At 32.7% G+C, this 72,089-nt stretch overlaps 2 protein-coding genes and 2 long non-coding RNA genes across 5 annotated transcripts; 2 read left to right on the top strand and 2 right to left on the bottom strand.

Moving 5' to 3' along the window:
* The first annotated feature begins 4,882 nt into the window (after positions 1-4,882).
* LOC120075426 (putative splicing factor 3A subunit 1) lies at positions 4,883-9,070 on the top strand. Of its 2 annotated transcripts, none has more exons than XM_039028806.2 (3): positions 4,883-5,364; positions 6,150-8,420; positions 8,532-9,070. In XM_039028806.2, the coding sequence occupies exons 2-3, from the start codon at positions 6,252-6,254 to the stop codon at positions 8,799-8,801; spliced, it is 2,439 nt and encodes an 812-aa protein (XP_038884734.2). In that variant the 5' UTR covers positions 4,883-5,364; positions 6,150-6,251; the 3' UTR covers positions 8,802-9,070. The 2 variants fall into 2 exon arrangements, with proteins under 2 accessions (XP_038884734.2, XP_090169192.1); XM_090313066.1 differs by having other exon boundaries at positions 4,989-5,364; positions 6,289-8,420; positions 8,532-9,003.
* A 2,877-nt stretch (positions 9,071-11,947) lies between these two features.
* LOC150036910 (uncharacterized) lies at positions 11,948-17,274 on the top strand. The gene is made up of 3 exons (XR_016528869.1): positions 11,948-12,632; positions 16,637-16,745; positions 16,907-17,274. It is a non-coding gene; the product is annotated as an uncharacterized LOC150036910 (long non-coding RNA).
* Positions 17,275-38,052: 20,778 nt separating this feature from the next.
* LOC120076753 (uncharacterized) lies at positions 38,053-39,114 on the bottom strand. The gene is made up of 4 exons (XR_005481635.2): positions 38,789-39,114; positions 38,619-38,697; positions 38,333-38,421; positions 38,053-38,266 (listed from the first exon to the last, which is right to left on the bottom strand). It is a non-coding gene; the product is annotated as an uncharacterized LOC120076753 (long non-coding RNA).
* A 3,101-nt stretch (positions 39,115-42,215) lies between these two features.
* On the bottom strand, positions 42,216-44,425 carry LOC120075917 (putative glutamine amidotransferase GAT1_2.1). Its single transcript, XM_039029666.2, has 4 exons — positions 44,141-44,425; positions 43,316-44,046; positions 42,878-43,090; positions 42,216-42,773 (listed from the first exon to the last, which is right to left on the bottom strand). Exons 1-4 carry the CDS (start codon positions 44,229-44,231, stop codon positions 42,534-42,536), a joined length of 1,275 nt encoding a protein of 424 aa, XP_038885594.1. The 5' UTR covers positions 44,232-44,425; the 3' UTR covers positions 42,216-42,533.
* Between the last annotated feature and the right edge of the window lie 27,664 nt (positions 44,426-72,089).

The following is a 72,089-nucleotide window of genomic DNA, read 5'->3' as shown; positions in this document are numbered from 1 at the left end:
AATTGACAATGCTAGAAGTAAAAGTCAACACGGTATTAGGTTATACAAACCTGATCGAATGTTTTGGAAAAGAAAATATTATTTTGTCTAGAGGAACAAAATTTACAATTGACAATACATTGTTCTCTAGTCAATTAAAGAGAAATCTTCTAAGTTTTAAAGCATCGGCCCTGGTGATGGCTCCCCTTACTAGTAAAGAGAACTGGAAGGGATGCTATTGATGCTATCGGGACTGCTCTACGTTAGAGAGGGGATTCCTATCCCATCCTTATTCTATCTTTGCTTTATACGTTGTAATGGTTATTATATTGAGTCTGATAGTAAGAATAATATGGAATATCTATATATCATATCCACTGTCTCAAATAAAAAATGTATATTGGAAGAGTTGCCTGTTTTATCTTCTAGATTATATTATACTCATATACGAGTAATTGAAACATATGTAACAATGAACTTGAAGTTCATGAATCCAGACATATTTACAATTTGGCATGACCGATTGGGTCATCTAGGATCTATAATGATGAGGAGAATTATTGGGAATTCAAATGGACATCCATTGAAGAGCCAGAATATTCTTCAATTTGATGAATTGTCATGTGATGCTTGCTCTCAAGGAAAATTGATAATTAGATCATCACTAGCTAAAGTGGAGACTGAATCACTTGCATTTTTAGAATGAATTCATGGTGATGTATGTAGACCTATTAACCCACCAAGTGGACCATTTAGATATTTTATGGCATAATAGATGCATCCAGTAGATGGTCACACGTGTGCTTATTATCAAGTCGAAATCTTGCATTTGCAAGATTACTTGCTCAAATAATTAAGTTAAGAGCACAATTTCCTAATTATACAATTAAGACCATTCGTCTTGATAATGTTGGTGAATTTACATCCCAAGCTTTTATTGTATGTCAATTGGGATAAGTGTTGAACATCTTATAGCTCATGTTCATACACAAAATGGTTTAGCAGAATCATTTATAAAACGTTTGCAATTAATTGCAAGACCATTACTTATGAGAGCTAAGCTTCCTTCATTTATATGGGGACATGCTATTTTACATGCAGTGTCACTTGTACACATTAGGTCAGTTGCTTATCACAAGTACTCGTCGTTACAATTAGCTTATGGTCATGAACAAATATTTCCCATTTGAGAATTTTTGGATGTGCAATATATGTTCCAATTGCTCCACCACAACACATTAAGATGGGTCCTCAAAGGAGGTTAGGAATATATGTTGGATATGATTCCCCATCAATTATTAAATATCTTGAACCCCCTAACGGGTGATGTATTTACTGCATGATTTGCTGATTGTCATTTTAATGAGACAAATTTTCCAACATTGGGGGGAGAGGAATTAAGAAATTGGAAAAAGAAATTACATGGAATGCATTGTTATTGTCTCATTTAGATCCCCGTACAGATCATTGTGAACTTGAAGTTCAGAAAATAATTCATTTGCAAAATATAGCAAATCAATTACCAAATGCATCTATAGATGCAAAGAAAGTAACTAAGTCACATATACCAGCTGCAAATATTCCATCAAAAATTGATATCCCAATACAACAAGTTGTCACTAATGAGTCTGAAACACGCTAGAAGTGCGGTAGACCAGTAGGTTCCAAAAATAAAAATTCTCAAAAATGAAAAATAATTAATAGTGGAAAAGACTCGATTGAGGATGTAAATATCCATGAAGAAATCCTCGACATGACTAGTGAGGAAGGTGAAATGCCTAAAGATAATAATGAGATTTCAATAAACTATGTCGACCAGTAGTCCGAACACCAGAAGGTGTTAAACCTGTGGGATACAAATGGGTATTTGTGAGAAAAAAAATGAAAATAATGAGGTCACAAGATATAAAGCAAGACTAGTTGCACAAAGTTTTTCACAAAGACTTGGTATTGATTTTGAGGAAATGTATTCTCTGGTGGTAGATGCAATTATATTAAGATATTTAATTGACTTAATTGTTATGAAAGTCTAGATATGCATCTTATGAATGTAGTCACAATATATTTATATGAATTTCTTGATAATGATATTTATATGAGAATCCTAGAAGGATTTAAGATACCTGAAACTTATACATCAAATTCCCGATAATGATATTCAATAAAGTTATAGAGATCACTATATGGATTGAAACAATCAGAACGGATGTGATACAATCACCTGAGTGAATATTTATTGAAAGAAGGATATCAAAATAATCCAATATGTCCATGTGTTTTTATAAAGAAATCACAATCCGGATTTGCTATTATATGATGACTTGAATATAATTGGAACTCTCGAAGAACTTTCAAAGGTAATAGTTAATCTTAAAGAGCTTGAGATGAAAGATCTCGGAAAAACAAAATTTTGCCTTGATTTTCAAATTGAGCATTTAGCAGATGGAATACTTATTCATCAGTCAACTTAAAAATTTTGAAAAGATTTTGTATGAACAAAGCACATCTATTAAATATTCCAATGGAAGTCCGTTCATTGGATATAAAGAAATATATATTTCAACATCGAGAAGATAATGAAGAACTTCTTGGTCTTGAAGTTCCATATCTTAGTGCAATTGGTGCACGTATATATCTTGCTAATAATACAATACCAGATTTTGCATTTTTAGTAAATTTATTAGCAAGATATAGTTTTTCTCCAACAAAAAAAAATTGGAACGAAATCAAGCGTATACTTCGTTATCTCGAGGAAAGATTGATATGGGTTTGTTTTATTCAAATAAATCAAAATTTGATCTAGTTGGTTGTGCACATTCTGGATATTTATTTGATCCACACAAAACTAGATCTCAAACAGGTTATCTGTTCACATATGGAGGGACAACTATATCATGGCGATCGGTGAAACAGACTATAATGACCACTTCCTCAAATCATGCTGAAATTATTGCAATTTACGAGACTAGTCGAGAATGTGTATGGCTAAGGTCAATGACTCAACACATTCGTAAAACTTGTGGTTTGTCTTATAATAAAAATCTCCCAACAATATTATACAAAGACAACACAATTTGTATAGCCCAAATCAAATGAGGATATATTAAAGGAGATAAAACAAAGCATATTTCACCGAAGCTTTTCTACACTCATGGTCTTGAAGAAAATGGTGAAATCACTGGACAACAAGTTTGTTCGAAGAATAACCTGACAAACTTATTTATAAAGGCATTACCAACCACAACTTTTGAAAAATTTGTGCACAATATTGAAATGCGGCGACTCAAAGATCTTAAGTAATATTTTCGTAAGGGGAGCAAATATATTGTATTTTTTAGGAGTATTATATGAAATATGTATTTTTTTTCTTCACTAGGTTTTTTTTTCATTGGATTTTTCCTGGTAAGGTTTTAAGGTGGCATGTTCCACAAATATATAATGGGCATTTAAGGGGAGTACTATAAATATTATTAGATGCTCATGCTTAGTGTCCATTGACCATGTGTCATGCCTCCATTTTCCAATGTATTATCCATGTGTCTTGTAAATATTCATTTTTAGTGTCAATGCAATTCACCTCCTACTTGACAAATTGCTTATAAATAGTAGCCTTTGGTGGGTTTTGAAAGACATACATTGGGCAAATTCCATACAAATTTGAGAAAGTGGAGAAATTTGAGAATTTTTCTCATTTCTTATTTTGTTAATTTAATTTAATTAGTTTATTTACATATTATGTTTATTTATTTTATTATTATATTATATTTACTTTAATATTATATTTTATTATCATGTGTTCCATTGTGTTTCTCAAATTCACAATATTTTTACGTTTTTTTTTTTCCAATTTTTTGAATTCTGATAAGTTATGTCAAAAGTTTAATATTGTTTTAATTAACATATTTTTAATATCACTCAAAACGAAGGTGGAAAATTTCGATGATGGCCTCGAAATTTGTCGAAATTTCAGTAGATGGAATTTCATTTTTTTTTTTTTAAAGATTTAGGTTGAAGTTTTTTCAATTTTATGGTCATGATTAAATATAATTATATAGTTTCACATGCTAGTATATTGTCAATATCATTTCCAATAAAGTATTAAACTTTTTCAATGTTCTATTTTTTCTAATTTCTATTTTTTCTCAATTTTCAACTTTATTTTCAAGTCAAATTTTTATTTTCAAAGAAATTTAATTTGGCAAAAACTAAAAAAAAAAAGAAAAAAAGAAAAAAAGAAAAAGACCTATATTTATTTTAACTTCATTCAAAACTTTTTTCATTAAATTTTCACATCATTTATTACCAATCATTTCACCTAAAAATATTCTTAAAATTTTTCTTATTCTATCATTATTCTTCTATTTCTTTTTTAAGTTTATACTCTCATATTGGTATTTAAACATTTACAATATATACATGTTGTCTTACTTTATAAAAATAATGGTTAAAATGGTCAATTATAATCTAATTAAACCATAATCAAAATGATGTTCTAGATTGCATACATTAGAATGGAACTTATTAGAAAAGGCTTTCCCACATTCACACCAAAAGAAAGAAAGGAGAGTCGTTTCATAGTGCTAGAAACCTTCTTCTTACCGAATGAGAAGATCCTAAAGAGTGACTCAAGATTTAGAGTTGTGGTGTGAGAAAGCTGAAGTACATATGTCGATGGTTGGAATGTTCCTGTCTTCGATAGATCCTTATCCGTACAAGTGATAGTCTTTTCCATCTGGATGTAGAAAATGATTTTGATGAGAGGAAAAGGAGAAATATCTAATGACACACCATAAGCCGGGAAAGCATAGTGAATAGTTTCATGTCCTACCACCTAGTGCGTGCTATAGATGGTCTAGCTAGAGATGCTAAAGATAATTTCATAAGCTAATTAAAATAATTTTCTATCAAGTTTTCGAAATTTTCATTGACATCAATATTTTCATATAATAAAGATCTCGATATTTTTCAAACCATCAATATAATATTAGTTTCTTAAAATTATTATTCTTATTATTTATTTTTCACGAGCCCTAATTACTCAAAAGTTTCACCCTCCCGCACGAAATTTGGATTTTTTCCTCTCTCCTTTCCAGCCGCTAACACTTTCCCTGCCCTTCTGTCCAGTCTCTCTCTCCCTCCGCTTCTCCTCCTTCTTCGGCAGCTTCTTCTTCCCCGGCGACGACCCACGAACGGCGACGGGGGGCAGAAACTTCTGGCGAGCAAGCGACCGATACCCACGCTTCGAAGACGTGCAGACCATATTGTACCGGCTCACTCTTCCCCTTTTGCCAGCGCTGCCGTCTACTTGAAATTCATCTCTAGTTTTCTTATCCATTTCCTTGTCCCGAAGATCTCTCTTTGCCCTCTCTTCTCTTTCTAGAAGAGGTAAATACTTCATCTCTCTCCTAGATTTTTCCTTCTTATTCCTGATTTGAAGTTTGTAAATCATGCTGTCATTATGATGAAACCCTTTTAGTTTGTGTTGTTTTTCACAGTTAGTTGAACAGATAAAGATTTATTTTTGGCTTTGGAAAGGTGTATTAGGGTCTGCTTGTTTTTTGTTTCCATTCGGATCCATGATGGGTTTGTTGATTTTGTATTTTGTATTTTTTGCGTTTCATTTCTTTCCTGCTAAGCATCTCTTCTTGTGATTTCTTGTCTGCCCATCGTTTTTTTTCTCTTTGTGGAGAAAATGATGGAAAATTAAAGTTCTGTTGACTATGATCTAGGTTTCTTATTAGTAGGTTTTAGTTTCTTCAGCAATGAAGCTTAGTAATAATTAATAATGCACTTCAGTTTTATTCTAATAAGAAGATTAGGAATTTGTCTGGCTTCTTTTGTTACTTCCTCTGCTACCATAACAGCCACTGAATGTCACATGAAAATTTGACACTTGTTAACGCAACAAATGTGTTAGACACTAGCTGTACAAAGTCAAATTGGGTTCATTGATGTGGTAGACATGTGTTAGATTTTACATTTACCTTTTGGCATAGTTTTATTGTAAATGTAATTTTAATATTTGTTGCTTGGGGTTTCACCTCTCTGGATTATACATTGATTATTTCCTGTCTTTAGTATTATATTAGTATTTGAAAAGACGTTAGGGTTAATATCAACCATACTTTTGTGAACTATAATGGCATTGCTCTGAATCTTTAATTTTGCAGATAACAATAGCTTGCAGAAAGTTTATATCTTGCTAGTATGAGGCGGTGTTACCATTGAAATATTTTCTGTTTGTCTTCAAGTCTTATTTTATTGTGGAGAAAATGCTTGGCTCATTTGGACCAATCTTGACTCTTCCAGCTCCTTCTGAGGATTCAAAACCTACGGTTCAGGATGAGCAGGATGAAATTATTAATAACAATGAAGTGGATAAAGACAACACCAACTCTGCACCTGCATCAGTTGCAACTCACACTAAAACTATTGGTATCATACATCCTCCTCCAGACATCAGAAGCATTGTCGATAAAACTTCACAATTTGTTGCAAAAAATGGACCAGAATTTGAGAAGAGGATCATTGCAAATAATGCCGGTAATGTGAAGTTCAATTTCTTGAACCCTTCAGATCCCTACCATGCTTACTATCAGCATAGGTTGTCTGAGTTTCGTGCCCAGAATCAATCATCTGCACAGCAGCCTTCACAAGCTGCAGATTCTGCTGCACCTGCATCAGCCCCATCTGGTCCAGCTGCTGACAACAATGAAACAATGTCAGCAAAGCCTGATGTTTCTGCTTTGTTCAAACCTGTACGCAAAGTTCTCGAGCCTCCAGAGGCTGAGCAGTATACTGTTCGTCTTCCTGAAGGGATTACAGGGGAAGAATTGGATATTATCAAGCTCACAGCCCAATTTGTTGCCAGAAATGGGAAATCGTTCTTGACCGGATTGACGAGTAGAGAGATTAATAATCCTCAGTTTCATTTTCTAAAGCCTACACATAGTATGTTCATGTTTTTTACCTCCCTTGCGGATGCATACTCCAAAGTGTTGATGCCTCCCAAGGGGTTGACTGAGAAATTGAAGAAAAGTGTTACTGACATGACAACAGTGCTCGAGAGATGTGTGCATAGACTTGAGTGGGAACGTTCACAAGAGCAGGCAAGGCAAAAAGCTGAAGATGAGATTGAGCAGGAAAGGATACAAATGGCTATGATTGATTGGCATGATTTTGTTGTGGTTGAGGCAATAGACTTTGCAGATGATGAGGATGAAGATTTACCTCCACCAATGACTCTTGACGAGGTAATTAGAAGAAGCAAGATTTCTGTTGCTGAGGAAGAGATTGTTGAGCCTGGGAAGGAGATGGAAATGGATATGGATGAAGAAGAGATGCAACTTGTTGAAGAGGGTATGCGTGCTGCTAGGTTAGGAGAAAATGACAATGACAAGAATGATATGAAGGTAGATGAGGAGTCAGAGCCACCAATGAGAATTGTTAAGAACTGGAAAAGACCTGAAGAGAGAGTTCCTGCAGAAAGAGATCATACAAAATTTGTTGTCTCTCCGATCACAGGTGAACTAATTCCAATCAATGAGATGTCTGAACATATGAGGATTTCACTTATTGATCCAAAGTACAAAGAGCAAAAGGAAAGAATGTTTGCCAAGATACGGGAGACTACACTTGCTCAGGATGATGAGATCTCACGAAATATAGTTGGACTGGCACGACTTCGCCCTGATATATTTGGTACCACTGAGGAGGAAGTATCAAATGCAGTCAAGGCAGAAATTGAAAAGAAGAAAGAAGATCAACCAAAGCAGGTCATATGGGATGGTCATACGGGAAGCATCGGCCGCACAGCAAATCAAGCTATGTCACAAAATCTTGTTGGAGAGGATCAGAATGATGCTACTAACAGTGATGCAAGGAACCTTCCAGGCCCTGCAGCTTTGCCACCGAAACCCGGAGTGCCATCAGTTCGTCCTCTCCCGCCTCCACCAGGACTAGCATTGAATCTTCCTTCCCTACCTATGAGTGCACACTATTCTACCTCAATTAGCGGTGGGCTTCCTATACCCCCACCACAACCGCCTGTTATCTCAATGATTCCGTCTGTTCAGCCACCACCGCCTGCAATACCTGGACAACAACCTTTTTTCATGAATCGGCCCCCTTCTATGCCTCCACCAATGTCTATGAATGCACCAAATATGAGTGTCCCACCACCACCCCCGGGATCTCAGTTTACTCACATGCAAGTTCCACGGCCTTTTGTTCCTCTCCCTGCCCCTCCACCTATGAATACCATGATACAGCCTCCACCTATGCCACAAGGGGTTCCTCCACCACCTATGCCCCAAGGATCGCTGCCTCCTTTACCACCTGACGAAGCTCCTCCACCGCTTCCTGATGAACCAGAGCCAAAGAGGCAGAAGCTTGATGATTCTTTGCTTATGCCAGAAGACCAGTTTTTGGCACAACATCCTGTAGGCACATTTTGTTCTTTGTCTACTTATCTATTAATATCTTAGTGTTGATTACCTCGATAATAACTTTGACTATTTTACTGAAGAGTTATTATTTTTTTTTTGTGGTAGGGACCTGTCCGTATCACTGTATCTGTTCCTAATCTTGATGATGGAAATCTTAAAGGCCAAGTTCTGGAAATTACTGTCCAGTCCCTTACTGAAACGGTTGGAAGTTTAAAAGAGAAGATTGCCGGTGAGATCCAGCTTCCAGCAAACAAACAGAAATTGAGCGGGAAACCTGGTTTTCTCAAGGACAATATGTCGCTTGCTTATTACAACGTTGGAGCAGGGGAAGCACTTTCCCTCTCTTTAAGGGAACGTGGTGGTAGAAAGAGATGAACAGATCCTTGTTGCATACTAGTTGAGGTTTGAATTTGGACTTTCCTAGTAATATTGAGACATACTGCTATATGTTCGAATTGGGAGTGTATTGATCTGGATTCAACTCCCTCCACTCCTTACGATGGGACTGTAAAATTGCTTTCTAACTGTATTCTTACCAGGAAACTAGATTATGAAATATATGTCGGAATTTTGAGGATTTGATTGTGTTCACGTAGGTTATTAATCACAGACAGCCCGAAGAGGTAAAATCAAGCATTAATTCACCTGTCTGTGTCAATTAGTGATGAATATTCGTTTGCTACTGATTTTCATTAGCCTTCAGTGTTGATTTTATTCATTTTTGAGGTTTTTGGTATAAAGAATCTCATGCTATGCTATCATCCATTACTATAACAAAATCAAAGCTCTAGCCTTCTGCCTCCCTTTCCTTCAGAATTTCATGTTCTACATTTTGCTATTGCTATTGCTATTGCTTCAATTTCATTAGAGAACTCGTGTCAATGATACGAATTTCTGTCATTTTGTGCAATGATCCTAAATCTTTTCTCTGTGTTTCCTTAATCTCCCCTCTTTTGAAGGCTTCCATTGTACTCTTACTCTAGTTTTGGCTATCTTTATCTTCTCATTTCCAGTTGAAAGACAGAAAAAAGAACAAATTTTCATTCCCTAAAAAATGGGTCATGTAAATAATTAGAGACGGGTTAGTCTTCTTTTGGGATTGCTTTGAATGGACTCTGTTATTTGGATCACAAGAGAAAGGACAAACTTGGTTTCTTTTTCTTTCTATAATGAATGTTGTTGATGTTCAATCCTTCACAAGGGTGGAGCACATTGGAGCTAGGGGCATGAGTCACTCCTCAAATTATTGATTTTCGTATTTTTAATAAAAAATTTTAAGTAATAGTTAATAATATTAATAAATGTGCATTTATTGTCAAATCCTCTTTGTGGTTTAATGCTTAAAAAATTGGTTTATCTTAAGAAAAAAAAAAATCCACAGGACTTGGGTTCGAATCTAGCCTGATCTTTTTTTAATTCTGATTTTAAATTCCACAAAAAAAAAAAAAAAAAAAAAACTGGTTTATCTTAAAAAAAATTTGATTTAAAAGTGGGATTCCTACATCCGAATTGATTTATCTTGATGGAAATAAAAGTAGGATTTTTTTCTTTTAAATTCCAAATATGAAGTTAAAATATAAAGTAGGTTTTAGCTTTTTAGGTTGCAATTGCAAATCAATATCTAAAAAATTAAAAAACCAGTGCAATTTCTTTATCTTATGTGGAAGTTTTTTTCCTTCAAAATTTAGGGAAGTTTTTAATCTCAATTATCAATAACGTTCTCTTGAATAGGAATTGTTTACTCTTCTTTTCCTATGTAATTTTTGTTATATATATTAGTTTTAGAGTTGTACAAGATAATTTTATTGTTACTCGTTAGAATATATGTATCATATCATTAATATGTAAGTTTGAATTTTTTCTTAGGCTTTTTAGTTCTTATATTTTAAAATCTATATAATAGATTTTAATATTTTTATTGTGAATACTTTTGTAGAGTTAGTTCTAATTCAATATGGAGAGATTTTTATTGCGCCATTAATTCTTTTACATAATTTGTATATTCATATTACTTTCTATACATTTTCGTTTGTTTCCATGTTATTTTTACATTCACATAACTCGTATAGGTTTTTAAAGTTAATTTCAGAGTTCAAGTTAGAAGATTATCTGTTGTCACTCATTTGGATGTACGAACTTGGCAAATAAATTTTAAAATCTTCTTAGACTTTAAGTTTTTATGCTTTTAAACCTATATAATAGAATGTAGTATTCTTATTATTAATACTTTTGTAGAATTAATTTAAAATTAATATGGAGAGATATTATAAAAGAAAAACAACAATAGAGACAATACAGACATCATCTTTAAAGAAGAAAAATGTTTTGGGTTCTGATCGGTCTTATACATAATTCAATCTAGAAGAACTACCCGCAGATCTTGATCCAAGAACCAAAATTTATGATTATAATTATAATATTCGAGATCAAGTTCATAGAGCATATTTGCTAAAAGGTCTTTGTCAACCTTGAAATCATACTTTTCCACTTAAGAAATTTGGTACAAAGTCAAGACCATTTAACCCAGCTTGGTTTAGTGAATATTCTAATTGACTTGAATATAACATTTCAAAGGATGCTGCATTTTGTTTATGTTACTATCTATTCAAACCAGAAGTAAGTGAAGAGTTAGGAGGTAACTGTTTTGTTAGTGAAGGATTTTCTAATTGGAAGAAAAAAGAGAAATTGCTTATTCATGTTGGTGGTCCTAATAGTGCATACAATACGACTTTGGGTAAATGAGGCTCTTTTGAAACAAAAACAACATATTGGGACTTTTTTAAGTAGGATGTCTGACCAAACACTAGTTGAGTATTGAACTGGATTAGGTGCATCAATTGCTTGTATTCGATTTTTATTATGACAAGGACTTGCATTCCGTGGACAAGATGAGACATTGAGACAATGATTCGAAGAATCAAAGTAATTTTCTTGAACTTTTACAATGGTTATGCAACCACAATAAGGATATTAAAGCTGTGACTTAAAAAATGCCCCAAATAATTTGAAATTTACTTCACCCGATATTCAAAGAGATATAGTGCATTCCATTGCAATAGAAATTGTTAATATGATTATAAAAGATATGAGTGACAAGCAGTTTTCTATCTTGATAGACGAATTAAAAGGTGTACCTTCAAAGGAGTAGATATCAATTGTATTGCGATATGTGGATAAAGGTTATATGATTGAACGATTTGTTGGAATCATACATGTCAATGATACAAGTTCACTATCACTTAAGAAAATGTTGGGCTTGATAAGAGAAATATGGGCTAGAAATAACACAAACTGCACTTGATCTTTGGGCTTTGACAAAACTCAGGCCCTATACGAATACCGGATACTACCTTGCTTCTTCACACAAACACAAAACAATGTGCTGAAAGCACAATCCGTGTGATGAGAGATCTCGACCTTACACTTTGATGACTGAGATTAGAACTTGGCACTTCTGTAGATTGTAGACTTCGAATGACTAAACTTTTCTTTTCTTTGTTGCAGAGAAAATTGAGAGAAAAGAAAAGAGAGAACCGGAGGAATGCTGCCGAAAATCGCAGGGGCGATGAGGCTTCAGTCGTCTAGGCGAAGGGATGTAAAGCTGGAGGTCGTCTAGACAATAAGGGACGAGTCATTTAGACAATGAAGGCTTTACTGAAGATCGTCTAGACGATGGGGTTTAAGACGATGGTCGTCTACACGATAGGGGTGCCGAAGTAAACGATCGTTGGCTAAAAGCTACACGATCGGTGGATCAAAGGTACACGATCGGTGGATCAAAGGTACACGATAGATGAAGACAATCGAGAAGAAGTTGAACACGATGGTTTTACGTGGTTCGGCCAAGGATGGCCTATGTCCACGGAGAAGCTGACGGGAGTTTTATTAAAGATTGCTACAAGATAAGTCTTAAGCTTTTTGATCACTCTATACAAAATTTTCACTCTCTCTCTTTACAATTAATTACACAGTGTATTTAAAGGTAGCTTGAATGTAACAGATTTGTAACTGATTTGAAGTTATTTTTCACCTTTCTGTATAACAATCTCCACCTTGAAATAAACTTCAAGTTTTCTTCAGCTTCTCTGATCTAACTGTCTTCTTCTTTAACCTTTGTTCCTCAGCTCAAACCCTATAATATCAAGGCACTTCTGAAGTTTGAGCTGAGTGACTGTCTTTGTCAACATGTCGGAGGCATTATCTGAGGTATGTACTTTTAGAACTTCAATCTGTTTAGCTTCTATCTGCTGTCGAATGAAATGATATTTAACATCTATATGTTTAGTTCTGTTATGGTACTGAGGATGCTTAGATAAATGTATTGTACTCTGATTGTCACAAAATATCTTCACTATATTTTGTTTAATTCCGAAGTCACATAAGAGACCCTTTAGCCATAGGCCTTTTTTCACTGCCTCTGAAAGAGCAATGAACTCTGCTTCAGTAGTAGAAAGGGCTACTACTGATTGTAAAGTAGCCTTCCAGCTTAGGACACACCTTCCAAATAGGAAAATATACCCTGATAATGACCTCTTCTTGTCTAGATCTCCAGCATAATCTGAGTCAACATACCCAATCAGCTCTGGGTCATTGTCTGGAAGCTGGTACATTAATTTAGCATTAGAAATACCCTTAAGATACCTCATTATCCACTTTGTTGCCTCCCAGTGCCTCTTACCTGAATTAGCCATGTATCTACTCACTAGGCTAGTAGCATAGGCAATGTCAGGTCTTGTAGACACCACTAGATACATTAAACTTCTCACAACTTGGGAATAGGGGACTGTTGACATTATTTGCTGATGTTCAATATCTGATTCTCTGGGTGAATTTTCTGCTAAGAGTTTGAAATGGTTAGCAATAGGAGTAGTCACTGCTTTAGCCTCTATCATCTGATGCTTTTTTTTTAACAATTTACTGCAATATTGTGACTGATTAATGCTTAGAATACTAGTTTTTCTGTTTCTAATAATGTCAATGCCTAGTATTCTTGTTGCATTTCCCATGTCTTTCATTTCGAACTCTGACTTGAATAAATCTTTTACTTTATTCAGTTCTTTCATAGTTGCTCCTGATAAAAGCATGTCATCCACATATAGTAACAAGTAGATAGGATGAGTGTAGGATTCTGTATTTATGTAAACACAACTGCCATAGAAGCTTTTATGAAAACCATTCTTCTGTACAAAATCATTAAACCTTCTGTTCCAGAATCCAGGGGATTGTTTGAGGCCATAGATAGACTTTTTAAGTAGGCAAACATAGTCTTCCTTCCCTCTGACCTCATACCCCTTTGGTTGGCTCATATAGATAACTTCCTCTAGGAAGGCATGTAGAAAAGCTGTTTTAACATCTAGTTGCTCCAGCTCTAGGTTATTTTGAGCCACAATAGACAACAACAATTTGATAGAAGTCTGTTTGACCATTGGAGAAAAAATCTCATTAAAATCAACACTTGGCCTCTGTATAAAACCCTTAGCAACCAGCCTAGCTTTAAATCTAGGTCCTTGATCATTAGGGAGACCTTTCTTCAACTTGTACACCCATTTGTATGCAATTGGCTTGTATTCTTTTGACAAAGGTGTCAACTCCCATGTGTTGTTTCTCACTAGTGAATCAATCTCTTCATTTATAGCTTCTATCCATGTCTTAGCTTTAGAACAACTTACTGCTTCTTCAAAGGTTGAGGGTTCTAAATCATTAGATAAATCAGAAGCATTCAAAGCTAAGTAGTCTTCATACCTTGAAGGTGGCACAATGTTTCTTCTCTACCTATCTCTAGCTAGGTTATACCCTCTCAAGTCTGGTTCTTCTTGCTCGGGATCAATAGTAGCATCTTCTACTTCTACTTCTTCTTCTAGACGAGATAGTTAATCAAAAAATGATCCAGAGCTTGAAAGATCAGAAGTAGGGATTAGAACTTGCTCCACCTCAATTTTATCATTCTTCACTTGAGGTACTGAAACTTTAGGATTAGATCTCTGCATATACATTTCATCTTCACTGAAAACAACATCTCTGCTGGTGATGTATCTCTTCTCAGTAGGGTGCCACATTTTAAACCCCTTAACACCTTCTGTGAAGCCCAAAAACATACACTTCACAACTCTGACAGTTAATTTCCCTTTACTCTGATGAACAAAACCAGTGTAACCAAATACCCTTAGGTTATTCAGGTTAGGAGGCTGTTTGGTCCATCTTTCTTCAGGGGTTAGAATGTTAAGAGATGCATGAGGGCATCTATTCAGTGTATAGACAGTGTATGAGGCTGCCTCTACCCAAAATTTCTCAGGAAGTATAGCATCAGACAATAGGCTTCTTACTCTCTCCATTATTGTTCTGTTCAACCTTTCTACCACCCCATTTTGTTGAGGTGTATTCCCAACTGTCTCGTGTCTAGTTATACCATACTGTCTACAAAAAACATTAAACTCCTCTGCACAATACTAAAGCCCATTATCAGTTCTTAGACACTTAATTTGACAGTTAAACAATTTTTCAACCATGATCTTCCATTCTTTAAACTTTTCAAAAACTAAATCCTTATATTTAAGGAAATAGATCCAACTATTTCTTGAATAGTCATCAACAAAGGTTAAGAAATACCTGGCTCCACTTAAGGACTGAAAAGGTGAAAAACTCCATAGGTCTGAATGCACATAGTCAAGGATGACCTTGGTTGTGTGCTGAGCCTTCACAAAATTCTGCTTAGTAGCCTTTCCTATCACACAATGTTCACCAAAGGATAGACTCTAAGGAACTCCCTTAGGTAGAATTCCTTGGTTGGTAAGAGCTTGTAGACCTTTGGCACTAATGTGTGAGAGTCTTTTGTGCCATAAATCTCCTTTAGTAGGCTGCTTTTGAGTCACAATCAAAGCTGAGTGAACTTTATGAACTCCTTGAACTACATACACTCCATTAATCTTCACCCCTATAAGGATAGGCTTATTGTTCTTCAAAACTTCACAGTAACCTTCCTTGTCTCTGTATTCACAGCTAATAGAATCAAGCATGCCTTGTGAAATTAGATTTCTCTTCAGCTTAGGCACATGTCTAACATTTCTCAGTAGCTTGACTATTTCATCTTCTAGCTTTAGTGAGACTGAGCCAATCCTAACAACTGGACATGAGTTTTTGTTTCCCATGTAGACAGATCCTCTATCCAACTCTTTGTAGGTACTAAACCAGTCTTTATGGGGTGTCATGTGGAAAGAACACCCTGAATCTAGAACCCAATCTAGGTTCTTATTAGCTTCTTCTTCTGCCTTACAATTGGAGGTAGCCAAAGCATCAAAATAAAAGTAAGAGTCCTCATAAACTGAGGCTTCACCTGACTGATTAGGTTGGACTTTGAGTTGTGGTTGTGATTGCTTGTTTTTCTGCTCATTCTTCCACTTCAAAGTTCTAAAATCTTTGATTAAATGTCCAATTTTTTTTACAATATTTGCATCTGACCTTGACTTCTCTTTCCCTTCTTCATTTGAGCTTCGTTTTCCTTTTTCCTTATTGTTCTGTTTTGACTTGCCTTTTACAAATAAGCTTTCTGCACTTGGCTAATCTTCCTTGCTAGTAATCAACTCCATTTCTCTGATTTTTAGAGCAGAAATTATGATGTCAGTAGTTAGGGAATCTCTTCCATATTTTAGGGCAGTCTTCACATCTTTATAGGAATCCAACAATGAGTTGAGAAGCACAAAAGCTTCATTATCTACCCCAATCTATTCTCCTTGAGTCTTGAATTAAGTAGTTATCCTCTTGAAATCATCTAGATTCTCTGTTAAGGACTTAGAAGCACTCATCTTGAAGGTAAAGAACCTTTCCCTTAGGAAAAGTTTGTTGGGAAAATTTTTAGTCTCATATAGCTCATCAATTTGCTCCACATCTTAAAAGTTGTCTCTTGATCAGTCACTTGCCTTAGTACACTGTCAAACAATTTTAAAACCAGTGTTCCATGAGCAATTAGCTCCATGTTTTCTTTTTCTTTTTCTGTTGTAGTGCTTGGCAACTTGGCTGGATCTTTAGGGCCTTATGAGCCTTTTGTTGTCCCAAGATAGCCTTGATTTTGGCTTTCCACAAACCAAAATCGCATTTCCCATCAAATTTCTCAATGTCATACTTTGCTACTGCCATATTTGTTTCAAATTTCAACTGAAAGGCTCCAAGATTTTGCTTCTTTTTGAATCTTGACTAATCTTGAAGCTTTCTTATAGGTTCTGATACCACTTGTTGGGCTTGATAAGAGAAATATGGGCTAGAAATAACACAGACTGCACTTAATCTTTGGGCTTTGACAAAACTCAAGCCCTATACGAATACCGGGTACCATCTTACTTCTTCACACAAACACAAAATAATGTGTTGAAAGCACAATCTATGTGATGAGAGATCTCGACCTTACACTTTGATGGCTGAGATTAGAACTTGGCACTTTTGTAGATTGTAGACTTCGAATGACTAAACTTTTCTTTTCTTTGTTGCAGAGAAAATCGAGAGAAAAGAAAAGAGAGAACCAGAGGAATGCTGCCGGAAATCGCAGGGACGATGAGGCTTCAGTCGTTTAGGCAAAGGGATGTAAAGCTAGAGGTCGCCTAGACGATAAGGGACAAGTCGTCTAGACCATAAAGGCTTTACTGAAGATCATCTAGACGATGAGGTTCAAAACGATGGTCGTTTATACGATAGAGGTGCCGAAGTAAACGATCGTTGGCTAAAAGCTAAACGATCGTTGGCTAAAAGCTACATGATCGGTGGATCAAAGGTACAAGATAGACGAAGACGATCGGGAAGAAGATGAACACGATGGTTTTACGTGGTTCGGCCAAGGATGACCTACGTCCACGGAGAAGCTGACGGGAGTTTTATTAAAGATTGCTACAAGATAAGTCTCAAGCTTCTTGATCATTCTGTATAAATTTTTCACTCTCTCTCTTTACAATTAGTTACACAGTGTATTTAAAGGTAGCTTGAATGTAACTGATTTGTAACTGATTTGAAGTTATTTTTCACCTTTCTGTATAACAGAAAGTCATAGATGGTTTTTTTTCCTCAACATGGGTTAAGCATCGCTAGTTTACGAGGACAAGGATATGGTAGAACAAGTAATATGCAAAGTCAGTTCAGTGGATTGAAAGCACTTATTTTAAAAGAAAATGAATGTGCTTTTTACATTCAATGTTTTTCTCATCAGCTTCAATTAGAAAAGAGATCATGTCAATTATGGCCGGATTAAGCCTACTACTATCATTTAAATTAGTGACAATTACATTTGTGGACAATTATAAATTAAGAGGTGTTTCGAATTATTGAAGTTTATTATGGTAATTTGATGCAATAATTAGTGACAGTTGCATTAGTGGCCACTAGGCCCAAACTAATGGCATTTAATGTAGAATATAAAAATGGATGGCCGATCGTTTTGAAATTTGGGCATTAGGTTATTGTGAAGGCCCATCATTGTTTCTCTAATTTATCCCTTAAGCCACTGAATATCTCTCTCCACAAATTTCAAATTGTGGTTACATTTTTAATCTCCAAATACATTTTTGTGAAGATTTGTGTGTCAATTTCTTCGTATAGTGTTAAGGTCATGTCATTTGGGTTCTTGATTTTCTTCTTTGTATTTGCATATGGTTTCTAAATTTTTAGAACAGATAAGGAACAACATTACTAAACCCAAAAGTTGGAACATTATTAAACATAGTCAAATACAATATATTTGCACACAGTTTTATTATAATTATTTTCAAAGTTTTTTTTTTATTTTTTTATTTTTATTTTTTTTAATTGGAGGGGTAGTTCGTAAAGGGTTGAGATATGAAAAAGATGCTTAGATGTGAATGAGAATCAATTTAGTCCATATAAAATGACTAAACAACCCACAAATGCACGACCTAAGATATATTAATTCCAAACGATCAATTTATTCATGGGTACTTGCAATGTGTGACATTTTTAAAGGTTAATAATTAAGTAAAAACAACATTTTTTTTAAAGAATTACAAATGTAGAAAAATTTATTAGCAATATAGTCTACTATCCATGATAGAGTCCATCACTGATAGACTCTTAAAGCTGATCTAAATTTGTTACTGTAAATTCTTTTGTATTGTGTAATATTTGATAATACATTGGCTCTGATTGCTATATTTACAACGACCCATTTCTTCATCCATCATGAATTCATTTACCGCTTCCAGATAGCACCAATAACTAATGACCAACAATCTTGGCTCATTTCCTTGTTGATTCATTTCTTTATGTCCTTGTCAATTTCCCCCCACTTTCTTCTTCTATCATTGATCTTTTTTTCTCTATTAAAAGTTTTATGTTTATTCCTATTAATACACGCTCCCTAAGTTAGTTGAGAAAGTCCACAAATTATAAAAATGGGATCGGTATCCCAAAGTTGTTTTACATAACATATAATCAAACAGAGAACGAAAACGTAAACATTTGATATAATTTAGCATGCCACCACAATAAAAATGAAGAGAAAGAAGAGATTGGAAGATCACTCGCCTTTGAAGATCGAAACTCTTGAAGTAACAAACTCTTCGAATTCCCTTTGAACTTCGAATAACAAGAAAAATGCAACAAAAAATCTCCAAATCTCGAACACAACCACACGAATCAATGAGAGTATTGTGGGCTTCAAGATTAACTTGCAAGGGATACAATTCTATTATTTGAGAGAGCAATGCAAACCTATTTATACTAGAATGCAAGGGAAAGATGAAAGATTCAATCCTCCTAACTTCCATATGTTTTAATGAGAGAATAATGGGGGAAGAGAAAAGTTATCAAATAACTCTCTTCCCTAATGACTAAATTATTTAATTAAAAAATGATATTTCTTTAAATAAATAAATAAATATATATATATCACTAAGAAAACCATATGTTATATCTAATATAACACACATATTATATCACATATAATATAACCTACAATTTAATATTCTCTCATTTAATCTATAGTATTTAATATGAATCAAATCATATTAATTTTAATATTTGAACCATATTCAAATATTCATTTCCTCTAAAATAAAACTTTATATTTTAATATTTAGAGAGCAATTTCTCTACTTATCCTAATACTAGGGAAGAGTGAATTCCTATTTATCCTAATACTAGGGAAGAGAGAATTCTTTCTTGTGTGGCTGTGTTTCCAGCTCTTCAATCAGGCGAATCCCCAAAATGGTAGGCATATTGAGTCGGTGAAACTGGCCATTCTCACCCATACAAATCAAAGGACCGGAGTCCACAACTCACTCAAGGTTCAGGTCAAGTCACCTATGGTCATCATGATGAAATGTAAGTCTCTTCTAGCAACGGTGTTATACAGAAAGACTATCCATTTCGTAGTTCGGTCTTATACAAACTCTTTATATAGAATACCCTTACTCACATGTTTTAACATGAATGATTAGGATCAGATCATTTGTAGCACTTTACAACAATTGTAACAACTACAAAGTAGGCTGAAAGCGTCACCAGGATAAGGTACCCAACCTTATCTATCTACTACAGAGCGTTTAGGTTACCATTTAAACATGATCTACTTGTATGTCTCCATATACATATTTAAGTTACAGAAAACAACCCTGGATCTTAGTTTATTGGATTTTGTGAGTTACAACTAAATATCGAATAAAATACTTAAAATATTTTATTAGATAAATAAAATGTTTGTACAATACAATTATAAATTACAAGACCATGTGATTTAGGACATCAACTTCAACAATTTTACTTATTTTATTATGCGTTTTTAACGCCCTCATTTACTTCTCTCACTCAGGTTACTCAGGTCTCTCATTTCTTGCTCTCACGTGTCTCTTCACATTACTCTCACCTTCTCGCATCCTTATCTTCTTTCACTTTGATTTTCTTCTCCTCTGTTTTTTTTTTCATAAGATTCTCTCTTTTCTTTCGCTCGTTTGGGCTATTAGTTACATTTTTTTTCTTCTTGTTCATGGGGAATCTATCTTTTCTCTTATTCATTTGCTTTTCTAGGATTTTGGTATTTTTTTTTTTTTTATGTTATTTGCTTTAGATCTACTAGAATTATGGTTGCTTTTTGTGTATATCCAAATATTTTTCCACTTCCACTTACACATTCATTTTTTCATATGGATCTACATTTTTCAGAATCTCTTTTGTGTATTTGGATCTACTTCTAGATTTGTTCTACATTCATTGCATGTTAGATTTGTTTTGGAAATCATATGATATCTATTTATGTCACTGTTTTTTGAGTTATTTTTTTTTTTTTTAAAAAAAACAATATGAAGGGGGACGCTCCGAGGCGTCTTGAGGCCGGTGTAATAAGATCTCACAATGCAAACTAATGAAGGAGACCATAGGACATGTTGACACACATTCATCTCCCACTTACTATAAATACTCTCTCCATTCATCTTGATATTGACCCATACAAACACAGCCAAGCATGAGTTTCACGGTGTGAACATTAAAGAAGAAACATGAGTGAAAAATTGGCGTATCGTATACATCTTTTTCCTCTCATTGAGTATTTTAAAAAAACTTAGGATTTATTTAACTTAGAAAAAATACAACTAATTATTTTCACTAAGTGATTTTGCCCAAAAGTAACACTTATTTTGGATAGTTAAACAATTTTGATTAATGTTCGTTAAATATCTTAACAAACGTTAATCAACAAGTGCATGCTTGTAGCAAATCTATCTAATTCACCTTTCTAGGTCAGTTCCCATATAGGGGTGTTCTGTTTCCGTTAACTTAAATATCCTAGCCTAGAGAGAACTAACTTTAGACAAAAGGTCCCTTATAAATACATTTGCTACAATTTTAATCTTTTATTAAAATCAATTTAATCCTATTAAACTAATTAAAAAATTAAATTAATTTCTAATCTCATTAGAAATTTGTGATCTTAAGTCTATGTGAATCATATTTTAAACTATTTTAAAAAATGATTTTATCTAAGTTTGCATACAACTCTGAATTATTGATTTTAATTTCTAATTTCATTTAATTATACCAATTAAAATAATGAAATAAATTAAAACCATTCATTGCATCGAATGACATGCTTGATAAAATTATGATATTTATAAAACAATCTAAAGTAATGTCATGCATCATGCAATCCCCATTTCATTACTAAATATATATAACACTTATATATTAAAGTAATGACATAATTAATAAAATACATTGCATCCATTTCAACTATATATTATAACTCTTATAATATAAATGATGCATGACTATGTTATTAATGCATGCAAGCATAGTATAACACTTATATTATATGATGCACGAGCATGCTATAAAATTAAATCTTGCAACTATATATAATAACATTTATAATATAAATGATGCATGAAAAATGCATAACCTATGATGGGATCATCTTTACTATATGACATACGTTATGACATATATAAATAAATTAAATCATATATCATATGCATAATTTAAAATAACAATTTAAGGATCGGGATTGGACTCCTAAACCATTAATTAAATTAACATAATACTTATATTAATTTAATTAACAAGATATAAATTAACTATTACAAAGTAATAATCAAACCGGTTCGAAACAAGTGAATCAGCACTTGAACTGCTCGAACAGAACTGGGAACAACTCGAACTAACCACGAACCGACTTAGAAGAACCTAGACCAACCGAACCAGAGAACCCACGAATCGAACTGGAACATCACTCCACGAACCATGTGTGGACCGATCACCGAACCACGCTTTTTCTTCATCTTGGAGCGTCGTGACGCTAGGGCACAACGTCACGACGCTACTGTACAGATTCGAACTCTTTTGTTTTTGCTTCGATTTCTCCAGAAATTCACCGGAAACGTCACGAGCGGTTCAATACTTTAATAATACAGACTCAATTGCAATTAATGCCTAAAAACATAGGGCTCTTACATATCAAATCGTAAAATTAAAGCATAATCCTGAAACATCCATAAATCACAAACTAACATACATTCATCACATGAACAAATTATATAATGCAATATCCACCATAAGTCTGTAAAACAAATTCTGGAAAAAAAATTGGGACAAAAAACCTTCACTCTGATACCAATTGAAAGAATTGGTGAAGGTTTGCAATGGAAGAAGATCGTCCTAATTTTACAATTTTCACAAATCACAAATTTATATAACAATCAAATTATGCATTATAATAAAATTACAACATGCTTTTAAGAATAATTAGGGAAGAAGCAAACATACCCTTGAAGACAAAAATCTTCATGAAGTTCCTCGAACTGGTCACGAATACTTTGTACCAAAAATCAACAATCCAAAATAGCCACCACCATAAAGAAACCTCCTATATTCTCTTGGGATTGAGAATTCAGCAGGAGTAGTAGGCTCTGCTCCTTTTGAAAGAGGAAAAAATTGAGAGGAGGAAGAAGAAGAATATTTCTTCTCTGTGAATTCCAACAAGAAAAACCAAAGAGAGTTTTCTGTAAAAACCAGATGAAGAAGATGATTGGGTATTATGAAAAATTGAACCCCTCACATTTTGGTTGAGAGAGAATTAAGGGGAGGGAGCTTTAATTAAATTTAAATAATTTAATTTAACTAATAATGATGATATATATATATATATATATACACGCAATATATGTTATATCAAATATAATACATAACCTATAGTTTTCATATTGTATCAAATAAAATATAACCTATAGTTTTATTTTCTCTCAACAATGCACAATATTTGATATAAATCACATTTATACTAAATTCAATTATATGAATCTCATCCATATAATTAATATTTAAATCATATTCAAATATTTAATTCATCTCTATTATTTATGGTATTTAACATAAATCATATTTATATTAAATTTAATTATATGAAATTCATTCATATAATTAATATTTGAATCATATTCAAATATTTAATTCCTCTCAAAGTAACCTTTATGTTATAATGTATAGAATACATTATATTAATTATATTACATATAATTAATTCCTTCAATTAATTTAAACAATTCAAATTAATCCAAAATTAATTCTCAATAGTCCCTATTTAGCTACAGAGGGAACCTTATGGATCTGTAGATATAATTAATCAAATTCTTTAATTAAATTATCCAACATCCATTAACCAATATATTAACCACTAAAGAATGATAGTTGCACTCTTCACAGATATATTTATGTGTTCATCAGATATAACCAATCAGTACGATGACCCTTCACAAATTGCTCGTAAGTACAGCTGGACCAAATTACCATTAATCTCTCTAATGAAATAGTTCAACTATAACCAAATACAGAGGGCCAAGAGAGGGTGTGGCCACATTGGTCAAGCACTGGAATCAGCCTTAAAGGAGCAATTTATCTACTTACCCCGACATTAGGGAATGAGTGAATTTCGTGTTGTGTAGCTTTGTTCCCAACTCCTTGATTAGAAAAATCCACAAAATGGTAGGCATATTGAGTCGGCGAAACATAAAGAAGAAAATAAGACTTCTAGTCAAGAAAAAGCAAAAGCCATGATTTTCCTTCGACATCATCTTCATGATGGACTAATTGAATATCTTATAGTAAAAGATCCGCATGTCCTATGGCAAAATTAAAAAGAAATGTACGATCATAAAAAAAAAAAAAATCTTCCTAAAGCTCATTATGATTGATGCACCAAAGGTTGCAAGATTTTAAACCAGTAAGTGTACAATTCTGCATTATTTAAAATTAGTTCAAAATTTTTGTTATGTAGAGAAAAAATTATTGATGAAGATATGTTAGAGAAGATGTTTTCAACATTCCATGTCTCAAATATGCTCATGCAGCATCAGTATCGAGAAAGAGGTTTTAAAAAGCATTATAAACTTATATCATGTCTTCTCGTGGCTGAACAAAACAATGAGCTATTAATGAAAAACCATGAATCTCGATCAACTAGAGCAACAATATTTCCTGAAACGAATGTTGTAATTTCAAATAATCATGGTTGAAATCGAGGTCATGGTCATGGTTGTGGTCAAGGTCGTGACCATGGTAGAGGAAGAAATAATTATTCTTTTCGTGGTAATAATCATTCAGATTTCAAGAAAACCACAAATACTGATGATCACAGAGGGAAAGCAAGCTCCACAAAATAAGAGCTCTAAAAGTATTGAAAATCAACTTTCGATGTGGTATGAAGGGACATTGGTCTCTTACCTGTTGTATGTCCAAGCACTTAGTTGATCTTTATCAATCCTCATTGAAGGAGAAAGGAAAAAATGTGGAAGCAAACTTTACATATCAAGATGATGTATTTGACCCTTCAAACATGACACGTTTGGATGTTGCTGATTTCTTTGAGTCTTCTGAAGAGAAAAATGATGACATTTAAAGAGTAGTAAATACTTCCTTTTAATTTTGATAATGTCTAAAAATAATATTAATTTATGTTTTAGTTTTGGTTCTTTTTTTTTTTTTTTTTTTTTTTTTTTGTATTTACAAGTTAATTTTGATTTGAGACTTATTGTAATCGTTTTTTTTTATAATGAAGAATCATGGATATTTCTCATATTTTGGTTGACTCAAAGATAAAAAATGAAGACTTATGCTTGGTAGATAGTGCAACTAAGTACATAATACTTAAAAGTAAAAAATATTTTTCTAAATTGACAATGCTTGAAGCAAATGTCAATACAATATCAGCTTCTGCAAACTGGATTAGAGGTTTTGGAAGAGCAAGCCTTATTTTACCTAGAGGAACAAAATTCACTGTTAAAAATGCTTTGTTCTCTAGTAAGTAAAAAATAAATCTATAGAGTTTCAAAGATATATGTGAAAATGGTTATCATGTTAGAACCAACAATAAGAATAATATAGAATATCTCTATATTACATCTATTATTTCACGTAGAAAGGTATATTAGAAACATTGCCTGCTTTTTCTTCTGGACTATATTATACTCATATATGAGTAATTGAAACATATGAAACCATGAGCCTGACGTTCATGAATCTAGATATGTTCAATGTTTACATGACCGATTCGGTCATCCTGGGTCAATAATGATGAGAAGAATTATTGAAAATTCTCATAGATATCCATTAAAGAACCATAAAATTCTTCAAATGTAATGAATTATCATGTGTTGCTTACTCTCAAGAAAAATTGATTATTAGAACATCACCAGCTAAAGTGGGTATTGAGTCATCAACATTTTTAGAACAAATTCATGGTGACATATCTGAACCTATTAATCCACCAAGCGGACCATTTAGATACTTCATGGTTTTAATTGGCACATCTAGTAGATGGTCACATGTATGTTTATTATCAAGTTGAAACCTTGCATTTGCAAGATTACTTGCTCAAATAACCAAATTAAGAGCACCGTTCCTGATTATACAATCAAAAACATTTGACTTAATAACCCTGGTGAATTTACATCCCAAGCATTTAATAATTACTGCATGTCAATTGGGATAAATGTTGAACATCTTGTAGCTCATGGTCATACACCAAATGATTTAACAGAATCATTTATCAAACATTTACAATTAATTACTAGACCACTACTTATGAGAGCAAAACTTTCAATATCTATATGGATCATGCTATTTTGCATGCAACGTCACTTATACGCATAAGACCGACATCTTACATAAGTACTCCACAGTACAATTAGCTTATGGTCAGGAGCCAAATATTTTCCATTTGCGAATTTTTGGTTGTGCAATATATGTTCTAATTGCTTCATCACAACGTACTAAAATGAGACCTCAAAGGATGTTAGGAATAAATGTCGGATTTGATTCCCCATCAATTATTAGATATCTTGAACCCCTTGATGAGTGATGTATTTACTGCATCATTTGCTAATTTTCATTTTAATGAGACAACTTTTCCAACATTAGGGGGAGGAATTAAGAAGTTGGAAAATGAAATTGCCTAAAATGCATCGTTATTGTCTCATTTAGATCCTCGTACAGATTAATGCGAACTGTCAGTTCAAAGAATAATTCATTTACAAAGCATAGTAAACTAAATGGAAGATGCATCTACAAATGCTAAGAAAGTGACTAAGTTATATATTCCAAATGCAAATGCTCCATATAGAATTGAAATCCTAACTCAACAAGTTGTTACAACTAACGGGTCAGTGGTGCACCAGAAGCGTGATAGACCAATAGGTTCAAAGGATACAAATCCTCAAAAAAGAAAAGTAATCGATAGTCGAAATGACTCATTTGAAAATGGAACATTCAATAAGAAACCCTGGACATGACTAATGATAAAAATGTTGCAGAGACTCAAATACATGAAGATAACAATGTGATCTTGACAAATTATGTCATGATAGGAAAAAAATGGAATAGAACTGATGTAATTATAGACAACATGTTTTCTTATAATGTTGCTCATGATATCATATCATTCATGAAAATGAGGTTTCTAAATCTAGATCTATTGAAAAATGTCGTCATAGAAATGATTGGTTCAAGTAGAAAGAAGCTATCCAAGCAAAACTAAAATCACTTTCAAAACATGAGGTTTTTGGACCTATAATCTATACACCTGAAGGTGTAAAACTCGTGGGATACAAATGAGTATGTACGTACAAGAAATGAAAATAATGAAGTAACAAGATATAAAGCACGACTTATTGCACAAAGATTTTCTCAAAGACCAGGCATTGATTATGAGAAAACATATTCTCCTATGGTGGATGTTATTACATTAAGATATTTAATTAGCGTGACTGTAAATGAAAAGCTTGATATGCAGCTTATGGATGTTTTCATAACATATCGATATGGTCTCTGGAAAATAAAATCTACATGAAAATCCCTAAAGGATTTAAGACGCTTGAATCATGTAATTCAAATTCTAGAGAATTATATTTGATCAAATTACAGAGATCATTATATGGATTGAAACAATCAGGACGAATGTGCACAATCATCTAAGTGAATATTTATTGAAAAAAAGGTTATCAAAATAATCCAATTTATCTATGTGTATTTATTAAAAAATCACAGTTAGGATTTTCTATTATAACTATATATGTTGATGATTTAAACATAATTGGTATTCCTAGAGGGCTTTCAAAGGCAATGGAATATCTCTAGAATTTGAGATGAAAGATTTTGGCAACACAAAATTTTGCCTTGGCTTGCAAATTGAGCATTTAGCTGATGGAATTTTATTCATCAATCGATATATACAAAAAAAATTTTAGAAAGTTTTTACATGGGCAAAGCATGCTCATTGAACATTCCGATGGTAGTTCGATCACTTGATGAGAAAAATGATATCTTTTAACCTCGATAAGATAATGAAGAACTACTTGGTTCTGAAGTACCATATCTTAGTGCAATAGATGCACTAAATGTATCTTGCTAACAATACAAGATCGGATATTGCATCCTCAGTAAATTTATTAGCAAGATACAGTTCTTCTCCAACAAAAAGTCATTGAAACGGAGTTAAGCATGTACTTCATTATGTTCGAAGAACGATTGATATGAATTTGTTTTATTCAAACAAATAAAACTTTGATCTATTGGTTATGCAGATGTTGGATATTTATCTGATCCACCTAAAGCATGATCTCAAATAGGTTATCTATTTACGTGTGGAGGAACTATTATATCTAGGTGATTTATAAAGCAAACCATCACAACCACTTCCTCAAATCATGTAGAAATTCTTGCAATTCATGAAGTTAGAAGGGAATGTTTGTGGTTGAGGTCAATAACTCATCACATTCGTGGAACATGTGGCTTGCCTTCTGGTAAAAATTTACCAACGAGATTATTTGAAGACAATACTGCATGTGTAGCTAAAATCAAATGTGGGTATATAAAATAAGATAGAACAAAGTATATCTCACCAAAACTCTTCTATATGCATGACCTTGGAGAAAATGGTGACATTAATGTTCAACAAATTTCTTCAAAAGACAACTTGACGGACTTACTTACAGAGACATTACCTACATCAACATTCAAAAGATTGGTGCACTACATTGGAATGCGACGACTTAGAGAACTCAAGTGATGCATTCATGAGGAGGAATAGAAATACTGCACTTTCCCCCCTGACTATGGTTTTTTTTCATTGGGTTTTCACAACAATGTTTTTAATGAGTCAGTCACTAAAGTATATAAAATAATATACTCTTTTCCCTTCACTAGAATTTTTTTTCAGTGGGGTTTTCCCTAGTAAGGTTTTAACAAGGAATTCATTTTATATAATATGGATATTTGAGGTTGAGTATTACAAAAGTAATATATATTATAATATACTATTTAGTTTATATATCCATAACCTACATAGGTTATCAAATATCACAAATGTCACATTGAATTTCATGTTGTAATATGCACCATTCATTGAATTCTATGTTGTAACATATACCATTCTATGTCGTCTAAATACTGGTGTCTGGTACCTTTGTAAGACACAACACAATTGAGTTCAATATTTGTTCTCTCCAATTTATTTTTTACTTCGCTTCTTTCCTTCTTGGTTTGTTTATGCATTGTTCTTATTTCACAGCAGTAATCCATATTTCACAAATGGAAAAAAAAAACATAATAATTAGTTTTGTTTTATTACTATTATTATTTAATTAACATGTTTGGTTGAATAATAATAATAATAATAATAATAATAATAATAATAATAATAATAATAATAATAATAATAATAATAATAATAATATGGTGTCTGCATTTCAAATCTTTCAAAATTAATGGTTTGAATCAATACTTTGTTTGAGTTAGCTTCCCAAAAAGAGAATAAATCATTTTTTTAACAATGAAAAACAAACTCAATTTCACACGTTTTTTTTTAAAATAATTACCAAGTCATTTCTTCTTGTATATCTATTTTTTCTTCAAAATTTCTTGCATGTTCATTGGTTCAACAACCCTCGTTTATTTCCTATTTTCTTGCATATTTGTAACTCATATAAGTATATAGGTTACTATTATTTCTTAAACTTTTGATTTTTATTGGGTGTGTCAATTTTCAACAGTTTTGTGAACTTGTATCGCTGAATATTTTTCTTATTGAGCAATGAATATTTTTCTAACTCATATGCTACCTACTTTTTTACTATACAGAAAATAAATTAGAAAAAAAAAATATTATTTAAAAAAACTACCATGTAGCAGTATTTTATTAGACTATACTTAGGATGCACCAAGATAGGTGCATCCAAGGGAGGACCTAAGTTTTTCTCTTTCTTATTTATTTTGAATGTTCCATTATCATGTTTAGATGCTTTTTTTTTCTTTTTTTCTTTTTTTACTTGTGTTACCGAACAAATGATAGACTACTAATGTTTGTGTTGTGGTAGAAGTCTAATACCAATAGACATTTATCACAATACACATAGTTTATTAATGAAAGACGAGCATCATTGATAGATTTCTAATACTTTTATTGTGATAGAAGTCTATTGAATAATTTCGTAAAATAACCCAAAAAGTAAAAACTTTTTTATGGATGATCTCTTTCTAAAAACTTATCCATGATTGACCTTTTGGCCTTGTGAAATACCAATTTTACCCCAATTTGAAAAACTCTTCAAACCATGCTACGAAGCATTGTTCACTCCACTTTTTTGCTTACATCTTCTCTCACCGTGCAATTTTCGCTCCCATTTTCTCTCTTTTTGCTCTTGTACCGATTCGTCGTCTTCCATCTCATCCGAGCGCTTGGCCGCCTTCTCGCCGATCGTTTGTACACATTTTCACCACCATCGATCTCTGGAAGGTATGTGACTCTTTCTTTGAATGCAAGTTGATATTTGCTTACCATTCTCCCAGGTCGTTTAGGGTTTGCAAAGGGTTCACGCCTACCATTTGTTAAACGATCTATCAACTTTTGTTAAATGATCATGTATTTGTTCTTAAGAGATCGCTTAGATAATTCTAAGTTAGCGTTTAGTATTCTTTATACGATCGATCAGAGAAACATAAACGATCGTTTACAAAAAAAAAATGTGTGATCGTTTACCAAAGGGTTCCAAGTGGTCATGTCTTCAATTTTGGTTCGTGAAATTCTTGAAGAAAGTCTTCAAATTTTCTGTTGTGTTAAAGTTCGTGATAGTTCAAGGGGTTTACGAAAAGAAGTGTTCTTCAAAAGTATAATCTCTTGAACCCTATTTCTTGTTTAAAAAGTATGTTATAATTTTAATTAGAATGCATAAATTGTATGTTTACTGTAAATTTGTGTTTTCAATCTAAATGGAATTTGAACAATCCACTTCCACTCATAGATCTCTTTAAAATGAGTTCCTTCAGCAATATGGAATTGTTTAGGAAACAATACAGTGCTCAATTGTGGCCTAATCAATATGTTTGGTAATCTATACTTGAATTCCTTGAAGTGAATTTGCACTGTATATCTATGTTGAACCGAATAATATTAAAAAAAATACCACAAAGAACAAAAAAAATATGAATAAACGATCGTACAGAAATAAATAAATGATCGTCTATATAATACTAAGAGATCATTTATATAATACTAAATGATCGATTATAAATAACTAAATGATCACATATATATAAGTAAACGATCGCATATATAAGTAAACGATAACATATATATAAGTAAACGTTCAAATATATATAAGTGAATGATCGCATATATATAAGTCAACTATCACATATATATAAGTCAATGATCGTTCATAAAAAGAAAAAAAAAAAGAGTAAACGAACTTATAGAAATAAGTACATAATCGCATATATACAAGTAAATGATCGCCCATAAATTACATATAAAATCGAGCCTGATGGGCTAGTGCCAGGTGTTATTAATGTATGTCTGCACGTTTTCTTGTTATGTCCTCTCTGACCACATCGTGTACATCTGTAGATTTGTCGTGGCTTCTCTCCAATAGAAGGTATCCTAACGGTTTGACGTCGACCCACACTCGGTACCTTTCATGGTGGTAGAAGTTCGAAGTCTTCAAAATCAGATCTTTGACTCCATTCTTGTCTATGTCCAACAAGGAAGATCGGTTCTACATAAGCAGTAAGCACACATTCAACTGCACATCATTTTTCACATAATGTTTGAACACTAATGTTTCTAAGAGTTGCCGCAGATATTGCATTGGAGCATGGGATCTCTATGCAATTAAACTCCATGCAAGTACATGTACGTGAACGAAGATCAACCAACTCTCCTAAATATTCATCGTCCACATTAATTATATGCATGTTCACCAGAGAAACACGATATGTTCTAGACATTAGTTCTGATTCCTTAAGAATACTCATTATGTAATTACTTACAACATTTGTGCATGCCACTGCATATGTACATCAGACATAGAACCAATGTTGCAGCCACTCACAAATATGCTCCAATAGCTTCATGATTGGTAGTTCTCGTGCATCTTTCAACACTCCATTGAGACATTCTACAATATTTGTAATACCTACAATGGACTTGATAAACTCTTGCCCATCGTTGTAATCCATTCTCTTCAAGATAGGTCGTCACCCCAGGATATTGATGGAGCTTAGTCCAAGACATCTGAAACTCAGACATTCTATAAGCTTTCACTGCTAGGTAAAAGTGAGGAATTATGTCTTTATTCTTAAATCTGCCCACCAAATTTTTACGAAAATGATATATACATAGGGCATGGAATGCATTAGGGAATATACTTGAGATAACCTTCGTAATTGAGATGTGACAATTTAATATAATCACTAAATTTAGAATATATCCTATCGAAGTCTTCAAATGAGTCATGAACCAATTCCATGATGTATCGTTCTCACTGTCTACAATATTGAAGGTGATAGGATATATGTTGTTATTGTCATCAATGCAGGTCGCTATTAACAACATACCTTTATATTTCTCGTACAGATGTGTCCCATCAATAATGATTACTGGGGTATACAGTTCAAGAAACCCCTAATACACGGACCAAGTGTCATAAAGACATACTTAAAGTAATGTACGTACTCAATTTCAACCTCGAAGATCGTACCGAGATTTGCAATCTTAAGTGCCTTTCTATATGCCCTAACAATAGCTGATCCTTCTGGTGACCCTCGTGCAAACATCAATCCATACTCTCTAGCACGATAAGCCTGTCCGTAGCTTATATTCATTCCAAAATCTCGCTGGACATCCTTAATGATATCCCTCGGTCAGCATGTTCGACCAACTTGTTCGTATTTGGGCTTGATTAAGTGTCCAATAACCTAACTTTTTGTTTTTTGATGATTACCTATTCTCATTTTAAGAGAACATGTATGTTCACTTGGATATTTTTTCACTTTGAAGAAATCACTTTCTTTCAAATTTTTTGCACGAAACCTCCACTTGTATTCCTCCACTGAATACCATACAGTTAGCAAGCTCTTCATTGACTTCTATACACGGTAGTCAAAGTTTTTTTTTATTACAAGTATTAAAAATTTAACTGACAAATCATATTTTGAAAAGAAAATCTGGCTAATCTTTATATTCTCATCATTCAGACAGTCATAAGGTATTGTGTTGTCATGCGATGAGCCCTCTGATGGTCAGGGTATATTTACGAATGGTTGGATTGGAACGCTGGAATGCATTTGAACCGAAGGCATCACAACTTGTGGGATAAGAGTAGTGGGGTTGGAACATGAATGTAAGTGTTGGAGAAGTTTGTGGTGCTAAAGATTGTCTGTATCCATGGTCAGTATTGAAGTATTGAACTGTGGAGTACATCAGGGTTCATTGTTGTAACCAAACCAAGCTTTACTTTGATTTTCCTCCAATTTATATGGCTCGATATGATAATCCATTGAAGACATAGTAGGAATATTATGTGTTAGAATGTTGCATATCCTAAGTTTTGACTAGTTGGAATGAGTTGATTTGTTGGACTGTACTGTTGGTACATATTCTCAGTGTGTATTCCATGACTTTCGCAATGTGTAATTGATACACATAACGAAATCCAGGATGCATCATTGCCTTCTAAAAAGAAGCTAAGATCTTCATCATCGACTTTGTCAATTGGAGAGTCAGGTGATGACATGCAGAAATGCATGTCATCTTAGGCCTTTTATTTAGAATTATGAGGGTTATTAAGTAGAATATGCGACAATTATGTTAGGAATTTATGAGAAAATGAGTTTGCGGCATTCAATATTGAGAATCTCGGCTAACCCATTATTATGTGTTATTATGCATTCAATTGTTTATTTTTGTAGCTAATGCATGAAGTGGACACAAACGCGAAAGCCAGACTACTGCATAGACGACCGCATGCGGAGAAACTCTCCATCGTAAAGGCGAACACATGCGATTAATGCATGGGTGTTGCGGTGATTAACCGCATGCATCCATCGCATAGAAGTTGCGATCGTCAAGCGATTGCGGTCATCGTGTAGAAGTTGCGGTATTAAGCAAACGTGGTCACTGTACGATTGCGGCTACACGATAACGCATAATAGAGGGATCAACGCAAGATTGGTGGAATGGAGGCATCAACGCATATCTCGAAAAAATCAAAAGATGATGTGGATATTTCACCTACCATGCCGTTAGCAGCAGAGATTCAAAAAAGGACCATCACGCCGCGAATGTCAAAATCAGAGCAAGTCCATTAATTCTATCGGCGATCAAGCTCTATAAATAGAAGCCGCTGAGCATAACTTCAGATCATCCAAGTTTCGGTCTTCAGCTGGATCCTTATGATCCCGAAAAATGCGTGAGAAGAAAGCTTGAGAGTTCTTCATCTCTTTCCTCCATTCCGAGTGATGACTGGAGCCTTCGCCGGAGTTAGATCTCGAGAGAGTCAGCTCCACCGCCCTTTCATGGCACCACCGGTAACCTTGACACATATCTGCTGGAAGCAAGTCATTGCTTCCAGTTGGTCATTTCATTCTCTCGTCTTTTCTTATATTGTATTGTATTAAATTTTGGATTAAGAAATTAATACATTGTGTGTTCAATGCATTTCTGTGTTTCCTACGATTCCATCTCCATCCTCCTTTACTTAGCATCTTTAACATTCATTGCATCACTTAGTGAGATTGCTTGAGTATCACATACTTAGTCGTGTGGATTAGAGATATGAAGCATGTAGTAAACCACCGGAAGGTGTGCGTTGTGCGAGTGTGTGAGAAAACCTTATTTGCTTAGTGTGAAGTTGTAGCAACGCCTGTCTATAGGCTAATGCAACATTTTTTTATGAGTAAAGTCAGCAACAACTAACTGCCGGGAAGGTAAGTGGTTGGTCGCATTAAGCAATGTAAGCAAGTATTCACTAAAGATAGGAATAATCTTACGTTAGCCAAGTTCATGCGGTTACCTTGTCTTATGAGTGCATCATTCATCATTTAGGTATACTTGGAAGAGTAGTCTAAATACCAAATCTAAGTCTCAAGAGAGCGAATTGGAACGCATAAGCAAGAATGGGGAACTTAGGAATAAGCTCCGTTTGCTATCACATAGCATATGCACCCTACGGAGAGGATATTGCATGCGTCGAAGAAGTAGGATACGGTGGTGGTATGCGGTCATCTCAACCCTTTTGCATACACATCGCATATGTCCTAGATTTAGGCTTTAATGTCTGTAGCATGATCGCATAGCTTGCGTTGGCTGAAGTTGCCCTTGCCATCACGCTTAAGGGTTGCGATGAAGACATCCTCACATTTTATCTATTTTCCATCCATTTACTACGCGCCAACAGTTGTCGTGTCTCTACCTCTCATTCATATTCTCATTGCATTGTCTGTTAGTTAGGAGTAGGAGTAGTGTAGCTTAGAACCCTCCCATCAATCTTTTATTCAACCGCCGCATATACATCACCGCATACTTCTAGCTACAAGTCCCTGAATTCGACCTTGGATCATCCGGGAAACTTGCGTTCACATTATACTTGGCATGAGCGCAAGAAAACTTGTGACAGGAACGCATGGTCATCGTATACATTTATTAACGCATATTGTAAGTCTAACGCATGACCACCGATGCATGATAATCAACGCATACATTAAGAACATGCATCACATATTGCGTTCACTTAATTTTAGTCGTCAAGTAATTGACGGCTAATTTCTCGCCAAAAAGTTTTTGGCGCCGTTGCCGAGGACTTGTAGCTGTTGGGGTTGATGCCCTAAATCTTGTAGGGTTCTATAGTTTGTAAATGTTTTAAACGAACTCATTGTGTTTTTAATAAAATATATGATATTTTATTCCATATTTAGTTGCATTTACCATAAACCAATAAACTAACATCCAAGGTTATCTTGTAGCTTAAACATGTATGTAGAGACATACGGAAGGATCATGTTTAAGTGATAACCTAAATGGTCTGTAGTTGATGGATAAGGTTGGGCACCTTATCCTAGTGACACTACGAGTATGACCCACTTTGTAGGTGTTACAATTGTTGTAAAGTGCAACAATTGTTGTAAACTCACTCAGGATTGAGGTCATGTTACCTAAGGTCATCCTAGTGCAGTGAAGTCTCTATCATGAACGATGTTATATAACGAGACATTAACACTTCGTGGTCAGGTCTTATACAAACTCTTTGTATAGGACGCCCCTATTCGCATGTCCTCTACACGAATGATTAGGATCAGACCATTTGTCACGAGTCACAACACTTGTGACAATTCCATAAAGTGGGCTGCATCTGTAGCCTTACCAGGACAAGGTTTCCCTTTTATATCCATATACTACAAACCATTTTGGTTATCACTCAAGACATGATCCACTTGTACGTCACTACATACATGCTTAAGTTACATACAGATAACAAGAAATTTTATGTTTATTGGTTTGTGGTAAAGCAAATAAAACATACAACTGAGCAAAATCAAGATGTGAAGTAAATATCATATATTATACAATACAAGCGTTCGTACAAACAGTTTACAAACTACAGGGCACGAGACTTTAGGGTGTCAACCTCAACAGATCCTTTGATTTGTATGGGTGAAAGTGGCCAGATCGCCAACCCAACAAGCCTACTATTTTGGGGATTCGTCTGATTAGGGAGCTGAAAACACTATACAAGAAGGAATGCACTCTCTCATCGAGGTCGGGACAAGTAGATAAATTGTTCCCTGAAGAGTTGATCTTGGGGCTTGAACAATGTGGCACCACACGCTCTCTTGGCCCGAAAGGGGTTTAGTCATAGTTGGACTATGATCTATTGTTCATTAGAGGGATCAGTGATACTTAAGGAGTTTGATGTAACTACAAGGACAAAACGGTAATTTTGACCCAGCTGTACTTACGAGCAATTTGTGAAGGGTCATCGTACTATTGATTGGTTATATCCAATGGACACAAAAATATATCTATAATACAAAGAGTGCAGCTGTCGGTCTTTATTGGAGTGCTCGACAATTAATGGATGATGAATAGTTTAATTAAAGAGTTTGATTAATTATTCATGTACCGTTGGAATTTCAAGCTACAAGTCCATGAGGTCCCCTTGGTAGTTCAATAGGATTAAATGAGAATAAGTTTTTGGATTAATTTAAATTGTTCAAATTAATAGAGGGATTTAATTATATATGATATAATTAAGTTATTTTGATTATATGTGATATAATTATTATAATGTATTTGATACATTATAGCGTTAGTGAGAGAAAATAAATATTTGAATATGATTCACAGCTATATAAAACGCTTCTTTTTCAGTGATCGTATAGTAAAGTAGAGTATTTCGCCTAAAGTTTAAAGTAAGTAGGCAGTATAGAGTCAAGTATCAATATCTCGAGGAGTTAACTAAAGAAAAGTGTTATAGGCACTTCTCAAGTTATTTGCAGCATTTCTATTGGTTGAGGTGAGGGTAGTTGGCTTGGATTGCTATCGACAAAGAATCCTCTGAGTTAGCAGCCTGCCTGCCCCACTTATCTAGCCGGTGTTTGCTAGGTTTATTGAGCTACCTCACTACTGCTTTCACTGGAAGCGGCTTAGCTTGTGTTATACGTAAGACATCTAGATTGGCTTGGCAGGGTAAGAGCTGCCCTTGACTCTATTCCTTCCTACCTGCTAGAGACGGCCCAAAGAACAAAACAAGATGGAGGAACGGAATGAGACTTAAGAGAAGAGGAGTCAAGCAAGGAACCATAGGCCTTAGATGATGAGTCCATAGTAATGAGAACCCTTGTCTTGCTATTTTCCTTAGGCTTTCAAGTAGCAGTACCCGTCTATGCTATCTTTACTGGAGTTCTTTCTTTCCTTTCTGGAGTTCACAACTTCTTGTTTGATAGCTCGCTGCGTGACTTTCTGGATGTCAAACCCTGAGGGATGTAGCTAACTAAGGCTTGAAGAGGTTATTGCCTATACCATTAGCCTATGATTGTTGGCATATAACTAGCTTGAAATAGGGTTGGCAACGGGGCCGGGGCAGGGGGGAGGGGTGGCATCCCTGACCCCGTGGGGAAATTGCCCCCCATCCTGGGGAAATAGGGTCCCCGCGGGGATTCCCCATTTTTTTTAATTAAAATTTGATTAATCCACAAAAATCCATTAAATAAGTTTATCGAATTCCTCGTTTTTTAATTCAAGTGATTTTATTTGAATTTTGACTAATACACAACAAATGAACAAAAAATAATAGACTATTCTATGAAATAAACACAATTGACAATTAATTGACAATTTAAAAGCTAACAAATCCTTTAAATAACTTTACAACTTAAAATTCAATAAAGTTTGAATAAGGAAGTCAATTATTATACATTCAAATAAGTTTACAACTTAAAATTCAATAAAGCTCGTCCTTCTCTCTTTAACGACTTCACAATCAAATCTTTCACCTTTCTTGACATCATCCCATCTTTAGTTGTATTCATTCCTACATTTAAAATGTAATAAACAAATAATGTCATAAAAAAAAAATAATGTTAATCCTTGAACATACCTTAGTCACCACGCCATCTTCATCAGAATCGTCTGCATCTTCTAAAACAGTTGCTAAATGTGTAACTATTTCTTTTTCCGTGCTAGTACCTTACATTGTCAAATATTTGTAATAAAAGAAAATATTTATTAATATATTAAATGATAGAAAGATGTAAAACAAAATTCAAAACATTCAAATATCAAACATACACAAATATATTTTTCAAACATATTATTTACTAATTTCAAGCATACTTTTCAAAAATATCAAACGACCAAACAAGAGAATGAAAGAAAATTTTTACCGGCACCGGTTTGAAGTTTGAAATCTTAAAAGTTGAACGGATAGATCTCGCCTCTCGAAATAGCACAAAGTCTGCTTTTCTGAAAAGAAAAACAATACAAGAACAATCAAAATATATAAAAAAACAAAGACTCATTATCTAACCAAAGTTCAAGCCGGAAATGTCTTCACCTGAAAGTGGCAGACGGACGTGGAGCTGAGGCTGGAGACGGATGTGTCTTCACATGAAATGGCGCCGGACGGACGGACGCGGACTGGCGGAGGCTAGACGCGGACGGAGGCGGGAGGACGCGAAGGCTGGAGCAGACGCGGACGCGACCGAGGATGGAGGCAGACGCGGAGGCGGGAGTAGACACAGAAGACTCTTGACGACTTCAACGGCTGGAGCAAAAGACTCTTCACAACTTCAACGCAACGAATCACCTGGAGGATGGAGCAGAGCAGTGGATGTGGACGGAGCTGGATTCGACAGTGCAGTAGGCTTACAATAGTTTTAGGGATTTAGTATTTTGGCAGAAAGGAAGGAGGAAAGGAATTCTGGGCTTGGGCATGGGCTTGGGCTTAAGTTTTAATTTGTTTTAATAAGGAGGAGAGGAATTTTGGGCTTGGGCTTGGACTTTTTTTTAATAAGTTTATAAAATTTCTCTATATATATATATATATTTATTTATAAAAAAAAATATATATATATAAATTCGAGATTGGGGATTAATCGGGGTCAGGGCGGAAATACTGTCCCTGTCCCCGCCCCTCCCCGGACGGGGCCTCGAATAAATTCTCCGGTTTGATCCCATCCCCAGTCAAACTGGGGAATCCCTGACCCAAACGGCCCTCGCGGGTTTTTTTGCCAACCCTAATTCAAATATTATTAATATGAATTGGATTCATAATTGTTAAATTTAATATAAATATGATATATATTAAATGTCATATGAGAGAAAAGAAACTATAGGTTATATTGTATATGATACAATATTAAAACTATAGGCTATATGTATATTTGATATAACATATACTTTAATATATATTATATGGTAAGTTAGTTATCATATTTATATATATATTAATTGTTATTTTTAATCTAAACGAGGGAAACTCCCTCTTCCTCTTTTCTTTCCACCCACATATGTGGGTGGTTATTTTGGTAACATTTTGGCTTTTGAAAGAGAGGAGAGAGTTTCCTTCTTCGTATGATACACTGCGAGAAAAATAGAAGTGGTTCTGTAAGTTTTGAATTGTTGGTGAACAATCTCAACTTTTCCTCCTCTCTACTAAAAAATTCTCTCATTCCAAAATAGTCAAAGCCCGTCACTCTTGGGTTCTCTGCCTGAGAATACCGAAGAAGCCATCATGGTAGTGTTCAGATCTTGAACGTGGGATACTTGAAGAAATTCTTCAAAGGTAAGAGTTTCTGAAACCCTAAGTTTCCATTTAACTTAGCATGTTGTAATTTATGTAAATGCATATCTTGTTCTTTCTTTTCTGTAAAAATTAATTTCTTTAAAGAATAGTGTTTGGGACAATCCACTTCCGCTCAAGGTTCCCTTGAATTTGGGATCCTTCAGTAGAAATATTTGATGTGTATATCAAACATAACTGGATCGATATTTAGTCGTTGGTGCATAATATTCACTTATCCACTGACAATTATATCATTTATGACCTTCAAACCTTTCATATGACCTCCAACATAATTGCTTCCCGATTGGTCTTATTCCCCACCAAATTGTACAAAGATGCAAAGTAGCGTCATTGATCTGCAATTGGATTACCAAATTTTAAGCAATACCCAATCAAAGTTTAAGAAATCGCCTAGTAATTGATAAACGATCGCCCAATATTATATACACGATCATTTATATAATTCTATACAATCATTTATATAATTCTACACGATCGTGAAATAGAGTATAAACAATCGTTTAGTATTATATAAATGATCGTTTAGTATTATATTAACGATTGTTTATAAAATACTAAAGTTCGTCTATAAAATACTAAAAGATCATTTATATAATACTAAACGATCAAACTTTTATATAATACTAAATGAGCGTTTATATTGTAATGAATGATCGTCTATATATTGTTATATGATCGTTCATTCAATACTAAGCGATCTGGGGGACAAAAAATACGGTAGAATATCACTTACATTCTCTCCCTTTCTGGATCTGATGAACGAAACTTCCTCTATGCTCAAAGACACAATAAAATGAACAAAGATGAAAGCGATCGACAATGAAGATGTTGTATGAAACTCTGAAAGAACAATGGGAGAATGAAAAGCGTATGACGGAAAATGAATAACTAAGAGTGACCTTCCATTCTTGACATCAATGTTATTCAATGCTTTTGGTAGAATATTAGTTGAGAATAAATGCGTTGGTGAAATGTAAGTGTTGCATTGAATACATATTGGATGAAGAGCTGAAGAAATTGTTGAAGGAAGAAGATGTGTGGCACGGTTTGTGGACTTTTTTAAATTGGGGTAAAATTGGTATTTCACATGGTCAAAAGGTCAATTTTAGGAAGAGGTCATCCTAGAAAAATTTTTGAGATTTGGGTTATTTTGTGAAATTTTCTAAGTCTATCGATGATAAAAGTCCATCACTCCATCAGCATAGACCGTCATCACTAATAGCTTATAATACTTATGACAAATTTCTATCACAAGTGTAGTCGACGATATATTATTATCATTAATAAATTTGTATTAGAGACTAACTAAATGTTCGTACTTCAAGTATAACCGTGATAGAATTTTATTGGTGATCTACTTTCTAAATTCTACAAGTTTTAATTAAACTTAAAACTTCTTTTGGGTAGTATTTGTTGATAATATCATTTGTCAAACAATTATTATTTTAAACAATAAAACAATAATAACAATGATGAAAAATATCAATTTATACTCGTAAATTTTATCAATTGTGTCAATTAAAATCTAAATTAATAATCGTTTCAATTTAGACTCGACTTTTCATTATGTTCCATCTAGAAAAACCTTATACGAAATTTATTAAACCTCTAAACCTTCATAAATGAAACAACTTAAACTTTTATACAAAATTTCATTTGAAAAACCATTCATGTATTTAGAAGTCTTCCAAATTGATTGACTCGTAAAAGTTTTGTAAGAATTGGTTATTATAGTTAAATTATAATAGTTTGTGTTTGAAGTGCAAATTATTTTAGTAATATGTATTTGAGATTAAACTATTTTAATTAGGAAAATAAATAGTAAATACTATAACAAAGAATAAAAAATGATTACCATAAAACAGTAAAAACTATAGCTAGTTATTATAGCCTTAGGATAATTGACCCCAAACACATCCTTGATAGTTTAGTTTAATTGATTTAAAGTATAAGTCTCCCATGATATTGATGAAATGAAATTTAGAGGAATGGGTAAATTGATATACTTATAGAAGTCCAAAATTTTAACTGAGTTTGGAGATATAAATTGATATTTATCGTATAAGGATAATAAAGTAATCAATGATGTTCATTAGTTGTATTATTATTATCATCACAAATATTGCCATAATTTATGTTCCTTTTCATTTGACTATTTGAAAAGTAAAAAAATATAGAAAGTAAAACATGATTTACCCAACTTTACATTTCCAATTCAATTAACATCATGATTTCCAACCCAACAAAAAGGGAAGAGAGAGGCAATAGAAAACTTTCATCGTCAGTCCCATTTGACCCTCACCCTTTTGTAAGTAAAGAAAGAAAAATAAATTAAACAGATACACAAATTTGTGGGTGCATGATCCCTATGAGATTCATGTGTGGCTCCAACAACAAAAGATTAACACAGAAAATGACACACAAGGGGACATGGAAGTAAGGGCAAAATGAGTATCTCTTATCTGTGATTGGGACTGCTTTGCTTTGCTTTGCTTTATTTGACAATATCATTCAACTTTCTCTCCAAAACTTCTGAGCAAATTTGACCCATCATATGATAGAAAGACATGAGATCAGATAATTGCTCTATTGTCATCTTCCCCATCACATTCTTTGCTGTTCTTTCTCTTGCCTCATTTAGCTTCAGTTTTTCTATGTAAGAACTCCCATTTCTAATTGTTGCACCCATTTGCTTCAGCCTGTTTTCTTGTTGTACACTTAAAGCAGTGTTTGACTGAAAAAACAAGCACCAATGCAATACCACAAATGTCAGGAATGTCTTAATTATCAAATAAAAGTTGTGCATTTGCGTTCTGATTTGAATGATGAAGATGGTACCTCTAGAAATTCAGCTCCGACTTCGAGCTCGCGTTCTTTCTCCGGCTGAGCATCGCGCCCAGTTGTGTATAAGTTCTTGGCAAGGGAGAAGCTTCGGACTATGATCTTCCTTTTCTTCTCCATTTCATTGTCCAGCTTTAATGCCTTTTTGGGTGCTGACAATTTGCTGCTGTTTAACTTATTTTGGTATGCAACCACTGCCTTCACAAATTGCTGCACCAAAATCCCATATACAAAACTTCAGATCAATGCACCAACACAATTACCCATGTCATTGATATATTTGAAATCATTTCTTTTTCAAAAGTTGTAGATATATATGTGAATCAATAATATAATACGATTATAAATAATCTCAACCTCTCCTACAAAGTGTGGTAAACATAAACATATGGAGAAACAGATTTTGTGTTGATTAAAAGTGGGTGGAAATAGTACCTGATAAGCGGCAGGGCATCCAGGATAATCAAATTCATCAGAATCAGGGTGTCTCATTCTCTCAGGATGAAACTGAAGTCCCATAATGAACTTCCCTTCTTCTGGATTATAAGCATCTGGATCATAAAACCCTTCAATCAATCCATCAGGAGCAAAAGCCATTGGCACAAATCTCTGAGCCAAAACCTTTACTCCTTGATGATGATAACTATTCACCATAATCTCCATATCCTCTTCATCCAAAGAATCCCTAAACCAATTATGCAGTGGCGTATTCTCCACAATCTTAACCCTATGTCTATGCCCATCGTAATTATCATAATCAATATGAACCACTTTTTCCCCTCCCGGACTCTTCTTCCTAATCTCCCTCTCAATATCCTGATAAAGCGTACCTCCACACGCGACATTCAGTACCTGCGATCCTCTGCAAATCCCTAGATACGGAATGTTCCTCTCCAAGCAGAGTTTCGCCAATCGAAACTCGATTGTGTCTTTTTCTTTATCAATGGCGGTATCGCTGGTATGTAACCGCCTGATTTCCTCGAGCTCCTCTTGAGAAAGACCGGATGTATCGGTTTCGTACAGAGACGGATCTATATCCTCGCCTTCGCAGAGGAGAACTCCATGAATCGGTTCGAAACTGTCTAAAAGCATATGAACGCCGGCGACTCTCGGAACTATGACCGGTACTGCGCCATAGCCAACGATAAGATCGAGATGATACTCCCCTGTAAAGAAGAAAAGAAAAAATCAAGATTGAATAAAAGGATCGATTTGATTAGAAATGCATGAGAAGGAAGAAATGAAGGAAATTAAACGAACCGACGAAATCGACGAATTTGTTCTTGCGAACGCAGCGGCGAGAGACGACGAGAACGCGAGGGAGAATAACGGAGAGATCAGAGGCGGCCATGAAAACGGAAAACTGAGAAGGAAAAACGGCGTCGTGTTGTGAGTAATTTGTTCTTTGTGTTTTTTCTTATTTATATTTTGTTGGAAGAATGGCGGTTTATATAGAGGAAGATTTTGATGGCGTTTTTGGTTTTTCAGTTTATGGAAACAGAGGAAGAAGGAAGACGGAAGAAGAAGAAGAAGGGAAATTAGATTGGGATTATCATGATTATTTAATTAATTTTAATTCCAGAGAAGAGAATTTAAAAATAAAAAGAAATCTAAAAATGGGAAAATGGATAGGGCCGTAATCGTTGCGCCGCGTAGGTTTTGAAAGTTCCCCAGGTTTGTGGCTTGGCTGGCACGCGCGGCTGCCGCTGCCCCTAATCTTTTCAATCTAAGAACGTTTTTATTATTTTAAAATTATCATTTTACTCCCTACATTTTATAATAATTTATTTCATTTTAAAAAGGCCCCCTCTTTTATTCTTAAATGTCCTATCCTATTTTCCTTGTTATATTTCTATTGATTTTAAATTTAGGTTGAAAATTACGGATACTCCCAAACTTTTCACTCCAATTTCCTCTTTAAATTTTGGTTTGCAATGGCTTTTAAAGATTTAGCTGATGTACCTTCAAATTTAAAATGGTTTAAGACATATTTAAATTGACTAAAAAATATTTTTCAAAAATCTCATTTTTATTTAAACTCTTTTTATAAAAATGCTTTAAAAGTATTTCAAGATCTATTTTATGAAATTGTCAAATACTTTACTTTTTTTCAAAATGACTTATTTTTAAAGTTAAACCAAACACACCGTCCTATTGTAGAAATTAATGTTAAGATTTAATGATATTTTTTACATAAATAAATTGATAGAATAATTATAGATTCTCAATATTTTTTACAAAATCTATCTCACAAAATATTTAAAATTTATATCTAGTTTTGTTGAATTTTTTTACTTTTGAAACTAAATTATTACAAATTTGAAAGTACAAAAATAAAATTATTATATACTTAAAGTTTATGGACTAAATTGTTACATAATTGAAAAATCTAATAAAAATTTAAAGATGAAATTGCTTTAAGGACCAAAGTGTTTTTTTAACCTTAAATTTAGTTTATATTGTTTTGAAAGTTATTTTATTATTTAATCAATTTCAATTAAAATAATTTTGAATGACTAAAACTAAGATTTACTGAAAGTATATGGATTAAGTTTAAGATTTATTAAAAATACACCAACTATACTGAAATGAAATGAATTCAAAGCATTGAATTAAAATGGTATTTTAACACATTATTATTATTATTATGAATAATTTAACAATTTTGAAATTAGAAATGAGAAATGTATTATTTTGTTTTGGAGTATTTTTTGACTATTTTTGTGGTTCAAACCTAAGGGAATAAGAGTAATATTTGTTTTGATGTGATTATGATTTTGTTGAATCTGTGGAAAGAGATCCTTTGGAGTTGGTAGTGAGTTGTACTTTTTAGGAAAAATTGAATAGATTTTGGGAGATTATGATTTTCTTCCAAGATGTGGTGCAAAATCCACCTTTGTTGATCTGCCTAATCTATTTCTTCTTTGACTTTAAATTCTACCTACTTTCTTTTCTTTTTCAAAATAAAAAATATTAACTAATTTTATCAATTAGTCTTAATATTTATCATATAATAAATTTAAAACCCTATCACAAATTAAACATAATGAAATGAAACTCGTAACTAAATCTTAAATATATAAAATATATGATAATTTTGTATATTACATTGAATAATCAACTTTATAATGAATAAATAGATACCAACAAACAATGAAAAAATATAGAAAAAGAAAATTACTAGAAAAGGAAAAAAGCTAGTTAAAGAAAAGATACCAAAAATATAATAGTTATTTAACAATATATTTGATTATATTTAAAAGGTTTTAAACTAACAAAAAAAGTCAAAACCCTCGACCATTGTAAAAAAGTCATTTTATTATATAAATACCTTGGGAAAAAAAATAAAGTGTGTTTGATATAAAATTTCTTAAATAATTAAAGATGATAAAAGTATTTTTTTTTTAAATTTCCAAAAATAAATAACACTCCAAACAATTCGAATTAATGTCATAAAATATATGAACAAAAAATATTAACAAATATAACAAATGTCATTATCTATACGTGATAGATATGAATAAACTATTATTATCTATCACTAATAAACATATAATTTTTTTTAATATTTTTAATTGGAAATAATTTTTCTTAATTTAAAATAGGATAGAATGAATTAAAATTGAAAAAAAAAAAAAAAGCAGAAGTTATGAAGAAAACAATAAATGAAGAATAGGTAAGTCAATTTAGACATGTGATTTGAGAAAAGAAGTCATAGATTCGAATGATTCCACTACAAAGATAATTAAATTATTAAAAAAGGAAAGTGAAGCAATAATTAATTATTAATTGGAAAAAGAAAAGAGAATTAGTGAGGGAGGTGAAGAGTAAGGAAGGGCTTACGTGGGAATGGGAAGTGTTAATATTTAGCCCTACTTCTTCTCCACCGCCACCGCCACCGCCACCGTCACCGTCACCGTCTGGTCTAAACCAAATTTATATTGTATCCTCTCCTAAACCCTAATTCTCTCTCTTTCTATTCTTTCCTATTTTCTTATTTCTCTTTTTACACCGACCATAACTTACTTGGTTTCTTAACAAATTTCCACCAAAAATACGATGCGTTGATATTGGTAGGATAGTAGCTATCAATTATTTTAACACTTTATTAATCATATATATTTTCATATTCTTTAGGAACTCTAAAATTTGATCTAGATTCATTTATGTACCTCTTCAAACTTTGGTGTTACATGTCCATCGGATTGCATCTTAGTTTGTCCTCAAACCACATTCTATTAGGAGAGGTTCTAGTTTGATACCATATTTCACGTCTCATGCCTAAGATTTTTTTATCTATATATAATAATATAGACTATTTGTTTGCTCAAATCTTATAAATATTTCTAATCGAATAATTATCTTATGATTAACGGATATAGTTTAGTAGATAAAAGCACCTATTAGGAGTATCCCTTTTCAAGTTAATTCTAAGTTTGTTTTCCACTATTGGGAGTCTAATGAAAAAAACTATCAATACTAATTGATGTGATTCTTCTCCCTTTAATAAATTACAAGAAGAGACTTCACTAAATTTTGAGTAGAGGTTCATTTTTCAGAAAAGTAAAAAAGAAGAAAGGAAACTTGATAGTCATTTGTTTTCTCCACCTCTATTTATAAGAAAGCAAATAGTAGCACTTATCTATCTACCCATCTGTCTAGATATATTTTAGTTTAGAATTAAAAAAAATAAAAATTGGGTGCAACTAAAATTATATCTAGCAAAAATATGTCATATGACAGTTTTTTTTTTAATTTTTTTTAAAAATAGTTATATTTATGTTTTTTTTACTATATATAAAAATAGGTTGCATAAGATTAGAGGTAGAGTTGTTTATATTATTAAAAATTTGGGAGCCATTTATTTTTTTTTTAAAAAAATAAATCTCCCAAAGGCTTTTGGTGGTCTTACTAGCGCATACCACGATGGGGTCTTCAACTGAGGTGAAGACGTAACATGTAGTTGTAGGAGAAGCTGTGGCTGAATTGAATCCTTTGTGATGGAAATGCCCTCTTCCTTCCCCCAACCCGACTAATGAGAAGCACATACTCCTAACAAAAGCGAAGCAAGCCACGTTACTAGCACACATTCGTTTTTTAGTTCAAATAAATCAAAGCTCCTATGTTGAGCCCTTTTGAAATTCTTAGTCAACCCTCAAATACCCTGCAATCTTTCTAAGGTGTTAAAGCCATTGACTCTAATATGCCTTTTTTGCACTTTACTTTTTCAGTAGTAAAAAATAGGTTAAAATTAAATTTGACTCAACTAATTTCATTTCGAGAAAATTAGAATCTAGTTCCTATGGTTTATAATTAAAATTTAGTTTTTATAATTTGATAAAACATTTCTAAATTTACTAGTCCTACAACATGAATTATTTATGAAAATTTTAGTAAATTATTTATGAGATTTTACCAAACCATAAGAATTAAATTCTAACTAAGAACTAAAATCTAACACTCTATCCACCACATTCAAAGAGTTTAATAAAAAAAAAAGGGGCACATATTATTTTAAGGAAGTTAATGGTGTGGTATGTTGTTGAATTAGCAGACACATGTGTTATCCCTTTCTGTAATGGCTTCTATAAATAGAATCAATAATGAAGATACAATAAAATGGCATCATATTAAATTATGGGAACTTCATATTTACTCCAAGGAAATGCCTTTTGACTTTTGAGTGTGGTGGCCACCTGCTGCCCTATGCTCCTTATATATCCGTTGGATCCGTGACATTCAATAAAAGTCGTTGGTACATGAATCTTCTGTTTTAATTTCTCTCTTTTTTTCTTTTTTTTTTTTCTCCATTAAATTTTGAAAGTACTCTTGATTTTTAAAAATTATTTACTCTGGAGGAAGAAATCATTTTAAAAAGTTAGAGGAAGAATTGGGATAGTATGACTGACTTTCAACAAATTAGAACTCTAACACTGTCACATTATTTCAAGTTATTGTCACACTCGTTGAAGATCTCAATAATTTTTATTTAAAAATCTAATGAATTTCTACTCCAATGATAGTTTTCTGACATTTGTAAAGTTTCATGTAGGTAATAATATTGTAAGTTTTGAAAGAATATGAGTATTTTTTAAATAAATGATAAATTTTGGGAATATATATATACGCACACTTTATTCCATTACAAGCTGGCATTTAAATTGCCAGAAAAGTAGTGTAATGACCCGACTTTCTAAAGGCCGTTACTACATGCATGTATAAATCTCAAAATGACTCTAAAAAATTTAACCAAAATCAAAAGAATTTTATTAAATAAATAGCTTTTGTAAAATCTAAATAACTAAAAATCTTTGGTCGGGGTCCCTTTGAAATATAAAAATAAATTTCATGACGCTTTATAAATAAAAATTTTAAACAATAGGACTCTAAGTTCTAACATCAAGACTGGAATTTAAAACATCAAAACATGAAAACATGAATAGAAGCATCTCTCTAGTCCCCATGGCACAGTCACGAATTCCTTCTGTCATTTGCTTGGTGTGTCCTTATCCTACCTGAAAAACATAACATAATAAATAATGAGTGTAAAATACTCAGTAAGTAACCCTACTATCGAGTTCAAACTATGCATTTATGTTCAATAAATGCAACTTTCTAGTGAGACATGCAAAAAGTTCTATTAATCCTGGATGACCATCTAGTGAATAGTTTAACCCGGCCTACCGTAGATGAGATGTACCCACAAACCTCTGGTGGAATCCCGAAGGAGATCACTAACCTCTGGTAAAATCTCGAAGGAGATCACTAACCTCTGGTGAATCCCAAAGGAAACATAAACATCTGGTGATTCCCAAAGGAGACACTAACCCCTGATGAATCCTGTAGGAAACACAAACCTCTGTGAATCCCAAAGGAAACATAAACCTCTAGTATGTACATGTCTATGGGTAGAGGGTAACTATCACTATCATAAATATCATGCATCATAAAATAGAGTCTCATACATAAATCATAACATAAAGCTCATTCATCCTCATACATGTCAAATAAGATCTACATGCTTGTAACCGAATTTGGATGTATGATATAAAGTGCTCACAATGATGCGATACTACTTCTAGTTATGCATTAATTATGGATGTTCATGTAGTATGCCATGTTGTCACAAGTTTCCTTACAATGGAACCAAGTGTAATTCCACTGCAAGTTTCTCGATGTGATCCGAGGTCGAACACGGGAAAATGGTTTAGGTTATTGCGGTACGTTCATGGTATATGCGACCAGGTTTTTAATCTTTAAAAATGAGTTTGTACAAGTATATAAATTGCAATAAGATAAAGGAAAGCAGTAAAGATGCGATAAAACGTAAAAATACAGTAAACCTAAGCTAGATGTTACAGGATACAGACTTCATGTACAAGATGCTAGGATCAAGGCTAGCTATGAAAGTTATGCAAAGACGTGGGATGCGGCGACAAGTCTTATGAACAGAATAGAAAGAGAAAGACAAATAATATAAACAACGCAAGTTCTTAATCAGATTGAAGGTATAAATACTGTTCCGCTCTTCTCTTGGCGTACACCTCTCAGTGATCGACCGTACTCCCACATGTTTGTGGTGAAACAGAGACTAATGTAATGAACACAAGATTGCTTCCATGTCTGGAAGTACTACTCACTTTAGTTAACGCATTCTTCTGATCTTCTCTCGATAGATCAGAATGACATCTTCACTTCTGCTCTCACAGGTGAAGATGCTGTCTAGCATGCTCTAGCTAAACTTATTTTATATCTTTAATACAGATTAAGTCCTTAGTGATTCATATTTCTCATCAGGGGATTAAGAAGAAATCATGAAGAAAGTGATTGATGGATGAACGGAAATAGATAGAAAATGGTAAATGGAATCTATCGAAACATTTAATATTTCTACTAAGCGTTTGATACATGGTGTGTGAATGAAGAGATAAAGAAAACATGAAATACACAATGAAAGAGAGATAGAACAGATACAAATAAGTGCCAATGTCTTGGCACAGATTTGATGGAGATCTGCTTGCCAGATAAGATGGATTTGATGGCAGGAAGAGCTTCCCTCTCAGGCTTGCTCCACCGGTAGTAGGGATCTTTGCACAGAGCTTCGATCGGGTGTATGGCAGGTTGGATATGAGATTCACCTCTTGGCCTTATCTCGTTTTCTTGCCAGATTTCTTCTCTTAAACACTCAGCTCAGCCTTTTCTCTCTACAATCTTGCAGCACTTAGCCCCATATCAAGTAACATTCTTTTCTCTGAAATCAATAGGGTGTTTATAACTCCGACCTTGTGGTCCCCACTTGATTGTTATGGTATATCCGAAGATGGAAGGATATTATTCCTTCTGTTATGCAATCAGACCATCAATTCTGCACAACCGTTAGTTGTACACGTGTCTCAATCCTCCGCTCTTGCGTTACTCAGCTGCATCTTTCGATCATAGATTTGCATGCGGTGTTTGTTTTTATTACCGCATACGGTTGAAGCATAGCTCTGGACCGACTGTTGCATTGCGCCGTCACTGCGGTAATCGTCTCTTCATGGTTGATTAATGGGCGCAATGTGACAAAGATACGTTGATTAGTCTCTCATGAGCCTTGAGCGCAAGCGGTGACTTGGTCTCCTACAAAACAGAGTAAAGTTTGGCTTGTCTTCCATCTTTTTGGTGTTAGTGGGTGTAATCGCAAACATTTATAATTATTGTAATACTGGGCTAATTTTCATACAACTGGTGCATAATTACTAACTTTTGGCCGCAATATCTAGATAAGGTGGCATAAATAACTTGTATTTCTACAAGTTATCAATACTCATACATTCTTATAAAATATCTTATAAAATAAGATCATGCTCATTCTTATCACATACATCAAACAAGATAGTCATATGTTCATATTTACTCTCTAATCAGGTATCGTGATTTATACAGTCAAAATCATCCTTAATCTTATCGCCCGATACAAAGGCAGTTCCAATAGTAAGATTGCTTACTTTGAATTGAAATTCCAAAGTTAATCCAAGAAATCAACCCTCAACAAAAACTTGAATTAATGTCTCATACGCTTTGTTTACTCTAAATTTATTCCAAACTTCGCTCAAAGATTAAAATATACACATAAACTATAATTTAGGATTTAAAATCCAATTTCCAACATTTATAACTAATCCAAAATGTTCCATAATCTTAATACTCACCAATTATGCACCATAAAGCTTCGAACTTGCTGAATAGTATACTAACGACTTTAAAAAATGGGAATCGATGCTCCAAATCTTACGAGTAAATCAATTTTGACTCAAAATTCAGTGTGTACTAAAGAATCAATCAAGAAATCCAAAGAAAATTCATCAACAACCCACCAAATAAAAATCTGACGAGCGACAGTGACCGATGGATGCACAACAGTGAACGACTAAAAAAATATGAAAGTAATAGGGGTTTTTCTCTCTAATTGACCTCCATTTGAATGAAGTGAATGGTTGTATTCATTGAGAAAAAAACAATCCTAATCTTAAATTATTTGAGATTCTATAACTGGAAGTAGTAGACATATTAGATTTTCTTTTTTAATATGTCACTTTATTTAATTAATGAATCTATTTTTGAGAAAAATCAATAATTAAATGAGTAGATGGATTAGGTTTCTGTTTAGAAAAGTCAAATTATGGAAACTTCATATTTAATCAAAGGAAATGCCTTTTAATTTTGCGTGTGGTGGCCACCTGCTGGCCTATGCTCCTTGTATATATCCGTTGGATCCGTGAAATTCAATTTAAAAAGTCGTTGGTACATAATCTTCTTTTTTAATTTTCCTCTCTTTTTTTTTTTCTCCATTAAATTTTGAGAGTACCATCTTTTAAAAGTTGTAATTTTACTAATGACCTTTCATAAACATCTCAAAATTACTCTAAAGATAGAAATCCTTTTAAAAGGTTAAACGAGGACTGGGACTTAAAATGGCGTGATCGTGACTTGAAATTAGAATTGGGACTGTAATACTGTCACATTCACTAAAAGAAATCTGAACTTTGATTTTGGTTGGAAAAACTAAAACCGGATGTACAATGATAATAATTATTATTATTATTATTATTATTTTAAAAAAAGTAGATCTTTAATGTCAGTTTTAAACTGAGGTTGTAGGTGTACCTACAATGTCAGATTAAAATCGACATTATAGGTGACTCTTTCTTTTAAATTCTTAACATGTTTTTTAACCTTCATTTTTTGTTTCCCTCCCCTATTTTCATTTTCCTCTAAAATTTTTTTCCCTCTTTCCTAAATAAAGAATAAAAGATACTAAAAGAAAAGAAAACAAAATCAAATATTTTTCCCTTCTTCTACACGCCACACGACTCCCCTGTTCAATCATCTTCTTCTTCTACGTCCAAGTCTTCAATCGTTGCATGGTTCATTCTACTCAGTCAGTCATTCCTCAAGTCGTATCTACCGTCGTTAGCGCCGTTGACCAACGCCCACATTACTTCCTCAACTGCACGTTCTCTGGCCACGACCCTTGCTTCGATTGCCTCACTGTCCACCGCCTAGCATCACCAGTGAGCCTTCTCTCTCCCCCATTGAACTCTCTCTCTATCCCAGCACCAGTAGTTCTGCATCGCCTGACCTCCTAATTTCTCTTCTTCTCTCTCTCATTCTCATTGATCTGCAGTTCACAAGCCAGATCTAGCCATTGGATCACATAGATCCTCTACTCTTTTAAAATGTTGGAAATATTAATTTTGAAATCATCAAAATTAATGTGAAAATTTTATGTTTTACTTTTGAAATGTAAGGTAGTTGGATGAGGATTCTTCTGTCTCTGAGTGGCTTATGTGTTGTGGTCGAATTTGTTCTTTTAACAAACTCAAATTTTTTATTTGGATGTGTTTCTTTAACTTTTAGAGCTTTTATCAGGTCTGAAAAATTTGACGTTGTCCTTGAAATTTTAAGCCATATGGAACACTTGGGAACTAGCTTGGAACTCAACACCACAACTATGTTCTCGTCGTTTGTGCTTAGGAAAAACCAAGTGGAGGACAAGAAGGTACTATTGTTGTTCGATGCTTTTAATAATGAAGGGCGACAAGGTACTGCTGCAACTAGTTTTGCTTATTTATTTAATGCACTTTCTTGTAATGAGTTTTTAGTTGTTCTCAGAAAATTAGACACGAGGGTTAAGTTCGAAAAGGTTTTTGACAAGTTTAGAGAAATTAGAAGCTTTGAGTTTAATGTATGTGGTTATAATAAATGCATTCATGCTTTTGGATGTTGGGACTATTTGGATACTTGCCTTTTCAAGAAATAAAGTAAAAAAGCTTAGCTACAGAGTCTTTTGGTCCAGATTTGTGTACATATAATAGCCTTATTTATGTGCTTTATTTGGTAGGAATGTTAAGGATGCATTATCATGTGGAGGAACTTAAAAGAGTTAGTACATGAACGTGATGCTTTCGTTAATTCCCATATAAGTATGCATAATGCTCTTTCTTTTCTTATAAGCATTTAGTGAATGTGGCCTTCCTTTGTTCTTGTTAGTGTTTAGAAGCTTTAGATGTTTCTTATGATAATGTGTTTCTGTTTTTCTTCTGCTTTCAGATTGCAACTATTCGAATGTAATTCTATTTGAGAAAACTAGCAGATGTTACAAGACTTGTCTTGCAAGACAGTGCATCATTATTCTTTAAGTAATTTTCATAACTAAACATATCAAAAGAGTGCAATGGTTTGTCCAAAAATTTGTAATTTGTGTCTTTATGTTAAGTTAAATGAAAACTTAAATGGTTTGAAGTTGAAAGAATACAATATTGAATTTTCTTTATTAAATAATCTGACTATTTGAAAACAAAATTGCTTACTAACTTAAAACCAAGAGACTATATACAAACTCTTTATGGATTAACATGAGAAAGGGGAAGAATAATTTCATCTTGATGAGTTGTTAGTGTTATATTTGGATGTTATTTTTTCTCATTACAAAGAAAAATTTTGAACTTTTTATCTCATATTGTTGTTTAGTGATTTAAGTTTATAAATATGTTTATACTTTAATTATAGTGTGTACCATAATGACCTTCATTTGGAAAATTATTTGAAGATTTTTTCATTCTATTGGTAATAGTTATTTTTTAGAGAAGAACGTTATTATTATTTTAAATAAGATTAGCACGAAATTTCACATTCTTAGTTAATGAATGGAAGTATGATTGTCAATGTTAATGGTGCTTGTGTATTTTTCTTGCTGTAATGAATATATCATATAGAAAAATATTTTGTAAATTAGCTTTTATTGTGATTTATGGATGTGAGATGAATTTATAATGTAATTTTGTTTTTGTTTTTTGAGGATGTTATAAGAGGAAGAGGCGATGTTGGTTTTCAGATGAATTTAGAATGTAATTCAATTGAAGAAAATCGAAGTTTTGACATTTCTTATTGAAGTACATTGAAATTCAAACTTGTAACTTAATGGTCGTGTTAACATTGTTTTGTATTTTCTTTGAAATAATTCAATATCTCAGTTGAAGAAACCTCTATGAACTGCAATTAACAGGGATTTGTTAACATGAGATATTGGGCAACAAGAATTATCCATGAAAGAGGAGGAAAAGTTGTTGTAGTGAATGATATCACTAACAATGTAATAAATCCAAACATGATTAATGTACTTGACCTACTTGATTATAAAGAAAAGACCAATGGTCTAGTAAATTTTCAAGGTGCAGATGGCTTTGACCCAAATGATCTTCTAGTTTATGAATGTGATATTCTTATCCCATGTACTTTAGGTGGAGTTTTAAACATGTCTAATATCTTTTTCATCTACAATTTCTTCTTTACTGTCAAATACTTTCAGTACTCTTGCATACTTCAAAGGTTCACGTGTCTTTGTGATACACATGCATGGTTTGCTCTATAAGTACATTTGTATTATGATTCTAGTCTCTTTAGTAGCAGCCTCAAAAGTCTTCCAACAGTGTTTTCACCCCTATTCAGTGAGTTTCGACACTTACCCATAGTATTTTGACGTAGGATTTGAGTTACCCACTGTTTGTTTGTGTATGAGTATGTTGCACGATTTATTTGTATTATGTATGATTATGATTTATTTTATTATGAATTTTTGAATTGCTCTGAGTTGATTGGATATGCATGGATGTTCCTAGTATTGATTTTAATATGTAAAACACATTGAAATGCTATTATATGACTTGGTTATTGTTAAAGAGCATGTTATCATTTATGTGGTTTGACATAAAACATATTTAGATGAATATTGATGGCCTTGTTTTTAGAAAGTATAAGATGTTACCTTGTGAGTTTGTGTTATAGAGCAAACCAGATGGGTATTGGGTGCCTCATGTGAATTTGGGTTATTTTGAATGTTTGGAATTTAAAACTGTTTTAAATTTAAGTTGGTCCTTAATTAGTTGTTTGAGTTGAGAACTTGTAATAGGTCTTAGTTTAGTTAGCTTGAGTTGTCATTGAATACAGTTGGTTAATTTTTAACAAGTTTTGTTGGATTTGTTTTATGGAGTATTGAATATTCGTTTTTTTGGGAATTCTGGTAATTTTGTTGAGAAGAAGTGGTTGTAGAATATTATTGGGAATGTGTTTCTTTGAACAGGTTTAAAGTAAATTTTTGGTTTTATTGTGGTTGTGTCGTTATGTTGCCAAAATTTTTTCAGAGTTAGTAAACTTAACTTCAGGTTAAATTTTGGTAACGATTCCTAATTTAACATTGAAATTTGCAATTACATTTTCATTTCTCTAAAAGAGTATTATTATTAATGCCCTAATATTGACTATTGTAGAGTTGGTGCTTAGCGTAACATTTTGTTTGAATAGTACTATGCTTAGAATCATTAAAATTGACAAAGAGAAAGATGTACATCTCGTTATTGTGTATATCAAATTATACTTGAAAGAAATTTTTGTATTTACTTTCATTTGAATTATTTCTTCATGCAGCTGTGCTGGTGACCTTGCAGTATATGTGAAAGCATTGGAGGACTGCCTCGTTAGAATTCCTTTTAATAGTTGATCAAAGGTACAAATAATTATGTGCATCTCTAGGAATTTTTCTTCGTGCAATGTTATCGAGATGATTTTTTGAATCATATTATATCGATCTTTTAGTTTGTTGGTTATATTTGTAGTTGGTTGAAATAATATCGTCGAAGCACTAGGGAATGATGTTTTGATCTTTTTCATGTTTATGTTTTGCTCCTTTTGAATCCATATGTTTTTTTTTGCTTTTTTTTTTTTTTCCTGATAACTCTCTCAACTGTCCACATTTTTTTGGATAAAATATTGATATTGGTAATAATCGTTTAAGTTGTTTATGAGTAAAGTTTTTTTTTACCCAGTTTCAATAGTTTTTCTTTTGTATTTGTTCAATAAGAAGAGTTGCAAGGTATAGTTGCCTTAGTTTTCACAAATAAACAAGTTAGTGCACATTAGATATTACTTGTATTTTCTGAACACAACCTCTTACTTTGTTGTTTCTAATTAGTATGTTATTGCTCATTTCCCCTCTTACTTTGTTGTTTCTAATTGGTATTTTATTGTCCATTTTCTAGTTGTTTATATATATAGATATATATATAAACTCTTATTTTGTTCATTTTTCAGTTTTCTCTTTCTTGCTAGAATGTCTCTCCTGCTGTGTTAGTTCATTTCTCGAGAGAACATTGTTTAGAGTAGACTGATTTCAACATCGAATACATTCTCTGCAACAACCCTTCAAGTCAATTCATATGCATATTCAGACATAAGACCCACAAGATTTACTAGAAGCCAAATCATTGAGTTGAATTTCTTTACATGTAGAGTTGAGTTGCTAGGTTTGATAATATTGTTTAGTTTGTTCTAAGTCTATAAGAGATATTGTTTATTAGGTTTAAGTCTAATTCTTTGGACTTTAGAGCTCTATGTATATATTGATCAATGTAACTTGTTGATATGTTACTTAATTAAACAATTTATCACTTTCTTTGTTTTGAATTAGTTAATCTTTGTGTTTGTTGAAAGCTGAGTTGTATATACAAAAGTAATTGAGATTTTATTTTGTACATCTATAGGTTAAAGAGAAATACTATAGTTTTTTAAAAAGAAATATTATTGATTTCTATGTGTGTAAGCAAAAAAGAAAAAAAGAAAAAAAAATATATGTTTCTTATTTTTCAATGACAAAACAATGACAAACATTTAATATCAGATAATTATTGAAAAAATTATGTGAAATCCGACATTGAAGATGATGTTCAATGTCAGTCGAATACCAATATTGAAGATAGTATTCAGTGTCGGTTGAAAACTGACATTGAAGATAACTAGTACTGAAATCTTGGTCATCTATAATGTCGGTTTAAAACTGACATTAAAGACAATTGACATTGAAAACCTTTTATAACACGATCTTTGATGTCGGTTTGAAACTGACATTGTACTCCTGTAATTCAGTTTTAAATCGACATTAAAATCCAGTTTTGTAGCAGTGATTGTTTCAAGTTATCGTCACATTCATCGAAGGTCTCAATAATTTTCATCCAAAAATCTAATGAATTTCTATTTCAATGATAGTTTTCTAATATTTATAAAGTTTCATTTAGGTAACAATATTGTAACATTTGAAAGAAAATGAGTATTTTTTAAATAAATGATATATATGGGAGATAATTAATATATGTGGTTGGCTTATTTAATAAATGATAATAAAATTTGAGTTAATCTATATTTGGCGTATAATATTTGATCGATTTTCAATCTTACTTTTTGTTCTTAGTTCAACCATATGTGTTCAAATTTCTAACTTTTAAATTTGAAAATATATGTATTAAAGAATATTAACTGACATACTTTATTCCACTGCAAGCTTGCATTTAAATAGCCAGAAAAGAATGTTATAACATATTTGGGAGTAGTTATAAAATAGTTAAAATCAAGTAATATTTTTAGAAATAATAATTAAGTGTATAATATCATTTAAAAAAATTGTAAATATAGTCAAGTCTAGCAATAGACTTCTATCGTTAATAGACTCTTACTACTGATATGGTCTATCGCTGAAAGACTTCTACCAATAATATGGTCTATCACTAATAGACTATTTACATTTGACCATATTTAATTTTTTTACATTATGTTATATCTACTAATACTTTGGGTCTAATGTCTATATTTGCAACCGTCTCTAAAATCAATCACTCAAAATTACTTTTAATCATTCGAAATCAACTTTAATAGTATGATCAATGTGATTAAATGTGTAAAATTAAACATTGAATTGATTATAAGTGATTAAAGGCGTGTTCTGAGTGATTTTAAATATAATAGAAGTGATTTTAACTCCAACCATATACTCAATCAGTTGAGAAAAAATCGTATTTACAAACAAATTGATAACTAACCCTAATAGAGAAAGTAAAATAATAATTAAGTTTCTAATATTATGTATTGACTAGTTGAATTATGTTTATTTCAACCTTTCTAATCAAGATGAAAGACAAATAATTAATTTGGATGTTTAATTTAAATTTGCGACCTGCATAAATTTAAATTACAAACTAATTATTGTGTCATTTAAAACTTTAAATTGTGTGTGATTATTTATTTTTATTTTTTATATTTTTGTGAAATATACGACTGTGACTATTTGAAATGAGAAATACCATCAAAGTCTTCTTTTATTTATTTACTTATTTATCATTATCATTATTATTATTTTGCAAAACACCATATGAAAGACATTATCTATGAATGCACCTATTTCGATATATCTTAAGTGTTGTTTAATAGAATGTTGTCATCTATCATTTTTATTTTTCTAAAAGATCATTTTTTTTTAATTCTATTTTTATGTGGTTAATAAGTGGAGAGTATAAGGGTTAGATTGTACCTAATCATTGCTCTAAGTTAATCCAATAATTGAATTTATTCAAAATTTATATTAGTTCATGTTTTTTTTTATTTAGATTAAAATATCATTTCATTCTCTATATTGACTTTCGTTTTATTCTAGTCCTTATACTCTTAATAAGGGTAATTGCATTAGGTAACATTTTTAGGGATAATAATTAAGTGTATAGCAAAATATTTTTAAAGAATTGCAAATATAGCAAAATCTATCAGGGATAGATTCTATCGTTGATAGACTCATACTAGTAATATTATTTATTACCGATAAACTCTTATTAATAATATGGTCTATTACTGATAGATTTCAAAAGAAAAATCTAAATTTTGTTATATTTACAACTTCTCTTGCATTGTGCTATATCTGCAAATACTTTGAATTTGATTACTATATTTACAACAACCCCTTTTAATAATGTTCAATTTTAGTCCCTCTGTTTTCAAGATACCTTAAAATTAGTCACTGTTGTTGGTTTATTGTTGATTTTTTTAAAAAATTAATCTCATGTATTTCTTTTTATAAATTTGAAAAGATATTAACATATACGTTTTGGTCACAACTAAAAATTAGTGAAGTGGGTTATTATAGCTTGCTCTTTGTTTGGGACACCAAATATAATAGTGGTGTATGTAACTATTTATAGTATGCAATTAAGTATAGTAAATACTATTCAATAGTCTCTTTTCTATTGTATTTACTAGTTTTCACTTATCCTTACTTTTCTTCTTTACTACCGTGTTTAATATTTTCTACCCAAATAAAACAGTTTACATCCCAACACAAACTATTATAATTTAGACTAAAATAGTCTACACCAAAAACACCAACTATTGTAATCCATTCATTATTATAACCCACAAACTATTATAATCAATTCAACACCCTAAAACATCCTATAGCGTCTTTTTTTATATGAAAATAATAATAATAATAAGGATTATTATTATTATTATCAAACCAATTTTGACAAAATTAACTTTAAAAGGCTGAGTTTAAGATTTATTAATAAAAATATAAGAATTAAGGTTTGTGAATTAAAAATATAAAGACTAAAATGGAATAGAATCAAAAATATACGAATGAAGATCAGATAAATAATCAATGGACATGCAATTATGTATATAGTCACATGTAGCTTATAATATGTACCATAATGACATGTCATAATTATCAATGTTCAAGTTGACAAATTTAATTTGAGGAAAAAGAGGAAAAAAAGAAAAAAGAGGCTACGCCCACCATATACATAAATTGTTATATTAAAATTTAATCACTTCATTATGTGGACTCTCGTCAAGTCCCTATCCTCAATCCCAATATTGTCAACTATGTGTGTGTATATATTTTATATATATTCTATCTTATCTTCATAATTTTTTCATTTAGTGAAAAACATGATAAAGAAAAGTATATTTTTTTGGTACAATGAGAGATTAAATCTCTACTTTCTTCCTAAGTAATTGTCAATCACTAATATGACAGTTTTATTATATTTTGATTCTACATTATTTTCTTCTAATTTGTTTGGAAATTCCAATTGGAGAAAAAAACGGTACGACTTATAATATTTTTTTTTTTGTTGACATAAAAAATAAAAAATAGTAGGACTTAAATTATTGATAATTAAAAATATATATAGGAAAAATACACTTTTTTTTTTGTTGACATAAAAGATTTATACTTGAAAAATAAATATAAGCCATCAAAAAATATAAGCCGCATCAACTTTTTAGTAAAAGGTTAACGAAATTCTAACGATAGAAATCAAAATAAATATTTTTTTAAAAAAAAAATCAGAAATTAGAGATCAAGATAGAACAAGACTCAAAGTTAATGAAACAAAATAAAATTTAAACCTATTATTTTCAAAAAGCTGAAATAGGTGCTTTGTTTGAGAACGGTTCCCTTGAACCTCAACAAAAGAAAATAACAGATTTAATAAATTATTGTTTTTATCCACATTGCCAAAGTGATGAATTATTTTGATAGCATGCATAAATGATCACAAATTAGGTACACTGCTATTATAAAGCAATGCAACCAATCGTTTGACTAGGAAATGTGGGGGGAAATGTAAAGTAAAATAAAAGGCATGAAACACATGCATATCATAAAATGTATTAGTCATCAACTAATCTCATGATACGATATATGATAGGTGGTTAGATATTTATGTTTAATTTCAATTCATAACGTTGGTTTAAAGAATTTTCAAATAAAGATTTTTTTTTTTTCACTAGGTAAAGATTTAAATTTCTGACCTTAAGAAAAAAAAAATTAAATTCTAATCGTTGAGCAACAACCCTCATATTTATTATTTTGTGCTGGCATTATAGATCGGAATATAATGAATAATAAATAATAAATAAAAGTATTTTTCCAATATTAAATCGATCCACATGCATGCAATGCAAATGTGTAATTTAGAAATAAATAATATTGGATGATGTTATTATTAATATTATCCGAGAAAGGGAGTCTAAAATTATGAAATGCACACGCATACTAATAGAGAAATAATGTTACATAAAGTATTCGACTTCATTTTGTGGAATCTTGATAAGTCTCTAACCCCATATGGAATATGTGCTCATTATCTGATAATATGGTCAACAAAATGTGTAGTGATCTTATCTTTAAAATAAACAAATAAATAATATATGACAATAAATTAAAAAAATACTTGGTGCATTCCAAGTTATACCTATTTTTGTACATTAAATTAAATTGTCTAATCATAATATGTCACATGACAAATTTTTCTTACATCTTTTTGTTTGAAATACATACTTTTTTGTGTGTGTCTGTAAGTGGGACGCACAAAGATGTGTGCATATGAAAATTACTCAGATATTACTCGATAAATTATTAAGTATAGTTTACATCATAGTACAATAGTCAGTTCTATTCTTTTCCTTCGTTTCTTTTTCTTCCATCTAGTATAAATATTTTAATTAGTTTGTTTTCCTTCTATTCCATTTGTTGTCTAAATCATGCATTATTTTGATTGTACATGCTAGTAGGTTTTGACAAAATATTTCAATAAACTATGTGACATTTAAGTCAACTTTATTATCTACTAAAAGTGGGTTATATTTTAAATACACACGTTCCACCACAAATTTATATGGTGTCATTATTCAACTTTAAATGATCATGATCTAGTAATTATTTGTTCGACATAAGATATCTATGTACAAATAGACATGTTTATTTATGAAAAACTTAATTGTTGTTACTTATCAATAATTCATTTTATGTGATGTACAACACCACAATTTAATCTCCAATAATTTAATCAATTAAAAAATTATTAGGTATAGTTGATCATCATAGTGTAGTAGTTAGTTCTATTCTGTCCATTCCTTTCTTTTTCTTCTATCTAGCACATATATTTTAATTACTTGAGTTCCTTCTATTCTCTTTGTTGTCTAAATCATGCATTATTTTGATTGTACATGTTGGTCCTAAATTTTGATGCATTAGGTTTTGACAAAAAAATTCAATCAATTATGTAGCAAGTAAGTCAAGTTTATTATCTATGAAGGATGGATTATATTTTAGATACACACATTCCACCACAAAATTATGTTTATTTATGAGCAACTCAATCGTGGCAGCTTACTAATAATTCATTTTATGTAGATGTACAATACCATAATTTAATCTCCAATAATTTAATCAATTAAAAAATTAGCATTATCGTTTAAGACCATGTTTTTTTGGTTGAGTTTATTTCCTTAAATAACATGAATGAAATGTTGGAGTAACATGCTTGTTGTCTATCTAACTATGCTATATCACCATAATAATCCCACCAAAGTTTATCCAGTGAATACTGAAAATAAGAAAAGAGTTGATTACCACATGATAACTATGTTACCTATAATGTTACAACGTTTTATACAAGAAATAAACAAGAGACAAATGAACACAAGAGATTGGTAATCCAATTCAGTAAAACACCTACGTCTGGAGGGGCAATGTACTCAGGAAAGATAACTTCACTAATATCAATGATAAACAATTACAACGTATTACTTATCTATAATGATAACACAATTACAATGACTCCCAAACAACTTTATCATTCAATCGTACACCTAGACTCCCCTTAGGTTTAAGACTCCCTCTCACGAAAACTTAGATAATCCCTAAGTAGCAGTATCAGTGAAAAATGTTTTAGGCTCCTCCCTAAGACCAAGACTCCCTCTTTTCAAGACTCGAGCTCCTCTAAAGTCGTGAGACTCATTCTCTCTTGAATTGTCTTTCCTTCTAAGAACAAAATCCATTTCACTCGAATGGCTTAGGCTCCTTCTAAGCTCTGAGAACCCCTTCTCGGATGCATTGCGATACACAAGAAGTAAACAGATCAAAGTATGTCTCTAAGTGATGCAACTCTCTCCTTCTTACACTATTGAAACACTTACAATGTTGCTGTAGTAAAGATAAAACAACCAACCAGAACCAGAGGACTAATTGTCCTATAAATATGCACAGCGGAAACACATACGAGCAACCCAAATTTCTACAGCAGTCGCACACTGAAAAATAAAAAGAATCGATAAATAATGTTGCAGAAGGAAAAAAAACCGATAAGGAAAGTGATAGAGTAAACATAAATAAAACAGAAGCTTAGAAAATCATTCAGCACTCTAATTATACTTAATTTGAGTCACAAGCATGCTTAAAACATAAGATTCAAACAAAAGAGTTTTAGAATTTACAACCTTTGTAGAATTCCTCTTGTTCCTTGCAAATCTCCACGAATTTGTTCTTCAAATCTTCAATAGACCACTAAGAAAATCTTCTCTACTATTCACAACCTTGGATTTGAGTGATGAAATTCTGAATTGAGAAGAGAATTGGGGTGAATGGAGAGGGTTTTAGAGCGAAACAAGAATTATGTAGATTTTTCTCAAAATTCTGAATGCCTCCATTTGAATTTTGAAAAATGAAGCTTTTAATTACTTCATTCATGCAAGCACTCAGTCATTTAGTAACTTGACACATCAAATTGCATTAGCTAAGTGGTCTAGGTATTGAATGAGGGGAAAATCCACTTAAACATACAAGAGTTGGATAATTCCACTGTTAATCCTATTTTTCAATTTTATTTCATTTAAAACTAAATTAAATTCAATTTCAAAAAATTGAATTTCTTTTTAAAATGAATTTAATTTAATTTAACTAATTAATCAAATTTAATTAATTAAATAATAATAATTTAATATCAAATATTAAATTGATAAAATACATAATTCAAACATGAATCCCTATTCATGTAATCAATATTTAAATCATTATTTACATATTTTGAACTCTCCAATTATGTTTAATTTCAATAATTTAAACATTTATTATATCGAATATAATTATCCAAATCCTAAATTTGAATTTGAACATTTCAAATCCATACCCTAAAAATTGAAGTCGAACATTTCAAATCCACTCAATATTTTAATCCAAGTTTTAATCTTTTACGAGATAGTAGAGGGACCTTATGAACCTACAGATCATGAGTTACAGCAATTTGAGATTAATTGGTTAAACTCTTTAATCCAAAGTAATCATTATTCGTTAACTACCGAGACATACCGCCATAGCTTGATAGTTGAACTCTCCTCACTATAGATATATTTCTATCCACTTAATTTAACTATGATCAGTAAGTCGATCCTTTACAGGTTGTTCGTATTTAAAACTAGGTTAAAATTATCGTTTTACTCCTGTAAATACATCTTGCTCCTTAAGTCACCATTGATCCTCTATTGAACAATTGGTTTATAGTCCAACTAATAAATCATGTAAAGGAACTCGTTTGACAGAGAACCTTTGAACGGAAGCGGATCGTTCTAATCCCACTTCGATTGAACGCACACATTTACAGTTAAACAAAACAGATTATGCATGAAACTAAATTACAACATGCTTTCTAACAAGAAACAAGGGTTGAGAGATTATACCTTTGAAGAACTGTTATTCGAGTTAATCTCTCGAACTACACGAACACTCCATGAACAAGCAATAACCAAATTGAACCAAAGGAAGACACAATCACTTGGTTACCTTGATATTCTCGGTGTGAGAACCTAGGAGTGGTGGGCTCTGGCTATTTTGGTTAGAAGAGTGTTTTGGAGTTAGAGGAGGAAGACAATCGAGGAGGCAAACTCTCTATCAAATAGAAAAGTCTTTAGATTGTTTAGAGAACTGAGTCTATCGCATAGGCTCTAGTTTCATCGTGTAGAAGATTTCACAAAAACTGTAACTCATCCACTTGGAATAATAAAATCATATTTCATTTATCCCAAATTGCCATAAAAACCGATTAACTTCCCACTAAGGATGGTTAAAGAGACAAATTGTTTAATTATCAAATAATTAATAATTATAAATAAATATGATAACCAACTTATCATATTATATTTAGAACCTATAGTTTTAATATTGCATCATACAATATATAAACCATAGTTCTTTTTCTCTATTTTATGGAATTTAATATAAATCATATTTATATGAAATTTAACAATTATGAATCTTATTCATAGAAAATATATTTGAATCATATTCAAATATTTGTTCCTCCAATCAAACGATAATGTATCAAATATATTATGTCAATTATATCATATATAATTGAATTAATTTAATTATATCATATATAAATAAATTCCCTCTTATTAATTTGAACATTTCAAATTAACCCAAAAACTTATTCTCAACTAAGTCCATTGAGCTACCAAGAGGACCTTATGAACTTTTAGCTTGAAGCTCTAACAGTATGTGAACAAATAATTAAACTCTTTAATTACTTTATCCACCATTCATTAACTGTCGGGCACTGCACTAAAGACCGACAGCTGCACTCTTCGCACTAAAGATATAATTCTGTGTCTATTGAATATAACCAATCAATAGTACGATGACCCTTCACAAATCGCTCGTAAGTACAATTGGACCAAATTACTGTTTTGCCCCTATAGTTACATTTAACTCTTTAAGTACCACTGATTCCTCTAATGAACAATAGATCATAGTCTCACTTAAGCATAAGCAGATCGTCCAAATTCCATTTCAATCGAAAACATAAATTTGTAGTAACCACAGACAGATTATGCAATCTAAGTAAATTACAACATGCTTTTCAAATAAGATACATAGTTATGAGATTATACCTTTGAAGAACACTTCTTCGCTTAAATCCCTCGAACTATCACGAATTCCTCGAACAAACAAAAATAAGATCTTGAAGACCTTCCTCAAGAAACTCACGAACCAAAAGGGAAGAAGACACTACCACTTGGCGACCTTGGTATTCTGAGGGTGAGAACCCAGGAGTGGTGGGCTCTGACTATTTTGGTTAGGAGGGTATTTTTTGGAGTTTGGAGGAGGAAGACGATTAAAGAAGAAGCACCTAGGAATTGCTTCAATCGTTTAGGCTATCGCATAGACAAGTCTTCCTATCGTATAGACAAAGAGCTTATCGTATATGCTCTGTGTTTGTCATGTCGACTATTGCATAGTCTATATGAGCATTCTTATTGTACTTGGAACTTGTGTTCTCTTGTAAGAAAAGGAAAAAACTCTTTTTCATTTTATTTCAATTACCACAAAATTGCATAACCACCCACTAAAGTAGTTTGAGAGAAAAAGGGATTATTATTCAAATAATAAATAATATATATAAATATGCTAACCAACTTATCATATTATATTTATAACCTATAATTTTAATATTGCATCACATATAATATAAACTATAGTTCTTTTTCTCTATTTTATGGCATTTAATATAAATAAAATTTATATTAAATTAACAACTATTTTAATCTCATTCAAATATTTATTCCTCAAATTAACGTATCATTATATCATATATAATTAAATTCCCTCTTATAAATTTGAACGATTCAAATTAACCCAAAAACTGATTCTCAACATAATTGTTTTGAGTTACCAAGGAGACCTTATAGACCTGTTGCTTGAAGCTCCAACGGTACATGAATATTTAATTAAACTCTTTAATTACATTATCCACCATCTGTTAACTATAGGGTGCTCCACTAAAGATCGATAGTTGCAGTCTTCACACTACAGATATATTTTTGTGTTCATTGGATATAACCAATCAACAGTGCGATGACCCTTCACAAATTGCTCGTAAGTACAGTTGGGCCAAATTACGGTTTTGGCCCTGTAGTTACATCTAACTCCTTAAGTACCACTGATTTCTCTGATGAACAATAAGTCATAGTCCTATTATGACTGAGTCCTCTTTGGCCAAGAGAGGATGTGGCCACTATGTTCAAGACCCGTAATCAACCCTTAAGGGAGCAATCTACTTGACCTTACATAGGGGAGGAAGTGAATTCGGTCTTGTGTAGCTGAGTTCCCAACTCCTCAATCAGACGAATCTTCAAAATGGTAGGCTTGTTGAGTCGACAATCTAGCTATTCTCACCTATACAAATCAAAGGACTGCCTTCATGAGCAAGAGTTCACAACTCACCCAGGATTCAGGTCATGTCACCTTTGGTCATCCTAGTGAAATGTAAGTCTCTATTATCAATGGTGTTATATAAAGAGACTAATCATTTCGTGGTCCGGTCTTATACAAACTCTTTGTATAGGATATCCCGCTCGCATGTCTCCACATGAATGATCAAGATCATATCATTTGTAGCACTTTACAACATTTGTAATGCCTACAAAGTGGGTCGTATCCATAGTGTCACCAGGATAAGGTATCCAATCTTATCCATCTACTACAAACTATTTAGATTATTATTTAAACAAAATCCACTTGTATGTCTCTACATACTTGTTTAAATTTACATAAAATAACCCTGGATCTTAGTTTATTGGATTGAGTATATGCTTATAAAATAACACTTATTTTACTAATGACATTTATATAGAGTTTACAAACTACGAGATTACAAGGAGATTTAGGACACCAATCCCAACAATCTCCCATTTGTCCTAAAGCCTAGTGAGACTAATGTACAAGACAAATAAAGTACAAAATACAATATACTGGGGCATACACTAACCTCAACAACATCTCTCACTTGCGTTAGACAATGTGCCACATATCCCGTAGACCCAAACTTTCTAGATGACCCTCGAACATTTTAGCCGTGAGAGCCTTTGTAAATGAATCAGCAACGATGTGCTCCAATGTGCTCCTCGTGAAAATCACATCACCACGATGCATAATCTCCCAGATCAAATGATATTTCTGTTCTATGTGCTTGCCTCTTCGGTGACTCCTAGGTTCCTTAGAATTTGATGTTGAGATTGGTGTCCTAATTCTCCCGGAGTCTCGTTGTTTTGTAAAGATACACATTGTTTAATGAATAAAATAAGTGTTATTTAATTCTGGCCTTTACTCATATCCAATAAACAAAGCTCATTGGTTATCTTATGTGAACTTAAGCATGTATATGTGATATACAAGTGGATCATGCCTTAAGTGATAACCTAAATAGGTATGTAGTATAAGGATTAAGGTGGGATACCTGATCCTGGTGACACTACGGATACGACCCGCTTTGTAGAGGTTTGCTAGTTTTATAAACTACTATAAATGGTAGATCCTGACCATTCATGTGGAGACGTGGAACGAGGGTGTCCTATACAAAGAGTTTGTATAAGAGACCACGAGATGATAAGACTCTGTATATAACGCTGTTGATACTAGAGACTTACGTCTCACCTAAACGACCATAGGTAACACGACCTCAATCCTGAGTGTTTTGGGAACTCTTGCCTTTGAGGGCGGTCTTTTGATTAGTATGGGTGAGAGTGGCCAAATTTCCAACTCAACATGCCTACCTTTTTGGGGACTTGTCTGATTTGAGAGCTGGGAACTCAATCTACAAGATGAAATTCACTCCTTTCCCGAAGCAAGGATAAGTAGATAGATTGCTCCCTTAAGGGCTGATTCTGGGGCTTGAACATAGTGACCACAACTTCTCCTTGGAAGAGAAGACTCAGTCATAGTAGGACTATGACTTATGTTCGTTAGAGGGATCAGTGGTACTTAAGGAGAAAGATGTAACTATAGGGGCATAATAGTTATTGGCCAGCTGTACTTACGAGCGATCTGTGAAGGGTTGTCGCACTGCTGATTGGTTAAGATGAACACATAATATATCTGTGATAAGGAGAGTTCAATTGTCGGTCTTTAGTGAAGTGCCTAGTAGTTAACAGATGGTGGATCCCATGACTAAAGAGTTTAGTCAGTTATTCACGTACTGTTGGAGCTTCGAGCTACAGGTCCATGAGGTCCCCTTGGTAGTTTAATGGATTCAGTTGAGGATCAGTTCTTGGTATTGATTTGAAATGTTCAAATTGACAATAGGTATTTTGATTATATATGATATAATCGGTATGATATATGAGATACATCTAGTGGAGGATTGATGTAAATTAGATTTACATTAAGTACCATGGAATAGAAAAGGAACTATGGTTTATATGTTTCATAAGATGGAATATTAAAACTATAGGTTATAAATATAGTATGATAAGTTGGTTATCATTTATGTTTATAATAATATTAATTATTGGATAATTAATTCTTTTTTTTAAATAACCAAAGTAGTGGGTGGTTATTGGATCATAGTAATCGTGAGTTTGAAAGGAAAATAGTTTTCCTATTTTAAAAGAAGTTTTACAAATGATAGAAAAGGGTTTTTGAGTTTTTCTCGCGAGAAAGAAACTCATGGGTCGTCAAGTAAATACAGATTTACTAAACGACGGCTGGGCGAGCTAAACGATTGTGCAGTAGCGAGCTAAACGATCATGCAATATTTACTAAACGATCACATAGTTTTGCTAGACGATCGCTGGCCCAAGGTAAACGATTGTGTAGAGTCTATAGGCGACCGATGAAGCTAAACGATAGACTAAATGATCGCATAGCTTTTGCTGACAATCGCATAGCTTTATCTAAACGATTGGGCATCGATTTATACGATAGGTTTCGGCCATCTCCCACTTGCCCAATCGTGTACGCAATCGTTGTTTCCTCCTTCGTCTTCCTTATAACAAGTCCGAACAGAGCCTATCCTCTGGATTCTCACATCGAGAATACCAAGGTAGCCTTATTGGTGGTGTCAGACTCAACTCGACACGGTCGAGGTTTTCTGGAGGCCGTTCGTGGTGCTGTGGAGGTCGTTCGTGTTGCGGAAGAGTTCGTGGCCGAGGAGATCGTTGAGGACGAGTGCGAAGAGTTCGTGCTGTGTTGCGGTTGTGTAGATCGAGCATTCGTGGTTGTTGATTATTTGAGTGGTTGCGCAACAGAGCGTGGAGACGCATCTGCAAATGTGTGTAGAGTTTTCTCTTACTGCATTTGTAGTTATTCATGCTGTAATTTCTCTGTATGAATGTATAACCGCTTGTTTGAAGTTGACTATAAATATATGTTCATTCATGATTGTAATTTGGAATAGTCTTGTTCTGCTGCTCATGAAAATCTCGAATATGAATTTCTTCATTTGCCACAGCACCACTGTTATCACAATAAACCTGCCTACAGCAACAACTGAAACGACCTCACCAGTACCAACTCTAAGAGTCAACTCTCCAGCTTCCAACTGTTTCCAGGAACTAAATCCTTGATGGAAAGAACACACGTGGTTAGTAGCCCCTAATCAATTATTCAAGCAGAATCATCATTCTCTACTAAGCACGTCTTCAAGACAAATAAATCACATTTATCGCCTTTGGAGTTCTTACTTTTCTGAAGAGTAGTGGGATCAGTATCAAAACCTATATTATAAACTCCAAATTTCATTTCAGAGGACAGTCCTCGTTGGTGAACTTCATCAGAGTCAGCAACAGTTGCTTTCTCTGTTAGTCCCTTGACATTCAATATGGACTGGAAATTATCTTGGGAATTGACACCACTGGTTTCATTATCATCAATCCCATTTTTCTTGAATAGTGAGAACTTACGCTCAAACAATTCTTGCAACGATTCCATGATCTCATGTGCAATGACCATGTTCTCAAATCTTTTTACTAATGCATCAGGTATGAATTAAGAACATTTTGTGGTGCATCAGGGGTTGGGATTTGAGGACAATCCTCAAACATGACAATTTCAAGGTCGTTTACCACGAAAAATGTTTTAATAGATTCTTTCCACGTCATGTAATTAAAATCGGTCAAAGTAGAAAAGGCAACTAATAGAAAATCAATTATTGACATTTTGCTGAAAAAACAAACATATTGATCTACGTTAGATTTTAGATAACTCTTTTAAAACAAATCCAATTAGGTTTAG

This window comes from Benincasa hispida, chromosome 4, assembly GCF_027475165.1.
Source record: "Benincasa hispida cultivar pf3 chromosome 4, pf3_genome.v1.1, whole genome shotgun sequence".
In the NCBI taxonomy this organism is placed as follows: Eukaryota; Viridiplantae; Streptophyta; class Magnoliopsida; order Cucurbitales; family Cucurbitaceae; genus Benincasa; species Benincasa hispida.
The sequence above is the reverse complement of the archived record's forward strand: the minus strand, read 5'-3'. Positions and strand labels throughout refer to the sequence as shown.

Bases quoted from the DNA above. Each gene is read 5' to 3' on its own strand.
- LOC120075426 (XM_039028806.2), top strand. From the start codon at position 6,252: ATGCTTGGCTCATTTGGACCAATCTTGACTCTTCCAGCTCCTTCTGAG. The intron at 8,421-8,531 runs GTAGGCACATTT...TTTTTGTGGTAG, and splicing joins AGTTTTTGGCACAACATCCT to GGACCTGTCCGTATCACTGT.
- LOC120075917 (XM_039029666.2), bottom strand. From the start codon at position 44,231: ATGGCCGCCTCTGATCTCTCCGTTATTCTCCCTCGCGTTCTCGTCGTC. The intron at 44,047-44,140 runs GTTCGTTTAATT...TCTTCTTTACAG, and splicing joins CAAATTCGTCGATTTCGTCG to GGGAGTATCATCTCGATCTT. The intron at 42,774-42,877 runs GTACCATCTTCA...TTGTTTTTTCAG, and splicing joins TCGGAGCTGAATTTCTAGAG to TCAAACACTGCTTTAAGTGT.